The sequence below is a fragment of the Medicago sativa genome, chromosome 7, assembly GCF_051527215.1.
Source record: "Medicago sativa cultivar Bolivia chromosome 7, Bolivia_mono, whole genome shotgun sequence".
NCBI classification, from domain to species: domain Eukaryota; kingdom Viridiplantae; phylum Streptophyta; class Magnoliopsida; order Fabales; family Fabaceae; genus Medicago; species Medicago sativa.
Window position 1 is genome coordinate 16,056,510 of NC_140755.1, and position 68,421 is coordinate 16,124,930.

The following is a 68,421-nucleotide window of genomic DNA, read 5'->3' on the forward strand; positions in this document are numbered from 1 at the left end:
GGTAATTTGGATTTGATGAATTCTTCACATGCTTTTTTTTTGTTACAATTCTTCGCACGCTTTCATAATGAAGAGAGTGGATAGTCAAAATCAAATAGAAATAAACGAAAATTCTACAAAATATGAAGAGAGTGGGTAGTCAAAATGAAATTGATAAAGAAAAATCTTTAACATCAGATGGTTTCTTGATTTGTCTTACACTTAATAATAATTATGTTATGACATACACAAATGAAAGGCCCTTTTGATTACAAAGTAACAACCATAATCATATGGCACTTGGGTAAAAACATGAAATTACATTACTCATTTATTTCTCCAATTGGAAGAAGACTCTCTTTATAAGTTATAGTCTTACCTGAAAATTTACCTCTGACAAAATTGACCTCCTCAACAATCATCGTGCTTAAACTAAAAAATATTAGTTTTCCGTCTTCATTTGTAAAGAATATATTCCCTTTCCTTCCTACTCCAATAGGATACACAATGATAGATATTGGTTGAAAAATGAAGAGTTTAAACCACGATTCCTTCACACCAAATTCACCCAAAACATATATTTGAAAAGTACCCAAGTTTGTATAATTTGAAATCAAATCAATATACCCATTTAAAACCATCAAGTCACTCAAAACAGATTCAGAATCAAAACTAAAATCTTCTAAGGGTGTGATTGTTGTTATGAATTCCTCCGTGCTTAAGTCAAATGACAAAAGATATTCTTCATCATCTTCTTCATTACTATCGTCACTTTCATTCCACCAGTGAACCATTCCATCTAGGCACACTCCATTTTCTTTATGATAAATTGGGATATCATATTCAAGTTTTCTCCATGAGTTACTTTGCAGACTGTATATCTCCCAAAAAGTGTCGTCATCTATATCTTCTAAATACAACATATCAATGTCAATTTTATGATAGCACACCACCTGTCGAACTATCTTATAGTCATTTGTAACATAATCATACCCAAAACCATGTCGAATTATATCAACATCCATATGTGGGACAAATTCAAAAGGGCTGGTAGGAATAACCTTGAATTCTTGAGTAGTTGGGTTCCACAATACAACTCTTGCATTGGGTTGGGAGTAATTAATCAGACATAAAATACCATTAATACTACCAGATCCTGAAATAACAAAACTAGTTTTGTTCTCCTCAAATGGATTTGGCCAATCTAACTTGGTTCCATTCTCAAACCTCTCACCCGAAACAGAATATAACACAAGTTTATCATCAGGTACAATCTGATGTAGGAGGAGTGATGTATCCTCATAGTAAGCATGATTATTACATAAGAAGTTGTCGCGAAACAAGCTTATGAAATAAGGGATTTCAAACAAAGTAGACCATGATTTACATACACATCTAAAACGATTCAAAGATTTCAGAGATAAATTTGACAAAATTGGTCGGGCAAGATCATCAGGTATATACTTACTAACCTTTTTATTTCTTGCAATCACAGATTTCTCCATATTCACACCAGAAGTAAGAGGTGCCAGTCGAAAAAAAAGAAGAGGTTAAAGATGAGAAAATAAAGAGGCGGCTGATAGAACAAGAAGAAATGAAGTCAGAAGAAAATTTAGGGTTTCTTATAATGGGTTGGGCCATCTTTTTTTTTTTTTAATAAACGGTTGGGCCATCTCTATGTTTAAGTAAAAAAAAAAAAAACATGATAAACTATATTAGAAACTAAGGAATAAACTATAGTGGTAAAATAAAACAAACAAAACATATATAAAATGTAAAATTTTGATATAACTCGTTTACAAACAAATATATATATATATATATATATATATATATATATATATATATATATTGTATATATATATATAGTAGGAATAAATTATAACCATCAGATTAAAAAGGAAGGGCTGAGATTAAAAGATGTTTTAAGTGAGTTGCTGTATCCAATCTCCAACTCATCTTTTTCATTCACGCATTCTCTTCTTTTTCCTTCTATGTTTCCTATTCTCCCTCCCCCCTTCCAGTTTTACTCTTCTTCCTCTCACTTTCCACCACAAATTCCGACGATTCCAACCTTCCACCACCAAGGAGAGGACGCCGTCGCCGCCTTCTCCTCCCCCACCAGCTTGGCCGTTGTTTCTTTCCTCCGCCATGGTCGCACACTTTTTTTTTCTTTACAATTCGTCTTCTTCTCTCATCTGTGTCACTTATATCTATGTGTTGGCTTAAAATTGATTGAAATTGAAGCATAAATAACAGATTCAATACTATGATTGCAAGTGGTATGGCACAAGATGATCCTAAAATACAAAATTCAACAATAAATTTTCAGATTTATTAAATCAATTCTTTTCAACAAAAAAAAATTAATAATTGAGGAAACAAATTTGTGTTGTAATTTGAGTTCTGGGTTGTGTTGAATAGAGGAATGAATTGATTTGTGTTTGTAATTAGAGGAAGGAGATGAATGATTTTGGGTAATAATTTGAGGGGGAGATGAAGAACACGTGAATGAAAAAGATGAGTTGTTTATTGAATACAACAACTCACTTAACCCATCTTTTAATCTCAGCCCTTCCTTTTTAATCTGATGGTTATAATTTATTCCTACCATTCTCACATAAAAATGTCATTCTCACCTGATATGCCCCTATATATATATATGAGGAGGGATCCATTGACTCCAAGAGTAAGTGTAAAGAGTTACTCCAAATCATAACCATTCATTTTAATAGCAATTAATGGTTGTGATTAATTTAACTAGACTTTCTACCCGTGCTGACACACAAGTCATATACATTGTAAATGTAGTAGACAAAAAGAAAAGGGAAATGTTAACTTGTGCCCTCAAGGCACAAGTTAATGAGTCAAATGTAGAAACTTTTTATTGGAATTCGTGTATTGCATTTAATTTGTTGACTTTTAATTAGTTGAATGCACAAATATTAATGGAATATTTCTATTTTAGGATTGCTTAACATGTGCCCTTAGGGCACAAGTTAACATGACCCAAAAGCAAAATCTTAGTAGTACAATCGAACATATAATTTTAATGTCATAATTCGACTGCAAATTTAATACTCCCTCCGGTTCTATTTATAAAAACATTTGACTTTTTTAGTTCATTGTATAAATGATGTATTTGGTCTATTTTTTAGGCAAGATACATCAATTACTCAACGAATTTAAAAAATCAATTTTTTCTTATAAATAGGACCGGAAAGGGTAACAGTTTCTCATGTCTACAAATTTTGAAATACTTGTTTAGACACACATTTGAGGTACTATTGATGCAATCACCATCTTCAACTATTAGCAATATTTTCAAACCATTCCTTGAAGTACCAATAGTTTCCTTGATTGTGCGATGTACGTACATATATATCAGAGTTCTGCTCTTCTTTCTTTCTATCTGTTTTGGAGAACCAAAAGTTGCCTTGAGCTTTGTGTAATAATTAATGTATCCTAGGTAATACCAACAATAATCATGCCAAGTTCTTTAAAAAAAAAATAATAATCAAATTTTTTTTTGAGGAAAAAAATAAAAAAATAAAAAAGGGAAATGTTAACTTGTGCCCTTTGGGGCATAAGTTAAGGAACCAAAAGTAGAAATTTTTTCTTGGAAATTGTGCATTCAATGTATTGAAAGTTTCAAAAGTTATATTTTTCTTGGAAAAGTTATATATATATATATATATGAGGAGGGATCCATTGACTCCAAGAGTAAGTGTAAAGAGTTACTCCAAATCATAACCATTCATTTTAATAGCAATTAATGGTTGTGATTAATTTAACTAGACTTTCTACCCGTGCTGACACACAAGTCATATACATTGTAAATGTAGTAGACAAAAAGAAAAGGGAAATGTTAACTTGTGCCCTCAAGGCACAAGTTAATGAGTCAAATGTAGAAACTTTTTATTGGAATTCGTGTATTGCATTTAATTTGTTGACTTTTAATTAGTTGAATGCACAAATATTAATGGAATATTTCTATTTTAGGATTGCTTAACATGTGCCCTTAGGGCACAAGTTAACATGACACAAAAGCAAAATCTTAGTAGTACAATCGAACATATAATTTTAATGTCATAATTCGACTGCAAATTTAATACTCCCTCCGGTTCTATTTATAAAAACATTTGACTTTTTTAGTTCATTGTATAAATGATGTATTTGGTCTATTTTTTAGGCAAGATACATCAATTACTCAACGAATTTAAAAAATCAATTTTTTCTTATAAATAGGACCGGAAAGGGTAACAGTTTCTCATGTCTACAAATTTTGAAATACTTGTTTAGACACACATTTGAGGTACTATTGATGCAATCACCATCTTCAACTATTAGCAATATTTTCAAACCATTCCTTGAAGTACCAATAGTTTCCTTGATTGTGCGATGTACGTACATATATATCAGAGTTCTGCTCTTCTTTCTTTCTATCTGTTTTGGAGAACCAAAAGTTGCCTTGAGCTTTGTGTAATAATTAATGTATCCTAGGTAATACCAACAATAATCATGCCAAGTTCTTTAAAAAAAAAATAATAATCAAATTTTTTTTTGAGGAAAAAAATAAAAAAATAAAAAAGGGAAATGTTAACTTGTGCCCTTTGGGGCATAAGTTAAGGAACCAAAAGTAGAAATTTTTTCTTGGAAATTGTGCATTCAATGTATTGAAAGTTTCAAAAGTTATATTTTCAACATAAAATTTATTACTTAATTCTATTTTAAGTTCCTTTTCATATAACTTCTAAATTTATGTTAAGTATATGAATCAAGTTAACTTCTTAATTCATATAACTTCTTATTACTTAATTGGCTTAAATATGTTATTCGTCCCTGCAAATAGAGGTCGCTTAAAATTTCGTCCCTGCAATCGTTAATCTTTTTTTTTTGCCCCTGCAAAGTTTAATCAGTTAAAAATTCGTCCTTTGACCCAGTTAATCACTGCCACTTCAGCAATTTACCAAAAATGGCATGGGAATTGACGAAAATACCCCTGGTTTTTTTTTTCTTTAAAAAAAATTTTTTTCCAGATTTTTCCCGAATTTTTTTTTACAATTTTTTCTCCGAAAAATTTCAGTTTTTTCAGTTTTAATTTTAACATTTTTTTGTCCGAAATTTTTTATGATTTTTAATTATTTTTTCAGATTTTTTTTAATTTAAAAAAAATTCAAAATTTAAAATAAGCCAGGGGTATTTTCGTCAATTCCCATGCCATTTTTGGTAAATTGCTGACGTGGCAGTGATTATCTGGGTCAAAGGACGAATTTTTAACTGATTAAACTTTGCAGGGGCAAAAAAAAAGGATTAGCGATTGCAGGGACGAAATTTTAAGCGGCCCCTATTTGCAGGGACGAATCACATATTTAAGCCTACTTAATTTTATGTTGACAGATAACTTGGAACCAATCTTGATTGCAAACTATACTGCAAATTAGAAACTATATGTTGAAATTTCATCTAAGTTAAGACATGCACACCTACTTAATTCTATTTTCAACTATAAGTTTGCAGTATAGTTGATTAATGCTGTCTACAGATTACATCCTGATGATGTACATGTCTTAATTTCCTTTTCAGGAATCAATAATTCACCTCAAGTTACTGTAACAAAACTGCTAACCAATCTTGATCGTCCAAATGTGCGTGTGCAGCCTAAGCCATCCAATCTAAAGAATCTAAATGCTAAGAATCATACGGGAAAACATGTAAGTCACAGTAATTTCTTCCGACTGCCATTGGATTTCTTCTTAATTTTACCTCTATATCCTCTATTAATTGCTAAGACATGGTGGCGTCACTTCTGTCGTCATGTTTGTGCTGTTAGTTCAATCACAAAGATATTTTGTTTTGATTTTTTTTACTTGGCTGAAGAAATTCAACTGATTGAGATAAATTTGTGCAGAATGTGAACAGTGATCCGTCCACTTCATCGGCTTTGCCCAAATCAACTGCAGAAAATGTCTCTAAGCCTGAAAGGCCCACAGGAACTTCAAACCTAGGTCGTGTATTTGGGAATAACTCCCATATTTCAAGCAGCTGGATTCCTTCTTTACGGCGAATTTCTTCTACCAAATAGTAGGTAAGAAAATTGTTTATCCAGAGTGTGAAATTGGACTCTGTTATATTATTATCAGGCTTTTCCTGTCATTGTATTTTGACTGTCACAAATTCTATAAATTCTATACCATAGTTGTAAAATATTTGGCTGATCCACCGCCTCTGTTTGTTTCTCATATAGGTATTTTGGAGGAGTCTGTTGGAGCTTCTTTTTTATGTTCACTGTTGCAAATATCATGCCGCTCACTTCACCAGAGGAACTGTAGATTATAATGACAATCAAGATTCCTGACACGATTAACTTCCTTCAGATGACACCTTCCCATCAAATGTAATGGCTTGTCCCACATTTTTATGGAATTGAAAATGTATACCTCAGTGGAAGTTGATAACTTCTTCTCACGAATCTTGTCATATTTTTCCTCTTTGGTGACAGCTTTCAGACCCTGCCAAGGAAGGCTAAAATGCAAAAACCATATAGTCAAGCCCTAAATTTACCTAAAAAGAATGTGCAATTGATACTCATATGCACCATTTTTTAAAATTCAAAATGTAAACTTAGAAGTCACTTAGAAATTAGAAACTATACTGCAAACTTAGAAATTAGAAACTATACTGCAAACTTAGAAATTAGAAACTATACTGCAAACTTGGAACCAATCTTGATGACTTGAATTTTATCAACATATGTTGAAATTAGAAACTATACTGCAAACTTAGAAATTACGATCAAGATTGGTTCCAAGTTATCTGTCAAGTTAACTTGGAAGTCACTTGAAAATAACTTCTTATCATATGAATTATCATAGAATGGTGGAAATGAAACTTGCATTAAGATGGAAAAATGGGGTTAAAAGAGATGAGTCAACATATGGAGTTAACACCAACTTCCATTAAGGTAGAAAAATCATTAAATTTATCAAGTCAACAATCCACGATACATAAACCAAGTTCCAGGGTGCAATTACACAAATTCCCGCATTCGTCAACCATCCTCAGAACGGTTGTTCAGCTATCCAATGCAAGCTGAGAAAACCCAATGTAGGCAAAGACCTGTAATAAACAAAATTATATAAGTTTGATATAGAGTAGTCAAAGTAAATGAAATTATTGTGAAGTGTACTACATACCAAAAAGCCACAATCAATATCCTCTGCTATTGGCCTTTTCTCATATGTTAATTGAAAGTTCATCTCATCATGGAAATATAGTGCTGGAACCGCATCAAACAAATGATTAGGTACAATCTTCTCCAGCTTAGATACATGATTCGGATTCAAGGGCGCTGGCACAAAGACAAACATAAAAATGGATGTTAAACCATATTTTAGTCAGGTAAAAAGGATAGTTAACGCAAACATCAAATGGTAGGTAGTTGCTAACCGGTTTAACAATGGTAAGATAGCAGATTTTGGACTTGCGGTGAGATCTGTGGTAGAAAGAAAGAAACGCACTACTTCAGTATATATAGAGGCAGATATGACGTGCATTAATAGTAACTGCATGGGTAGTGGTTGAAGCATGGGAAATACACATCATTTATTATAGCTGGGAAATGAATTGGTGTAGGGTTTTGCACTTGGGGTATTGGAATAGCTTGAGAAGGAAAATTTGAATTTCAAATCGTGTAATTAATATGCTTAGCAAATTGTGTAACTCTCACAAATGACTTTTGATTAGTTGGAGCCAAAATGGATTAGGGTTAAGGATGGCAAATTAGGTATGCATTGTATGCTAGGATTAGATATATATAGATATAGATATAGATAGATATAGATATAGATATAGATATAGATACTAGAACTCCGACCCGTGCGATGCACGGGTCCTACCCAATAAAACATGCGCGAATAATTTATAACGTCATAAAATAAAAATAGTGAAATAAGTCATGATAAAAACGTATAAAAAAATATAATGAAATAAGTCATGATAAAAACGTTAAAAACATATTACATTAGTCATATTATCTTTTTTTTTTTTGAAGGATTTAGTCATATTATCTTGACATTAACAAAATTTGAAAACCGTACATTATACATCAAATATCATACATTATGAAATACTTCACACATTTGAAGTCACGTTAGTATTTTCACCATCTTCATCAACTATCAGTATCTTCAACTCATTTTTTTTTTGACGTATTCAACTCATCTCTTGAAGTAACTTTTTTTTTAGTCATTGTGAATAAAACAACTGATAAAAATTATGTCGTTTGAAACCCAATTCAAGCGCTATGTCAATTCCTTATCAATTGAGTCAACCTTAATCGACATGACTTAATTAATATAACCCGTTGAAATTTGCTGTTTTAAGTTACAAATTTTTTATTTATGACATCTATGTGTTGGATTCCAATAATTATTATTATTTAAAAAACAATTACATAGACACTCTAAATACAGGTGTAGGCTTGGAGACTTGATGCCTAGAATCCGTGTGGAAGAATACATGAGAGAATATGTCTGGAGAATGAGAGTTGATGATCAAAATCAAAGACCAACATTTTCACAAAGCCAACATGTATAATATAAAACATTTTCCTTGAATGATAGGCGCAAAGACATGTTGTTGAAACACTGATGGTTTCTCAAAGTCATATCAGCAAATTATACACATTCAATTGCCTTCACACCATCTGTCGACTTGAAGTCCATATTGTCATTGGCGATAATTGTTCCCCATCGAGTTGTATTCAGTTGATGAGAGGAATGAAAATGCTGACTTAAAAAGATCTTCCATTAATATTCTGTTAAAATATTGCAAGGAAAGATTTTTTTAAGTTAGATACAAAATAGCCAAGCAGACCGGATACAAAATATTCCAAAATTTCACTCTTCAAGAATCCACTTCAACCACAAAAAGGATACCAAATAAATTTTTGCTTTTGCTTTAGCCATTTTATATATATTTTTGAACGGCAAAAAATTCATTAATCTTCCAATTGTCCTATAATAATTATGAAACAAAAAAAAATACATTAGCATGTCAAATAAGTGCAAAATTGATTCAATTGATATTGTTATAACTGTCTTAAAGGTACAGTGCTTGAATGCAACAAAGGCTTATAATAGGGAAAATAAAACACAACATTCTCTTGAAGAATCTATATGCTTACAAAACATATAAATAATAAGCTTGTATAAACGCTTGAATTGCTTGAGATTTGAACTTGAGAAAATAAATCTTATTCAATAGTTGTTGTAAATTGTGAAATAAACAAAAATGAAATTGGAATTGTGAACAAAAACCACAAATCAAAAACCCCAAAATCTTATTGTAACTATACATACCTTGTTTAGTTTAAGAATCCCTATGTGACACCTCAACCACCACAAAAAGCCAAACTACAACTCCAGCAAAACTGCAATCCTTATGGTATAAACTATAAACGCCAGGACAAAAATAAAATCCACCAACAATTGAAACATTACATGAGTAGAGGATCTTAAATAGAAATTTATAGAATAGTTGACTGTGTTAAATAAAATCCCTATGTGACACCTGCCGCAATTAGAATTTTTTTCCTCAATCACAACGTGAACCTGAAGCAGCAACTCTCTTGTGAGTATGAAGTCAAAAATAAGGAATGAGATTCAAGCTATTAAGATAACATATATATATCCACATATAGACCATGTACAATGTAGTGCAAATATGAATATGGAAAATAATGTGGATATTAATTTGCATGGAGACATGAATAGTTATGTTGGGAACAGAGATTTGAGTGGGAAGCTAGAAAATGCCATATAAGGTTGTGCATGTATCGGCAGACTTTATGAGTCTTGAGAGAGAAATTTTGAATTTCAAATTGAATGGGATGATTAGGATAAGAAATTTTGAATTTCAAATTGAATTGAATGGATGTTTAGAAATTTTTTTAACATGCATTATTAGAAATTCAAAAAGGCTAATGTATCACGTTTTACCACACATCTTGGTTACTACAACTAAATTAATAACTTATGCTTCCAAACAAAAAAAATTCAAATTCAAATTTGCATGCATTTGGGAGGGAAATATATTAGGGTAAACCACTTAAGTATTTAATGCAGCACAATTAGAGGGAAATTTCTAGGTTTAATGGTTGCTTAACGTAATAAGCTTTAAGAATAAAGGATAGATATAGATAGATAATTGTTATGGTGAGGGTCTTGTACTCCTTCTTTCAAGTTCAACGCAATACACACATATATACCTCCTTCATTTTATCGTCGGCAATACACACAGATTTGTTTTTTTCTTTCTTTCTCTCATATAAGGTGTTGTCTCCCAACTCCCATTAACGATATTGCATTAATCAATCAATTGAAAATAAAGGTAAGATAACAAAATGAATATGGAAAAGAGAAATGAAAAAGGAGGAAACCCACATAATGTTTCCAATTACATGAAAGTAACAGTGGAGTTCTTGTGAATCGAGACTCAATCTTAAAAAAAAAAAAATTAAAGATTGAAATTGAAGAATGAAAGGTTGTTGAAGGTTGAGAGAGAGTACATAGACAATAGAAGAATCAAGAAACGCTGTGCATTGTCATTGGAATTGAAGGAAGTATGAAACCCCCACCATAACAATTATTATCAATTAATCACAACCTTTAATCATTATGAAAATGAATGGTCATGATTTGGAGTAACTCTTTGCACTTACTCTGAGAGTCAATGGATCCCTTCTCGTTTACAAACAAATATATATATATATATATATATATATATATATATATATATATATATAGGGGAGGGATATTTTGACTCCAAGAGTAACTCTTTTAACTTACTCCAAATCACATCCCTCCATCTTGTTTTAATCTAACGATGCTAATTAATTATTAAATCTTCTCACATGATCAAGCTCTATTAAATCATTTCCTCCATAAAAACGGTTTGGGTCTTCTTCCTCCCCACACCACACAGATCTTAAGAAACATAGATTTAACTCTAAGAGTAGATCGACGGATTGATTACTCTCATTCATAGTAATTCCAGTTTTTTATGAGGAAATTTTTTAGATATGTTTTTGTATGTTACCACATGACTCTCCTCAAATTATGATTTACAGTGTCCGCCATATCTATCCCCATCCACCTCATTTCACCTATTCAACGATAATTTTATACATGAAATAAAATCTTAAAATTTCCTGTTATTCAAAGAAAGGAGAATGAAATTATTGAAATCTAAAAGACATTGTGGAAAGTCAATCGAATCAGAATTCTATGTGGGTATTCAATAACATAAATCAAAGACCAATGGAAGGTGTTGTGCAATTTTATTCATGATTACTTTGTAATTGATAATTAAAGAGGATATTTTGAGAAAATGTTGGGAGGACCGAGTAATTAGAGGTAACAAAGCATTCGTTTTCTCAGCGAAGCTGCAACCAGGCAATGAGAGAGGAAAGTAGGATGGTGCTTGATCATGTGAGAAGATTTAATAACTAATTAGCATCGTTGGATTAAAACAAAATGGAGGGACGTGATTTGGAGTAACTTAAAAGAGTTACTCTTGGAGTCAAAATATCCCTCCCCATATATATATATATATATATATATATATATATATATATGGTCAATGAGATTCACATAAGAACGAATTGTTGGGGAGAACTTGCGTTTAAATTTGAAGTGGAACAATTTTTGTTTAGACTTTATTTACCTATCACCTGAATTCCTGATTATCTAGGACTCCTTAAGCTAAATACTGGAATGTTAACACACACAAAAATATTGAAGATCTAAACATGAAAAAATAAACAATTAAAACCAAAAATTAAAATAATTTAATAGTTTTATTGTGTGAATCGAGTATCTTGTACCCGCAGCTCCAAGAACTAATGTAATTTAACAATATATTTCGTCTCAAAATAAAATAAAAATTTAAGAAAGATAATCCGAAAAAGTTGTATATGGAATTATATATGAAGTTCGAAATAGAATGATATAAGTGGAAATAAACCATCTTACTGGTTCTCGTGAGCTAGCTCAGTTAGTAGGAACAGTGCATAATATATGCAAGGTCTGGGGTTCAAACCCCGACCACCCAAAAAAAAAATTACTAGACCAATGTATTTTTCTAATGAAAAAAAAAAATCATACTAGTCCAATGTATTTTTCTAATGAAGTAGAGGAAATTAATCCCCTAAAATGGATGTCAAACCTTTACCAACTGAAGACAAAAATTTAGTTAATTTATCGAACGTCATACATGTTTTCCAATAATTAAATTAAGAAAATACACTATAAATTACACTAAACAAGAAGAAGGCCATAAATTTCAAACAAAATAAAGAAAGAAAAACCATAAACAAAGATTTCTTTGAATAATAATAATAATAATAATCAGCTTAAATGATTTGCTTAAATCTATACTATATATAAAGAAAATAACCTCTTTCAACTCTTCACAGTAACAAATGATTTTCTTTCATTGCCATCTTTATCTGATTTACCAACAACGGTTGAAAATCCTAGCTTCCTTGCTTCCTCTCGAACTCACTCCAACAAATCATTTCGTGTGGCAAACCTTGGTTTGGTGGTAAAATGTTCTCAATGATCAATAAAAACAACAACATCTGGAGGTACAACATGAGGAATAGGAGGAGGAGCATCGTCTACTTTCGCATCGCCTAAAGAAATATCATCTTTCGGTGGTGGTAGGGGGGATCCTCGACTTTGGCATTTACGGAATCATCTACAACTTCAAGTGAAAGAGTCGGCAACACAGTAGAAGGTTCAATCTCAATTGGCAATTCATTGGAGGAATCAACTGAAACATCCATTATTGAATCAGTGCGAAAACATGGTCAGAAAATGAATAAAAATGAATGAAAAATTGAAAAAAGTTGGTTGAAATAGCTTCCTCCTTTCTCTACTTGGTTTATTTAACAAAACATACGTTTATGTCAAATTTTAATAGAAATAAGACTAACAAGAAACCCATCGATTAATTATTTCAGAAGGAGAAACCTAAAAAAAGTTGTATATGAAATTCTACAAGAAGTACAATATAGAATGATATAAGTGGAAATAAACAATCTTACTAGATTAATGTATTTTTCTAATGAAGTAGAGAAAAATTAGAATTAATTTAATAAAGTGCTTTAAGGATGTATTTGAAGACAAAAATTTAGATAATTTAGCGAATGTCATATAAGTTTGCCAATAATTAAATTACGAAAATACACCATAAATTACACTAAACAAGTAGAAGGCCCCCTCAAAAAGAAGGAAAAAGGCCATAAATATCAAAAAAAAAAAAAAAGATAAACCATAAACAAAGATTTCTTTGAATAATAATAATGATGATAATAATAATAATAATAATAATAATAATAATAATAATAATAATAATAATAATAATAATAATAATAATAATAATAATCCGCTTAAATGATTCGCTTAAATCTATACTATATATAAAGAAAATAACTTCTTCCAACTCTTTTGGGTTGGCTTTTTCTTATTTCAAAAATGTCCTCAATTTTCAATACAAATAACACATGTAACAAATAAATAAGAATAAATTTAATTATTAAAAAAATGTAACAAACATGATATGAATATATATATATATATATATATATATATATATGCCTAATTTTTTCCATTATCATTTAAAAAATGTAACAAACTAGATGAGTATATTTATATGTACTTTTTCACTATTCCAATTATACTCTTAAAAACTTTTACTATAATAAAAATTGTTGTTGGTATCATTAAAAAAAATTATATTATATATTTTTTTTTATAATGTTGGTGTCAATGAAATAGATAATTATGGTTAGTTTAGTTTGTTATAATTTTCAAGCATCAAACATTTATTTTCTTAGTTTTAATCAAAATCAAAATTATATATAAAAAAAACATCGTTCATAATTTTCAAGCGTTAGCGCAAAAAAAAGAGCGGAAAGACGGACACGTGAGTGCCCGTCTTTTCGCTTGTAGTAGTAGTAATAATAATAATAATAATAATAAAAATAATAATGACATGCATAAATGAATTTCCCCTTTGATTAAAAACTAACAACATAACAACCACAATCATATATTTTCTATTTTCTAGTCAAGTTTTCAATGAATAGCAACTGATAACTCTGCAGCGAATCCAATGATGAATCCACTATAACTGTTACCGCTGCTGGAGTCTAAGTTGGTTTTGGCCTTCTTCTTCATCAATTGACCTGCTCCTAGGGTTTGTGCCGCCGCTACCCTTGTGAGATTTTGCCGTCGTTCGCTGAGAATTTTTCTCCCCTGGACGTATTGATCTGCCTTGTGCTAGTTCCTACCATACTTTCCCATCATCCTTTGGTTGAAATTGAAGCTTTCATGGGTGAATCCAATAGCCGTTTTTGCAGCTGTGCTTGATCGTAAATTTCAAGGTGTCGTTCCTTTACTTGCAATTGTTATTACAATTGAGTTTTTCTCTTTGGGGTGCTCGCTGGTTTGTGATTGTTTGCATGGGCTATTTGGTTTCTTGCTTCTGCCATCTCCTTGCCGTGAGAGGTTGGTTTCTTTATTAATACTTGGCTATTCAATCAATTGTATTAGCAGTGAGGGTTGGTCTTAGAGACAAAGGTGCACGTGCTCATTATTCTTGTCTTCCTTGTTCCATTACTTTTATAGTGCATCACATATATTTTTGAAGGATTGATAGTGGATCTTATTACAATTAATATTGTTGCCTTGATGCCAGTGCAGCCTCTATGGTGATGGAGGTTATTAGAATTTGTGGGAATAATATAATATACGTGTTGTTGCTATTAGTGATATTTAGTTTGACAATGTGGATTTTGAAACAGACTCAAAGTCAACAGCTGATGCTTTCATTTCTAGTACGAACGACTTGTCCGAATTTGGTTGCATTATTTCCTCCTGTCGTTCGCTGTTCAGCAATTTCTTTTCTAACTCTAGGGTGGAGTTTGTTAGGCGACAAGCCAACGCGGTTGCTCATGCTCTTGCAAGAGAGGCCACGTCCTTAGCTAGTCCCGCAGTTTATTTTGATATACCCGATTGTATTGAAACTCTTATTATTAATGAAATGCTATAAGCATGTTTTCCCTCAAAAAAAAAAAAAACCACAATCATATGGTACCTAGGTGAAAACACGAAATTAATTTAGTCATTTATTTCTCTTATTGGAAGAAGACTCTCTTTATTAGGGCTGGACAAATAAATATTGTCCGACCGAAACTGGGCTACCCAGCCCAATGTAAACTGAAACGGGTGGTTTCAATCGGATGGGCGGGAGAAATGGGTTTACATGGACACACACGGATCGGTCCAAATATATTGAACCAATGGTACCTCAATGTAACCGATCCACACATATACATGTAGGTTTGACCCAAAGAATGCTAAGAGACAAAATAAAATTGGGCCCAAACCAATAAACAAAAGAAAATTAAACCCTCATTCTAGATCCTTCTTCCAATTCTCTTCTCAGTCTCACGATAATCTCTCTCTAGAAACACCTTTCAGCCGCCCCCTCTCATAAATAACCACCCAAATCACCATGTTCCTTCTCTCATCCCTCCTTCTCTCATCGTCAATCATGTTGCTCTCTTCTCTCATACATAATTCATCTTCATCTCTTCAACTTTTGAGCAGCAAATTGTTGTCTATGCTAGATCTAATAAAATCTAGATCTGTTCATCTCTATTTTTAATTTTTGATGGTTTCTTCTTAGGAGGTTGTTACTATGAAGATGGATGTAGCTTTTGGATCTCAAATCAAATACTAACATCCTGTACCCGCAGCTCCAAAGACTAATATAATTTAACAATTGTTATCATCAAAATTCTTTTTTTCTCTGGCAGATGGTCAGAACTTTGTCTTGATTCAAATCATACTAAGCCAATAGGTCCACTACAGATGCATATCAGAAATGATTTTTTATTTAAGTAAATATTAAATTACTCATTTAGAAATTATGGAAATCAAGGAATTAGTTAAGTAAATAAATTACGTAAATTGAAAATTATGGAAATCAAGAAATTAGTTAATAGACATTGTTCTAATTTTAAAACCCACTTTAGTTCGACAATAAATAGTTAATTGTATAATAGAAAAAGTAACATTAAAATTTATTGTAAAACAACGTATAGTTTTGGACAAATTTTTTTTTCCAAAATTATTTATAATTTGGCACATATAGTATGAGTGATTTTCAACTAGTGACTTCAAGAAAAACGGCACATAAGTATTAACAAAATGATAAACGATATTTGTACAACCATTTTTTGACAACTTTAGTGACAACTTTCTTTTTCATACTCACATTATGTTTTTACTTTCTCTCTCTATTGCTTTGATTTTTGTGTCAATACCTCATTTTCTTTGTAAATTCATGGTTGTCATAAAAGTTGTCATTAAAATAACTGTTCAAAATAACGCAACTCTAATAAAATTGAGAAATGATATTTGAACAACCAATTTTTGACAACTTTTGTGATAACTTTCTCTCTCAAACTCACATTCTCTTTTTACTTTCTCTCTCTATTGCTTTGATTTTCGTGCCACTACCTAATTTTCTTTGTAAATTTTAGTTGTCCAAGAAGTTGTTTTAAGAAAGAGTTGTTCAAATAACATTCCTCAATAAAATTAGAGGAGTGTTATTTGAACAACCATTTGGTTGACAACCAATGCGACAACCATAATTTACAAAGAAAAAGTAGGTATTTGCACGAAAACCAAAGCAATAGAGGGATAAAGTAAAAAATAATATGAGTATGAGAGAGAAAGTTGTCACAATAAAAATTGTGTTATTTGAACAACTATTTCAATAACAACTTATGAGACAACCATTAATTTGCAAAGAAAATAAGGTATTTTCACAAAAACTAAAACAATAAAAAAAAGTAAAAACTAGTATGAAAGAGAATGGTTTTACAAATACTCCTACCATTTCTCTTTTGTAAAACCCATCTAAATACACGTGCACTGAATCGTGTCATACTCCAACTAGCCGTAGTCAATTAGGCGAACCACAATCAATTAGATGGCATGCAAGCTACTGAAAAGGAAAATCTAGTCAGAGGACGCTCAATTTTTGGGGTGAGTGAGTCCCTTTCTTTCCTCCCTTCTTGCATGTTTGAAAAATCTTATTTTAGGGCATCAAAGGATTGAATTGAAAAGTTTTGGAAAAATCATAGTGTACTGATTTTGTTTTTTTTTTTTTTTGTTAATGTTTGTTATTTTCATTTTGCATTTATAAATTGATTGTTTGCCGATAGTGATGAGTGATGACTGATATATGTTAATGATTTAGGAATTGGTTCTGTCAATGTTAATGCTTTTGCATGTTGAGTAGTGTTGGGAAAACTCATTTTAACACTCTATTTCTTGTTGAGTGAAATCATGCAGGTCCCACCACTTTATTTGGGTTCCTCAACTTTAAATGTTACCCATTTTCAAATATGATGGGACCCACACGAAGTGTTCCTAGTACTCATCTTGATTTTGATTTTAAGTACCATGATCTTGTTTAAGTTTGGTATGATGTTAAATGTTTAAGTTTTGGGTTCAATTTATTGGTAACTTGGTATGATCGAGTTTCGAGCATAAGCAATGGTAGGCAGCAGCGTTTAATTGGAAATCTACTGCTACTGTTTCTATCATTATCGCCCAATTCCCCTCGCCATGAAATGGAGTCTAGGCCAGATGACCGGCAGCTTCTGTTTCCCATCGCTGGGGGAGCGAGCAATACCTCTAATACTTTTTATAGGTGTTGAATATGTGACTGCTTATCCTTACTATAAACAAGGATATCATAAAAAAAACGACAAACTGTCGAAGAAAGGAGCGCAGTAGATCAGTCATGGCTGCCATAAATGATGATGGTGCATTAGTTAAGCCGAACAGCATAACCAAAAACTCAAAATGGCCGTCGTAAGTGCGAAACGCTGTTTTGTGTTCATCCCCTGCTGCCACGCGAATTTGGTGATACCCGGATCGGAGATCAATCTTAGAGAAAATCGAAGCACCATGTAACTCGTCCAATAAACCATCAACCGTTGGAATTGGGAAACGATCTTTGACGGTTATGGCATTGAGGGCCCTTTAATCCACACAAAACCGCCAACTCCCATCTTTCTTCTTAATCAAAACCACCGGGGATGAGAACGGGCTCGTACTTGGGCGAATAATACCTTCAGCTAGCATGTCGGAAATAATGGTAGTCATGGTTGTTTTTTAACAATGCGGGTACCTATAAGGTTTGATGTTGATGGGTTTGCTATTGGGGAATAGGTGGATATGGTGATCATGTGGGCAGGTGGGGGGTAAACCATGGGGAACAGCAAAGACTCTGGAGAATTGGGTCAAGAGTTGATTAAGATGGGGATTGGTATGAGTGGGGATGTTCTTTGAGGGGGTAGTGGATGCGGGACAATCAACAGGTAAGGGTGTATATGCTTGAGCTACGCTTTGGGTTGTGATGGAGCGACATACTTGATGGTGAGACATAACAGGGGTGGGGGTGTTGCAGCTGCCTAACAGTTTGATAGAGGCTTGATTATGGCTAAACGATAATGATGGTACATCAAAATCTGCAATGACAGGGCCTAGAGTGTGTAACCACGCCATTTCTAACACCATATCTGGGCCCTATATTGGTAAGAGGTAACAAGGCACCTTAAAACGATGACTCTGCAACAGCAGCTGTCTGTCCTCACAGATTCCAAAACACGAGATATGCTCACCATTTCCCACCATCACCGAAAATTGTGAGATTGCAGCAACAGGTAACTGGAGAAAATTAGCAATTCGGGGTTGCAGAATGTTGTGGGTGCTTCCGGTATCCACCAACACCGAAACAGCAAATCCGCAAATGGTACCCATCATGCGTAGTGTTTGAGGCCCCAAATCACCATCACAAGCAGCATCTGAGAGATGGAAAAAAGTGTCAGTTGTACTGTACCTGAATTTGTATCCAAAGGTCCCCCACGAATTAAATTTGTAGGCAATGGTGGTAATGGGGGAGGCGCTTCTTCTGGAGGTGGAAGTGTCTCCGGTAACATTGCGGAAGGGTCATCACAAAGTAACAACAAAAATTGTTTAGGACCACATCGGTGGCCACGGTGAAATTTCTCATCACAATTGAAGCAAAGCCCTTTGGCACGACGAGCTTCCATCTCCGCCGGAGGTAATCTACGTATGGGTAAGGTGGGGGGGGGGGGGGGGGGGGGGGGGGGTTGGATTTTGATGGAGGATTTGGAGGTGGTGGAAATGGTTTCTTGCTGGGATTGTGTGAGGGTTTGGGTGTATCAGCATGCTTAGCTTCAATCAACTTAGCTAAGCCAATAGCTTGAGGAAGGGTGAAAATTTGATGAAGGGCTAATTCATGCTGAATTTGTCTTTGCGGAATCCAGAAATGAAGCAATTAAGTAGTGCATCAGGGGGCAAACCTAAAATACGGTTTGAAATTTTTTCAAATTCAGATTCAAATTTATCCACAGTACCTTCTTGTCGGAGTTTGAACAATGTGACCTGATGATTGACATAGGAAGAGGGGCCAAATCGTATCTCGATCACGCGAAGAAATGCGTCCCAAGTTGAGAGTTTGCTATGCATCCACTTGAACCAGCTCAAAGTGGCGTCGGTCATAAAGAACCCTACCATTTCCATTCGTTGCGATGGAGCAATCCGGTGAAAACAAAAGTATTGATCTGCCTGAAACAACCAATCCAGCACATTTGAACCATAGAAACAGGGTAAATTGATTTTCGGTGTTTTCAAGAAGGTGGATGAGGTTTGTGAGCTCAGGGAGGGAGAGGGTGTCCTTGAGGTTGCAGATTCGCAACTTTGTCAACTAAATCACTGATAATGGTGGTGAGTGAAGACTGGGTTTGGGTGGATTCATCCATGTGTTCAGAAAGTTTGGAAATCTGTTCTTGAAGTTGAGCTATGGTTTCCTCCATTTTCTGATTTGGTTTGGGAGGCATGAAGGAAAAAAATGAAAGCACCAATGTTAAGGTTACTAATGACTTTTGATGCCCAATTCGAGAAGGGATCAACTCTCCAAAACTATCTACTAAAGGATAAGAAAATAATCAGTAATTTTTCCTCCTTTCATTCATTGGGATCTGTTCCTTATAAAGAGGAAAATGGTTTGTTACATCAGATAAATGTGAATGGACTTCTATCTACAAAACTTGGAAAACTTGAATAGAAAGCAAAACAAAAAATAGTCTAGAAGCATCTAATCAAATGATCATGTGACTGCTTAATGCTTCGTCGTCCTTATATCTTAATAATTCAAACTAGTAATGAATCATTATAGTGGACTTCAAAACCCTTAAATACATGATGCGAACTAGAATTTGTTTAAATGACATAAAGACCTTAATTATGATAAACATATGCATTTGTGAGTATCATTAATATGGTTTCAGCTTGTACATGAATGAATTATACAAGAATCATATTTTTACTTACGGTGAGTTGCCTTAGAAAATGGGGAATTGTTCTTCAACAAAGGAGGATTTGGTTAGGGAAGAACAAGTAGGCCTCTTGCGATCACAACGTCTGACTTACCTTACTCATAGATTAGGATCTCTTGGGTTACTAATCTCTAAGGAACTTAATAAAAGATTCTTATGTCTTATTATTATTTCTACTTATTGCATTCGAGTTCTTGTAGATTATTATCATTTACATATTGCCCCTCGGGACTCACTAAGATTTAATTCTCGCTAAGGAGTAATAGCTGAAGTTTTATGTAGCTGTTGCTGTTTATGTTTAAGAACTGTATTTATAAGTTTGTTCTGTATTTTGCCCCTTTGAGAGTTGGTTCTTGTGATTAGTCGTGAGAACTAATTTGTACCACTATTGTTAAAGTGTGTAACAGTTAAACTATTTGTATTTATAAATGTTAATATTTTATTTTATATTATTTTCTAGACAAGTAACATATAGGTGTTCAAATTTTGGTATCAGAGCCTGGTTGAACCGATCGTACTATGTGTAGTTAATATAAGATTATAGGGTTATTTTTGTTGCTGTAAATCAACTTAATATTTGTGTACTATATGCAGAATTATGGCAGCAAATTCAGGACGCCGTGGTAGGCCTAGCAGCAATACTCAAGCAGCCCAGGAACCTAATGAAGACCGTTGGGAGCGGATGATGCAAGTTATCCAAGAACAAACAGCAGTTGCCACTAATTTGGTGAATAGCCTCGCTCAAATCAGTGGCCCAGTTCAGCCTCCTCCACCTCCATCTAAAGCCCCGAATCGATTAATATATGACTTTCTAAAACTCAAGCCTCAACCTTTCACCGGAGGGCATGATCCATTGGAAGCCCAATATTGGCTAGATGAATTGAATAAGATTTTTGAAATTTTGCAGTGCACGGATGAACAAAAGGTAACTTTTGCTGCATATATGCTTAAGGGAGAAGCGAATAATTGGTGGAACTTGGCAAGAGCCAGCGTGATGGCTAAGGGAAACCCAATGAACTGGGAATATTTCCAAGAAGTGTTCCTTGGTAGGTATTTTCCAGAGTGTATGCGGCAACAGAAGGAACGAGAATTTATTCAGCTTCAGCAAGGAGGTATGTCTGTGGCGGAATATTTGACCAAATTTGAAGAGTTAGCTAGGTTCTCATGTCATTATCGTTATGACCCGGAGGGTGAGAAGTGGAAAATTAATCGATTTATGCTGGGACTAAGGCCTGATATCCGAGTCAACTTAGTCCTACATGAGTTCACTAGCTATTCCACATTAGTGCACGGGAGTTACATTGCAGAAAAGGCCTGGAAGAAAATTCAAGAAGAACGCCAACTGAAACGCCAACGTGTTTCCTTAACCAACAGCCCTTATTAGTTGTGAGTTTTGACTCTAATGCATCTCATTCCTTTACTTCTGCTGAGGCCTGAGTGTGTTCTGTTGAGTGTGTACTCCTTCTTCGTCTTAATTTGTCAAAGCGATCTTTTTTCGTGTTGGTTTGATTTGTCTTCCTTTAAAAGGGATGGATGCCATATTAGGAATGGACCGACTCTGCCAATCACAATCTTAGATTGTCAAGTATGAGTTGTCTTTCTTTAAAAGGGATGTATGTCATATTAGGATAGAATTTAATTTACGTTTATATATGCCGAACCTGCATGTTTATATCTGGTATTGTCGTTCTAGTTTATACTCTAATGGAATGTTTCGTTTTCATGACTGAATCACTCTCAGGATGCGGTATCAATCACATTTGTTTTTAACATTGAGTGTTCTCATACATTCTTTTACATTTTATGTCAATCTTTTGAATGTTGCAGGACCAATAACTAATGTTCTTGTTCTTAGACAAGAAAATTACCCAAATACTCATTACAACCAGCCTTAGAAAAGAAGGGAGCTTATTTAACCCATTTGGAAAAATGTGCAAATTCAGTAGATGAATTGTTCGATTCTCGACAACAACTGAACTGAACCAGAAATATAGTTCAGGAAAACTGAACAGTTTAACTGCTTCAGTTCATGTAGTTCGGATTCAGTTTAAGTGCGGTTCAGTTAGTGAATTGTGTTTGAAACACCGGTTTAATTCGTGAACTGACAAAAACAATTTTGTTTTTCAAGAGTCGTATATGAGGCAGCACGAAGAGGGCGACTGCCCTATCTCCAAAAACTAAGTTTCAAATTGGGATAAAAAATATACAAATTTTTTTTTGACTCACTAGTCCTATTTTTCTTAAAGAAAACATTCTTGGTTCGGATTATATAATCCAAACGACTTTTAGTGATTTTCGGATTATAATATTCAAAATATGCAAACCCTAAAGCAGCAGTCAAAATCTCTCTCATTTCATCACTTTTGAGCTTTGCTTTTAAAAACAACAAAAAACAAAGTAAAAAAAATGATAAAACATGTCAAATAAAATATGATAATATAAAAATATCACAAAAAATACTAAAAATCAAATAAAGGTAATGCAAAAAAATTTCGGACTTTTATGAGAATATGAAAAACTAAAAAAAATCAAAAATCGATCAAAACGATAAAATTTTGGATTGAGGGGCGGAACCTCGGGATCATGATCCTTAATTTTTTCTTCTTCTGATTTTCTGAGCAAGTTTCTGAACAATCCAATCAAATAGGCTGAAAACCGAATTTTTGACTAGGTCTCAATGGGAACATATAACGATGACCTAAAACACAAGGAGGGTGGTTATGATGGTTAGTATAGTTCTTAAATTGACTATCTCTGTCTCAAGCAGACTCATTCTTTGTGCTGATCAATTCGAATTATATAATTCAAACCAATTTTCCTTGAATATTTGCCACAAGAGGGGTGTGTATGGAGTTTTCAAATTTTATAATCCGAAAAAAACAAAAAAAACACGTCCTGTTATAATGGGGTTTTCAAATTGTATAATTTGAATTGGTGAAACACTCATTTTCCACCCAGAAACATGGTGAAAACTCAGTTCAGATTCTATAATCCGAAAATCCCTATGAACACTTTTGTAAAAAAAAAAAACGCGTGAGAAGGTCATAGGTGAGAAAAGAATGAGTATTACTTTTCCTACCCTATGTCTTTCCTCGCGCCCCCTATTTTTTTCCAATTTTACTCCTGATCCGGATTACGTTTTCCGGATTGAATTGTTAGAATTTTGCAGATGTATCCGGATTTTAAAATCCAGAATAATGTTTTACCAGAACTTTTGCAATTTTAAGCTTTACAATTCGTAAAATAAAATGCAAATAAAATAAAAAACAGAAATAAAAAGACACAAACATAAAAACAACTCATTTTATTAATATATGAACAATACATTACAATAATTTTCAAGCTTTTTAAGCTTATTACATAAGATCCTAAATCTATTTCTAATCTCCTAAGAGCCTAATTCTAATCTCTTAAGAGCCTAACCACTGCTATGTGATAGGACATAGCAGTAGTGGACCTATTGGAGGAAAACCGGAGGAGGAGGGAAGAGGAGGGCGGGAAGAATAAAACAATGCCCCTGAGGGAGGTAGGGGGTTCTCAAACTTACGCCCAGACAGGCGAAGCTAAGAACCACACTGACCCACATGACCCACAGATGAACCGCACTTAGTTGCAGCGCGGTTCCATCTTCATTGACCGTTCATACAAACCCTGAAAGTTTTCAACGAGACCCCTATCTATGAAAGGCCAACGATGGAAAACCATGGTTGTAGAAGGAAGAAGAGGATGAGAGGGTGGGAGAGGATGGTGTGAGAAATGGTGGGGTTTGGAAGACTATTTATAGGGAGGGGTGGGTCAAAAACGGTTGGGAGGTCATAAATGCAGTCAAAAAACGTGGTAAAAGCGTTTTTTTTGACCTGACCACCGACAAAAACCTGCGGTGCAGACTATCGGCCATGACTGACGCATTCCGGAATATAAAATCCGGAATGCACGTCTATTTTCCGGAATATATTTTCCGAATTAATGCGATAATGGTGAACGAGGGAAAAGTTGGCACTTCTTGTAGGGCTAAGGGCATTCCGGAATGTAAAATTCGGAACGCTTTAGCATTGGATTCTTTTGAAAGAGAGCTTGGATTCTTTTCAAAGAGAGCCATTAATGTGGGTTTGGACGGTTACAACCACTAACACATTTTCATTGACTGTATTAATGACCTAGGACTTGTTTTAAGCTATAAATAGGCTTCCATCTTCAACAAATACATTCATTCTTCACTTCACCTCTTTTCTTCCATTTTCTTCAAATGTTTCTAGTTTTTTAGGGGTGTCGGTGGTGTCATGGTCATTGTTGACCGTTCATATGAACCCTGCAATTGCATTGCAGCTTGTGTGGGGTTCATATAACGGTCAACAAAGACCCTTGACATCAAAGAAAGACACAAAAAAGCAACAAACATCGGTTCCGGAATCCGTTTTCCGGATATCACTAACAATCTGGTCCGGATTATATAATCCGCACCAGGGGTATTTTGGAAATTTTGCAGGGCGCGTGAGAAGGCAGCAGGGTGGGAAAAGTAATACTCGAAAAGAATAGCCAAAAGAATTAGGGGTCCATTAAGCCCAATAAATAAAACAATACTTAAAGGCTTATTAGCTCTTTGTTAATCCGTTTAAAATTTATCACGTGGTATTACTAAAGTTCAAATATCTGATTTCCAACTACAAAGTTATAGCATCGTATAACAAAATAGAAAGGTGCATGAGTGAAAGACAAAGTTGCAACGTCAAGTTAAAGACAAAGGCTGTCAACTTCAGCAACGAACACAATTTAGTTCTATTATTATATTTATTTTGTTTCATTATTTGATCGTACAATGTTGCCGCGAAAACATGCATTTGGTGGCCGATAATCTTGAATTATCTAATAAAAATTTGAATGAAGACAACCCCGTCAATGACAATGATAATGTTCTTTGTATGTAAAATGTTGATGTAGGCACCATGACCACATCATCCCTCCTTTTGATATTTATGATCCTAAAAATTGTGGTATTCTTGATTCTAAAACTAGAGACTAATTGAAAAAGGTGTCATTGGGAGTTTAATCTCACATATTTCATGTAGAGAGACTTTCTAGACATTTTTCAAATTCTTATTTTTTTTTTCCTTCAGAAAGTTGAGTAATGAAGAGACTTTTGAAAGAAAGAAAATGGTTTGTTGACTCTAAACATATGGATAAAGTATATTGTTTTTGTTGTATATTGTTCACTTTTCAAAATAGCATCCACGTGAGTCTTTTAGCAAACAATGGAGTGAGAGATTAAAAGCATTTAAGTGATAAACTTAAAGAACATAAGAATAGCCTTGAACATATCACAAATATGACTAGTAATGAAACGAGAGTGAGAATAAGAAAGAACAAATGCGTTGATAAAGATTTGCAATTATAAATGCTCGTAGGAATTTTTTTGTTGGAGCATTTCAATATCAATATCAGATAAAAAATTTAATGTTTTTTGTTTGAAGTATGATGTTTTCATTAGATTATTTCTTAATGTAATAAAAAGTTCAAACAAATTATGTTCACACTTTGAGAGTTCAAATTCTTTATACTACCAATTAGTTAGGATCTATTGAGAACACATACATCCAGTTTTTGCGAACTAGAATTTCCTTCAATCCTTCCATTTGAAGAAAACACCCCCGTTTGGAATGCTGGGATTAATAGGAAGATTACAACTCCGAGACACCGAACAAATTCCCTAGGACTGCTATAACTGGCATGATATAGACCACGACTCACGTTGAGTTTATAATCCCGTACCAAACATTCTCGAAGGTTCTTAGGAAAACATTGACATTTCAAACACGCGATAACCTTTCCTTGCTTGCCCCTCTTCTTCAGAATGAACACATCAGTCACCTCACCTAAATCATAAAAAATCTTTCTCAACCCAACCTCTGTCATCTCACTTGAATAATTCGTAAAAAAAAAAAAAAAAAGTCACTTTCAGTTAGAACCTTCCCAATATACTTGACAGCCAACCGTTCTACAGTCGCATAATCTTTTTTTTGGTTAAGTAGTCTAGTGGCTAGAATTCACATTTTTCAAGGTAAATAAATGGGGTGTTTAGAGTTCGAACCCCGACTCCTGCATAAAACAATGCATGACCCTGTCAACTGAGCTATGTTCACGAGGACTACCGACGTATAATCTATGTTGCTTTTTCTGTGAACTTCTCCATTAAACCATAGGGAAGCAAAAAGTTATAAATTAGAGACAACGCTTGACACTTAATAAAGTTTAGCGACAAAAAAAAAAACAATTATGGATATTTTTTTTTAGAAAATTGTCTTGTATTTTGACTCAACTTTTATTTTTTCATAATTAAAAGTATATTTTTAATCAAAATTATTGTTCTCTCAAAAAAATCAAAGTTGTTGTTGTTGTTATACTATTAAGTGTTAAACCTTATAACCATTGCAAAATGAGCATTAATGCTCCTTTAATTAATAAAAGTTTTTCATCTCTATTTTATTTTATTTTTACAATTATTCTATACTTTTTTCGAAATAACTATTTCTATAATTATTATTCTTTATAAAAAAAAAAGATGTTTATACTTTCTTAATAAAAAGATATGATTCTTTTAATTATACGAGAAATGATAGTTTCGGTATCTATTCTATATATAAAAGTTGTCCCAAGCCAATTTTGAAGCCCTAATTTTTCCTAAACCCTAATGACTAAAATTCCTGTTTTAACCCTAACCTAAATCTTAATTACTAAACCTAATTTAAACCTAAACCTAACAATTTTTCCTCTCTTTCTCTATTCTATATATAAAAGTTGTCCCAAGCCAATTTTGAAGCCCTAATTTTTCCTAAACCCTAATGACTAAAATTCCTGTTTTAACCCTAACCTAAATCTTAATTACTAAACCTAATTTAAACCTAAACCTAACAATTTTTCCTCTCTTTCTCTCACGCGTTTCTTCTTCTTCCTCTTATCATCGTCACCACCGCCAACCCTCTCCCCCATTCCTTATGCAATCACGTATTACCGCACGGTCAGTTCTCTCCCTCTCTCCTTCTCTCTGCGACACTGCTGCTGTGACCATGGCCTTTTCGATTTCTTTTTCTTTCTGCTTCAATCATTTAAGCGAGTTACTCGCTTGCACACATCAATTTGTTGAACGCACAAATTGATGGATCCAAGACGGCGACCGAAGGGTGATTGTTTACGTTATGAATTTGTTCTGTTGAAGTTCGATTTGATTCTGATGATTTTTGTTTTGTGATTTTTAGGTCTGAATTCAGAGAGAGGTTTACGATAGAGAATCCAAGCAACAGATCCGTTGTTGTGGTGAGTTTTGTGAAGCGATATAGTTTTACCGTGAATTTGAATTAGGTTGGGAAAGTTGATGGAAAGAAATGGAATGGATATAAAGGTTGAATTAGGTTAGGATGTTGTGATAATTTCACCTCTGTTCCACTGAAGAAAGTTAATATAAATCTTAATCCGTGTTTTGATTTTAAATCATTTTTGTGATTTATGTGTATTTTAAGATCCGGGTCATTTTGAAGATGTGATGCAACATGTATTTGTTTATGGTATATTAAGAGGATGTAGTTGGTTCTGGAATACAAAAAGGTGGTAACAAAATCCTAAATTTTGTTGCACTTTTTCCATTCAAATTTGTATGTCTATTGTTTTGATTTAATTGTTGTGTCGTTCATGTTGTCTATTCATTCCATTGTCTACTGGTTTCAATTTTACTATTTCCTTCTCACACAATTTATGCTAGCATATTTTTTTTCTTCTGTTTCTTTAGGAGCTGTAACTTCTCTTATAGTTAGTGTGACTAGGTTTGAGTTCATATGTTGAAGATGATGATAGAGAGTGAGGCTTTGATGAGAAGGTGATGCTTTTACAGGTTTCTTTCCCCTTCAGGTTTTTCACTTATAGTTCTTTCCTTTTTGTGTCCTGCTTTTTGAAACATTGTATTTGCATCAGGCTTGCCTTGATTTAAAGCTATATATGTTTTGTTGTTCTCCACTTCTTTGTGTGTGTCGCTGATATTTGTTGTAGTATCTTGCTTGACAATATGTAATTACCTCTTAATTATTTAACATATGATTTTGGTTTTTGAAAGGAACATATGAATCTGCTATTATTTTTCATTCTGTGTTGCTAATCATTTGGCAAGAACATATGAAGTGTGTTACATATTTTTGCAAGTGGGCATACTTATGGAATCACATTGTAGCTTACTTTATATCAAGGTACTTTGCTATGTTCTTCTCTATTGAGTTCAACCAAGGCACGAGTATTTTCTCATTTCTCTATAGTTTTTTTTTTTTTGAGGAATCATTTCTATAAAGGTGTTTGCTCATTATCTGTATCATTTTATGAAGGTAGAGTGACGTATGAGAACGATCAGAATCTTAAGGCGACTAAGCTTGGTTTGTGGCTTCTAGGGACAAAGGAAAATGAGGAAGAAACAACATTATCTATTAGAGTCTGCTCTACATGTGTAATGTCTTCCTTTTTCATATTATTTCAAGTTGCAAGTAATTTAAATTGAGTTTTAAGGTAGTTTTCTTTGACTGCTATAAGGAGCTTATTTCATAAGGTTATACTTAGATGTGTATATTTTTTATCCAAGCTTATTTTGGGTTTCTGTGGTGACTTTATCAAAATCACGGTGCGCCACCGTGATTTAGAAAAAATTATAGGGTGCAGCTTTTACAATAACCATTATTCTATCCTTTGTGTGCATTTAAAAAATTAACTAATGATTTGCCTAAAGTTTCTAATTTGTTTTACTGGTCTGATTACAGTCCCTCTCTCTGATCATTTTCTACAACTATCGAAGATTTGGTTGAATCAGCTGAGGTTAATTATTTTGTTCATGATTTTCGCAAGATTACTCTTCATTCTACTGTTTTATGCCAAAATTAATTTATTTTGTGTGTGTAACAATGTTGCTTCATAGATGCTTCAGTTCAGTGTTGGCAAGAACCTGTGAGTTTAAGACTGGTATAGGATGGTCTATCAGGCATACAGTAAATGTGCATCGAGAGTTATTACTATTATTGTGAAGATTTTATGTGAAAAATGACAAGGTCTGCAATTCTGAGGCAAGTTAAATAATCTCTAATTTTAACTTAAAAGTGTATTGTCGATAAGTTTATACTTTTTTTTTCTACAATCAATGATTTAGGATACTGCTGAAGGATGTTTTCTTTTTAAGCTTGAATCTCATGGATTTGATATTCGCTCTAGAGTAAACCATGTGAATCTGTGGATGCCTATTTTATCTTTCGATGAACAGCAGCGACATCCAATTTGAGTTTTCTATATCAACTCATATTTTGTATGTTTAAAAAAGATAGATATTCACCCAAATAAATAATGAAAATCCATTTCATCTTAATTTTATATATGATAGTAATTGCTATCATGATTCTCAATCTTTTTGTATGATGGACAACCAATTAAGTTAACAATCCTTAATCAACACATGGTTGACATTTACTTGCCGTGCATCGAAAAAAATTATGGTAAGCTAGAAGTTTGATCATGTCAATGTATATGGTTGTTGAATATATGGTATGGTAGACTATTATCCATTTTTACCCTCAGTTGCAGGGGTAATAGTTGCTGAATAAATTATGGTTGTTGAACTTTGGTCTGTTAGTAAAATGAGTATGTGGTTAAATAGCTATCAATGAATGTGGTCAGAGATTACGCGCTTTCTGAATGGTAGTTTATCAGAGTTTAAAAAATATACATGAAAAGGACATTGAAAAAAGTTTAGTTTCATTAGTTTATACCAGATGTTATGAACAAAAACTCTTCAAAACAAATTCATGGAAACCCTTCAATCACATTAAGTCCTTATCTGTTGTATCATTAAATTTAATGATTGGATGAGTGAGGGTCATTCATGTTCTGATGTGAATGATGCAGAAATGGATACATGAGGATGCGCAAATCATGTATATTGTAGGTGCCATAGTGTCATGGTTAAACCAGATGTCCATAAAAATGGCTGATATACCTGAGCCTTTTTTTTTGTCACATTTTTTTTGGAAATTAGGTTAAGGTTTTACCATCTACAAGCAAGCTCTTATATAGCAAGGTTATCAATCTGAGTGTGTTTATAAGGATGCCTGTCAATTAAATCCATTCATTATGATTTCAATTGGATGTGAGCTATAGGCTATCAGAAGGATATTTGCACAATTTGTTAAAATGACACAATGGACTTGCTTGCACGTTTTACCACATATTATGTAATTAGTGCACTCTATTCTATGTTGTCATAGTTTTTTATTTATTTAAGCAATCACGATTTCTCTTGCACAGGTTTATGTTATCAATGAGATAAGTACTCATCATTTCTCTAAATACATGTGAAGGTGTTGGCATGGTTTGATTTCCCTTGAAGGGCGGCTGCATTCCCCCATACATAAGCCACTACCATTTTGGATAATCATGATTATCACTTCCTGTGATTGTTTTGTAAAACTTCAGGTAAAGTTCCTAAATCTTTAGTCTTAAAACTTTTATGTCAACTATAGTGTTTTTATATAAAATTCATCATATATTGATTTCAACCTCTGAAGTATCATGAACTCAATTCGAGATGTGACTATTTTTAGTAGTGAAATTGAGTAGTTGTGATGTGATGAAGTGTAGTATTGATCAAGTGATGTTGATGGAGTTTTGTGCAGAAATGAAGAAATTAATAGGGAATACTTCTATGATATGGCTGAGTTCAAGCAAAAGGGTCGACTTCATCTGAAATTATTGTTATTTTTATGAAATTGCATTGCAGGTTTGTGAAGATGAACCTTTATCAATTATATTAAAGGTGCAAGCACAAATGAAGATAGTTTTTTTGGTGCCTGTGTTGAAGCTAGGCTCCCATAAAGGATAAGTATACAAGACTCTCAAAGTGGGTTGGAAAAGTGGGCAAATGTTTAAGTCTTCCATATAATTAGTGTACATAATGAAATTTTCTGTTATGTTGCTTTGATAGTGGATTGTACTAAAAATGAGGGGTGAACATCATGATGTGCTCTTACTTATTGCATGTAGGTGGGCAGTGGCTCTGTTGCTGTCATGACAGTGCAGCACCTGTTTCACCTGTTTTTTTTTCTGGTTCGGCACCTGTTTCTGCTGCTGTTTTTTGACTGATCTCTCCGCTTCAGGTGCTTGGGGAGTTCCGGTTTTTAGTGTTACGATTTCCGCAGGTTGTGGCATAGTTATGGGTCTGAATTCCGGTGGTTATTATTGGATTTCAGTGTCATATCTTACACTATTTCGCTTCGTTTCGTTAGTGGGGCTGTTATGAATTTGTGTGGGATTATAGTTTTGGTTGTTTGGGTGGATGTTACGCATATATGCGGCCTCTTTGTTTTTATTTTCCACCGTCTCTTAGCGTCTTGCGAGTGTTTTTGTTATCCATAATATTTTGCTGATTCAAAAAAAACTTATTGCCACTTAAGATCCTTTTCACATTGATATTTTTTTGGCTATACTTAGTGTTTGATTATATTAGTGCACATTTGAAGCTTCAATTTTTTTTAGTTTTTTTTTATACTTAGTAATATCTTTTGTAATTTTTTTGTTGATCCTTATTCCCTTAAAGTAAAGCATTTTTTCACCGATGTTAACAGTATGAATGCATGATTCAATGATATTGAAATCACTATAAAAAAATATGATATTGAAACCATTGTCCATTTGAAAAAGCTATTGAATGAATGATTATTTATTATTTTTTGCTAATATGAATGAATGATTAAATGACATAGCAAATCATTTATGTGATTGCTACTATTTTTAAGCGTCTTTCTAACAATTGCTTCAATGATCCATAAAATGAAAAATTGGGTTAAAAATAATTGTGTATTTTGTCAAGTAATAATTATACCATCTTTTCTTCCAAAAAATTACACCACTTTTCTTTCTATTTATTTTTGTAACAAAAAAAAATTAGAAGCAACTATACATTTTACACATGTTTTACAAACATTTCATGTGTGCATCACAAAGACCTGTGCATCAATCGTGATCTTTCAAGTTTCAAAGACGACAGTTTCTTTTAGTTGTCTCATTTTTCGTGACAATTAACGAGAGCCAAGGGCAATTACTGTGACATGTTGGATTATATTTCTCAACGCCAGTATTTTCACATTGACAATTATATGTTGTTGTCTCGAGAGTTACATCCAGAGGAGGGCGATGACCAATGAAGATGGTGAAGATATTGATGTGACGTCTAATGTTGTGTACGAAAAAGTATTTCGAAATGTGTAATATTCCATAATATATGCTATGTTGTCATTAAAAACCGTTTATTTCTTTGGTGTAACATGTTTGGTTGGCAATACAATATTTATCGATATTGTAGCTTTTGTTTGGCGATAAATTTCATTTATGTAGTTTAATTATTTAAATTTCATTCCACTATATCTCGGTCTATTATATATCAAATTATTCTAACTCATAAGACCCGTGCGGCGCACGGGTCTGCGTTCTAGTTAAAATAAATTTTAAATATCTTTTAGGTCTAACGAGATAATTTTGCGGTATAACAAACAAAAATGAAAGATATTAGAAATAGAAAACTAGCATTTTGTGTTCCTTTTGCACAAAGACAAGAACAAATCTTCTTCCTCCTTAGGGTCCGTTTGGTTTGAGAATTAGGAGGGGAGGGGAGGAGTTTTAACGGAGGGGAGGAGAGGGGAGATATTTTAATCAAAAGTGTGTTTGGTTCGCAAGGGGAGGGGAGGGATTTTAAAATTATGTTATTGTTTTACCCTTAAACTTAATTAAATAAGGATAACAAAGTAACGAGGAAAAATTGTTAATAATATGGAAGAAAAGTTGTTACAAGAAAAAATTGTTAATGATATGGAATAAAAGTTGTTACAAGATAGTATAACAACCAATAACCTAATAATAATAAGAGTTGTTTCAAGGATAATATAGCCTAATAATAATAAATTTTGTTACAAGGATAATATTGAGATTTTAAATTAATACAATGATAATTTTGGCAGTGCAATAAAATTTGCTCCCCTCCCCTCCCCTTCTAAAAATTGAACCAAACCCTTCAAATTAAAAATCTTCCCTCCCCTCCAAAACTCTCGATCCAAACGGACCCTTAAGCAAACTTTCAAGACTAATACCGTAATAAACCTCTCTCCATGTGTCTCCAAACCTTCTTCAACACTATACAAAATTACCATAAAACCCCTTCTCTTTTCCTTAATGCCACATTCACAATAACCACACTGATATCACTCTCGATTCTCCGTTTTGCATCGTTATGGCGGAAAAAATATATTTAAATGATGTCTAGGTTATTCCTTTTTTTATTTGTTCGTTGAAATTTTCTGTCATTTTCTGTTTGATTGATGATTAATCATTAGATCCGTTAGAAAATCATTGCCAAAGTTTTAAATAGTGGGCGTGGCCGTATCTTGAAAGTCTAGGTCAAATGAGCTTCAGTTGCGGTACTAAACTTTAAACACATTAGCGTCTCAACCGACATTTCTCTAACTTTTTTTATTTTTAAATCATGCTTTTTTATTGATGATTAATCATTCGGCCTGTTAAGGAAATCATTGTCATATTTTTTTTCTTCCTTTGTCGCACTCTCCTTCTCATTTTCGAATTCGAACCATTTTCTTAATTTTTCTCTTTTGCATTCAATTGTTTTTTCCAATTTTTTTTGTTAGATCTTTTTCCCCGATATCATTAGGTTTAATTTTTCTAAGTTTAAGATAATTAAAAAGGATGAATCCAATTCATGTATGTTGCAATTCAATTAGAGCGACATCTACTCGACCTATTTTTTTTCTTCATTTATAAGATTTAATTTCAGTTTCGGTGGTTCCCTTCAGCCAAATCACAAGAGAAAACAACAGTGACACATATGTATTTCAATTCAATTTTCAATGTACGTGAATTAAAAAATGTTCTTTTCTTGAAATTGTAATTCAATCGCAGATTACGTATCTGGAACAAATTTCACTTACGTTGATTGAATGTATAAATCCATCTACACGAGTTTAATTCACGCACATTTTTTTAAAACAAAATATGTGAACTTAATTAACGTGCAATTCATATACCCATGAAGGATAAAAGCGAAAACACATGATATAATTCAAAAGTTCAATTACTCAGTGTGTGCCTGCTTTAGCTTTTGGGGTAATTTTTATAAATTGCAGCGAATTTATATACCCAGAAAAGAAAAAAAAAACAGCGCGAAACCGCGTTGCCGCCAAAACTTAGAATAGTAACTTTCATAAATTGGAGCGAATTTCACAGTAGACGCGCGTTTCTCATTTCCACCGCACAACCAAACCTGCAATTATACAATGAAATGTTAAGCGACGACTTTCCACTTCAATCTTAAACCTTTCATCAAACTTCATCACCTTCAATCAATATTTGCGAGAGAGAAATAAACCGTTAGATCGAAAAATAGAAAGCGGTTGGAAATTTATTCGATATTATGATAAATTTTAAATATCATTTAGGTGCAACGAGATAATTTAGAGGTGTAAGAAACAAAATTGAAAGATATTGGTTGTAGTAAACTAGCATTTTGTTTTTCTTTCCTTCAAAAAAAAAAAAAAAAGCATTTTGCTTTTCTTTTGGACAATGACAAGCACAAATCTCCTTCGTTCTTAAGCAAACACTTCAACACTAATACTCGTAATAAACCCCTCTCTCTCTCTCTCTCTCTCATTTCTAAACACTTCTTTCGATTTCTTTCAATCACCGTCTTCCACCATAACCGTTTTCAACACTCTACAAAATTACCATAAACGCCTCTTTCTTCTCCTTAATGCATCACTCACAGTGATAACACACTCAATTCTCCGATTTGCATCGCCATGGCGGAAACCAACCTCATCGCCGTTGCCGACGCAATTTCCAATCCCTCCGGCGAGTTTCTTCACAAACTCCGTTCCGATGACGCTGTTAGGTCAGGTCTCGACGCTTTCTACTGTCTTCTCCGCCGCGGACTCGAATCTTCCGATGATGATGATGCTACTTTGCGTCTTCAGTCATGGACTGATTCTCAGATTCACGCGATTTCTTCTCTCGCGTTAGCTATTGCTTCTTCTTCGAGATCTTTATCAGGTACTTGTTTTCGTTTCATCGAACTTGTTGATTTTGTTTTTGTTGCATGATTTAGCTTAGCTTGTTCGCGTGATCGTTGTTGTTGAAATGAAGCTGTAATTTGTTCATCGATGAGTAAATTTTTTTGTTAATTTCATCATCGAACTTGTTAATTTCATTTTTGTTGCGTTTTGCTGCTATTGCACGATTTAGCTTGTTCATTTGATCCTTGCATGTTGTTGATTGATGATGAACATTATTTTGTTGCTTGTTTTTTGAAGTGTTTGGAAATGAATTTATGTGTGTAGTGTTATTTTTCTAACTTAATTTTGTTGTTGCGTTTTTCTGCTTTTGTGTGATTTAACTTGTTTGTGTATGATCATTGTTGTTGAAGTTGCAAATTGTTGATCGATGAGTATAATTTTTTTTGTTTTTTTTTTCTTTCCGAAGTGTGTGGAAACTCTCTAGCACCGAAACTTCTGATGGAAGGCGTGTCTGGTGTTCTGACACCGACACACGTGATTACTTAAATGAATTCATTTTTTCAAATTTTTGCCTGTGTCGAGGTGTCCGGTGTCTTTGTGCATGCTTCATAGTTTGGAATTGATTTTATATTTGTAATAACTTCTTTTGGTGTTTGTTTTGGTTGTTTTTTGAACAGTGGAGCAAGCAGAAGGAGTACTTGTTGCGATTGTGCAGCGGTCTATAGAATTTGCTTTGTGTTATTTGGAGAAATCTGGATTTGATAATGATGATCTAGGAATTCAGGTATGCTTGCGATAGTTTTGAAGTTCTGTAATTTGAAAATTTGATGGAGAGTAGTTTGCATGGTTTTATTGAATTTAAGTATGATTAAATGATGTCTAGTTTATTCTTTTTTCTTTATTATTCGCTGGAATTTTCTGTCGTTTTCTGTTTGGTTGATGATTAATCATTAGGTGCGTTAGGAACTCATTGCCGAGGTTTTAAATTGTGGCCGTGGCTGCATCTTGAATATTTAGGTCAAATGGGCTTCAATTGCGGCACTAGATTTCAAACACATCGGTGTCCCCGCCAACATTTCACAAACATTCTTGTTTTATTTTTTCTTTTCAATTTTTTTTTTTTAAATCCTGCTCTTTTTTTGATTGATGGTCAATCATTAGGAACTGATTGCCAAGGTTTTAAATTGTAGCCGTTGCCGCATCTTGATAATCTAGGTCAAATGTGCTTCAATTGCGGTAGTAGACTTCAAACACCTTGTTGTCGCAGTTGACATTTTACTAACTTGTTTTTTGATAATCCTGCTCGTTGTATGGGTATCGTAGCTTATTTGCATAATCATAATTGGGAGAGGGGGATCAATATGATACCCAATACTGTTATTAAAAATCGTAGGGATTGCTTCTCCACAAGGGTGCATTGGAGAGTAGTGTGCCCGGTTTATTGAATTTTGAGCATTTATTTTTTTTGAAATAAAAAAATGAAATGCTAAATAATATTTTAATTAATCAATAATTTTATTTCTATATAATTATACCTAAAAAGAATAGTTTTCCTTTTTCTTTATTTTCTTTATTTGTTCGCTGGAATTTTCTGTTGTATTCTGTTTGATTGATGATCAATCATTAGGTTCGTTAGGAACTCATTGCCAAGGTTTTAAATTGTAGCCGCGGCCGCATCTTGACAATCTAGGTCAAATGAGCTTCAATTGTGGTAGTAGACTTCAAACACCTTGTGGTTGCAGTCGACATTTCACTAACTTGTTTTTTTTAAATCCTGATCATCGTACGAGTATCGTAGCTTATTTGTATAGTCATAATTGGGAGGTGGTAATCAATATGATACCGAATAGTTATTAAGTTAAAAATCGTAGGGACTGCTTCTCCACAAGGGCGCGTGGAGAGTAGTGTGCCTGGTCTATTGAAATTTGAGCATTTATTTTGTTGAAATGAAGAAGGAAATCCTAAATAATTTTCAAGTTAATAAATAATTTTATTTCTTTACACGTATGCCGAAAAAGACTGCTATTCCTTTTCCTTTATTTGTTCGCTGGAATTTTCTGTCGTTTTCTGTTTGATTGATCATCAATCATTAGGTCCGTTAGGAACTCATTGCCACGGTTTTAAACTGTAGCCGTGGCTGCATCTAGATAATCTAGGTCAAATGACCTTCAATTGCGGTAGTAGACTTCAGTTGACATTTCACTAACTTGGTTTTTTAAATTCCTGCTTGTTGTATGAGTATCGTAGCTTATTTGCATAATCATAATTGGGAGGTGGGAATCAACACGATGCCCAATACAGTTATTAACTTAAAAATCGTAGGGACTGCTTCTCCACAAGGGTGCGTTGGAGAGTAGTGTGCCCGGTTTATTGAATTTTGAGCATTTATTTTGTTGAAATAAAGAAGGAAATGCTAAATAATATCCAAGTTAATAGATAATTTATTTATTTCTTTATATGTATGCCGAAAAAGACCACTAATAAAATGGTAAGGGGTTCTAAAGAAAGTTTAATTCAGTCCTTTTTCATTAACCTTTCTCTGGAGTTGTTTGTTTTCTGTTTGATCGATAATCATTCATTACACCCACTAGGGTTTCATGATCAATGTTTTAATTATGTTTGCGGCAGCGCTTGCATCATGATTGTTGATATTTCTGAGAATCATGGTCAAATATAGCCTTGATTGCGGCCCTGAAGACTTCAAATACCTTGGTGTTGCTGCCAAAATTTTCAAATTGCAACCAAGGCTACATTTGACCATGATTCTCAGAAATATCAAATTGATTTTTGGGTCTGATTTTATTTATCTTGCTTTATGCGTAGTTGATGTATGGTACTTTGTGCGGTAATAGGTTTTTTCTGATTTCTATACCTGAGTAAGGATGGAGAATCCATTTATAGAACAAATAAAAAGTCTGGTATAGCTTAAATTTATATTATTCTGTGTTAGAACTTAGTGTCTTGGTTTGTGTACTTTTCTGGTTTGTGTACTTTTCTGGTAGGGTGGTTATGTTTGTGTTTTTTCTTTTTTTGTGATACTAATTCTTCTTGAACCTTTCAGACCAATATGATACATCTTTTAGAGATAGCTTTGGTTGATGGAGTAAATATGGTAGTGGACATACTACAACCTACAACTACAAGTGCCTTAGTAGATTTGCTGCCAATGGTCGATGATTGTTGTGGTGATTATGTGGATGACTACAAAAAATGCCGTTTAGAAGGTATAATATTAATACCCGATAATCACCCCATCATTGCCTTGTCATAGTTTTCCTGCCAACATAACCATGTGCTGATTTTCTTTTCATTTTTTTTGCTGATTCATAAAAGGCTTCCCGTGCTCAATGGAAGAAAAATCAATGGATTGGCTTCTGAAGACATTAGCTTCTAAACACATGCCACATGACAGGCAAGAATCTGGATTCAGCGAGCAGACCTATTTTCAATATCTCAACACTTTTGTCTTTCTATCCCAGCACTGGGCAGTTGTCCATGGGAAATGCACTCCTCGCCTGATCTTGCTTTGCACTAAACTAGCTAAAGTACAAGATGTATTTGATGAGCGGGAACTGGGCCAAAATTTTCGAAGGAGGCTATCATTCATTTTGAGAATGTTGAAGATACTTGGAAGTCTCGCGACAGATGTTCCGTATGTTGAATATGACGCCTCATTGATGAGGGCAGTTGCCTCATTTACTGATACTTTGTCTAATTTGTTTAGAGTGAAGCTCGAATTTGTGAGTACCTGTGCTACTATCGAGGGAAGTTTGGAGAGCGTTGTTTTAATGGTCACCGAAGAATTTCTTCATGATGTTCAGGTCATTTTTGGTAATAGCAATGTAGTTCAGAATATCCAAGCATGTGTTGTAGCATCTATACTAGAGAGTTTGGATCCTTCTGTTTGGATATATGACAAAAATGATCCAAATTCAAAGCCCCCTTTGTCTTTCTTCCCCCGATTTGTTGTTTATACTCTGAAACTCATTAATGATCTGAAAAAGCAAAGGCACCAGATTCCTTTTGAGCGGAAAGACTTCGATGCAGAGCTTGTTGGCAGTTCTACTGACTCAGAAAACAATTCTCTTTCATACGTTATTCATCATGGATCTGTTCCTTTGCTAAAGGGATACACTTTTGAAGAGCTTACAAAACTGATATTTCCTGCATCAAGCCAATGGGTTGAAAATTTGATGCAACTTGCTTTCTTCCTTCATTCTGAAGGATTGAAATTAAGGCAAAAAATGGAAAGGTCCCATTCTAGTTTGGCAAAAGTTGCTGGACCATCCGAAATTGAAAATGCCACTTGCCATGAGGATGAGGCTCTTTTTGGAGATCTTTTTTCCGAGACAGCGCGTTCTGTTGGATCTATAGATGGATGCGAACAACCACCTGCTGCTGCTTTAGTTTCAAACTCCAGCAATCAGAATATGCCAATTCAGTCTGCCATAGAACTTCTGAACTTTCTTAAAACATGCATCTTCTCTACTGAATGGCATCCTTCTCTTTTTGTTGATGCTTGCAGCAAACTCAGTAATTCAGACATTGATATTTTGCTTTCCCTACTCGATTCTCATGGCTGTTGGTCTGAAGATAATATGTCTGATGCTTGTATCCCTTCACATGAAGATGGGAAGGTTGGGATCATCCATGAACTATCCTTTGATCTTCTGCACAACCTTCTCACAAACCATGCTTTGAGTGATTCACTTGAAGACTACCTTGTGGAAAAGATCCTTATTGTTGAAAATGGTGCTTTTAGTTACAATGATAGGACCCTCACTCTGCTTGCTCACGCGTTATTCAGTAGGGTTGGTTCTGTTGGCAGTCAGTTGAGAACCAAGATTTTTAGAGGCTATGTTGCTTTTGTTGTTGAGAAGGCGAAATCTGTTTGTGTAAACTGCCCAAGTATCAATGAACTCGTTGGTACTCTTCCTTCATTGTTTCACATTGAGGTGGTTCTTATGGCCTTCCATTTGTCCTGTGCAGAAGAAAAGGGAGTGATGGCAAACTTAATCTTTTCAACCCTCAAAGAAGTTGCTAACCCGGTCTTGGATTTGAACAGCTCACTGTTAACATGTTGGGCTTTGGTGGTTTCAAGGTTGATCTTAGTTCTTCGCCATATGATATTTCACCAACAGACTTGTCCTACATCATTGCTTGTAGATGTGCGGTCTAAGTTGAGGGAAGCACCATTGTCTAGCTCATCATTGCTAAATAAAGTTAATGATAGCATGTCATCTTGGTCATCAACTGCATTAAAAAGCATTGCTGGTGGATTGGCGGGAGATGAGGTTTTTCTTGGTAGCTTGATTGGACAACTAATTGATGTTTCTGAGTCTTCTGCTTCACTCAGTGTGGATAATTTGATGATTGAGAAATTAACTTTGAATTGGAAGGACATATACTGTACTTTCTCAATGATTCTTGGATTTTGGAGAGGCAAAAAAGCCAATGCAGTGGAGGATCAAATTGTTGAAAGATATGTTTTCAACCTTTGTTGGGATATTCCTTATATAGGCTCTGAAGCTGACCATCAAGTTTTATCGTGGAATCAAGGGCACTCCGTGGATCTATCTAATATGTTGCATTTTTTCCACTTCAGCCATTTACTCCTAGGCCATCCAGAGGTCTTCGGAAACTTCACTAATATTCCAGATGTTGTACTGAGCTTGCTTCAGAATTTAGATGCTTTGCCCATACCAGAAGGCATTGAGGAATTAGGTTGGGATTTCCTCAGAAGTGAAATGTGGCTGTCTCTAGTGCTTTCCTTCACTAATGTTGGCATATGGAGATATTGTATAGACACTGCAATTTCTGGGCACGGTTTAACCTGGACTGAGAGTGCTTTTGGGGATGAGAAATATGTTAAACTTGCTGGAAGTGCGATTTCCTCCATGATTGACTCTGGTCAATTTGTATTGCTAGTAAGGCTGTTCTCATCCTTACTAAGCAAACACATGCAAATTTATCAGAGAGCTTTCCTTGATGTCCTAAGTTACAAACAGAAGGTGGCTCCTGGGTTTTTACCACTCTTACTGCTGAAATATACTGGAATTGACAAAAGCCTGCAGGATGAGCTACTGGAGAGGAGTGGCTCCAATGCAGATGAGCTGCAGTCTGTTTTGAGCCTCATATCCAAGTTGGATGCTGCTGTTGATAAAAAATCTTCAAAAACTCTTCCCAAAGCTTATTGGGAGTGCATTTTGCATGGTTTTCCTTTAAACCATTCTACTTCTAGTGCAACTCTGCTCTCTTGTGTTCTTAGCGTAAGAGGAATCATCTTTGTTCTCGACGGGTTACATATAATAAAAGAATCAGGAAGAAATATTGACTCTGAGACTGAAGTCTTCTTACAAATAGTTGATACAATAATGATTATCAAGTGCGATAGAGTCTTTGAAAGTGTTCATCAGAAATGTGACACTATCTATCACAGCTCAAGTGCAGAACTGGAATTGTCAAATTTTACAAACTTAATTCTAATGAAGCAAATGGAAGGGTTTTTGAAGGATATGAATGCTAGAGGAGCAAGTGATTGCTTTGTCCATGAATGGATAATCTGCAAAATTGTTGAGATATTAAGCAGTCTTAGAAAAGATCCTTCAAAGTCTGTTATATTTCACTTTTGTCTTGGTATTGAAAATGTGCCAGGGCAGACGAGTAAGCTTTTGCAGTTGCATCTTGGTGACTGTTTGGTTCTAATTGATTCCTTAGATACATGTTTCTCTGAATCAGTGAACGTGAAAGTTCTTGGGTTCTTTGTAGACCTTCTATCTGGAGAACAATTTCCTCATCTCAGAACGAGGATACAAAGGAAATTCCTTGACAGAGATATACAGAGCGTATCTAAATGGTTGGAGAAAAGGCTTTTAGGAAGCATAATGAAATCAGATAGTGGGGTGAACTGTGCAAAAGGGAGCTCCATTTCTCTTCGGGATTCAACTATGAATTTTATTCTGTCCCTTGTATCACCGCCATCTGAGAAACAGTCAAAAGAGTTGCAACATCATATTTTCAATTCTGCACTTCTATTACTTGATAATGCTTTTTTGCTATTTGATATTCATGTGGCAAAGTCCTATTTCAATTTCATTGTTCAAATTTCAAGAGGAGAGCTTTTGATGAAACAGCTTTTGACGAGGACTGTCATGATGATGGGGAAACTGGCAGGCAATGAAAATCTGCTTCCGGGGCTTAAGTTTCTATTTGGCTTTATTGCAACTGTCTTGGGAGAATGTGGATCTGGTAAAACTTCCTTGCAGAGGATAACTAAGAATTGCTCTTCTGGTAATACTGCTGGGGTGGGACATGCATCTGCTCGACTGGTTGGGTCCAGGAAAACTTCTGAGGCATTCATTGTTTCTTCCAATCAAGAAGGAGGATCAACCTCTCTAGAATGCGATGCTACTTCGGTAGACGAGGATGAGGATGATGCAACCTCTGATGGGGAGGTTCTTAGCATAGATAAGGATGATGACGAGGATGCCAACAGTGAAAGGGCCCTTGCCTCTAAAGTTTGCACATTTACTTCCAGTGGAAGCAATTTCATGGAGCAGCATTGGTACTTCTGCTATACATGTGACCTGACTGTATCAAAAGGTTGCTGCTCAGTATGTGCTAAGGTTTGTCATCGGGGTCACCGTGTAGTCTACTCACGCTCAAGCCGCTTCTTTTGTGACTGTGGAGCTGGAGGTGTTAGGGGTAGTAACTGTCAATGTTTGAAACCACGGAAATTTACTGCAGATAACAGTGCACCTGTTCGTGGTTCTAACACATTTCAGTCATTTTTACCCTTTCCTGAAGATGGAGATCAGCTACCAGATAGTGATTCAGATTTTGATGAGGACATAAATTCAGATGTAGATAACTCACTCAGATTATCTATTACAAAAGAGCTTCAAGAAATGATTCCATTGTTACTGGAAGAACTTGATGTTGAGAGTCAGGTGCTCAATCTTTGCTCCTCCTTGATGCCTTCAGTAATTAATAGACGAGACTCCCACCATTCTAAGGATAAGAATATCAGTTTGGGAGAAGACAAGGTGATTTCTCATGGCATTGATCTCTTGCAGTTGAAGAAAGCTTATAAAAGTGGATCATTTGATCTCAAGATAAAGGTTGACTATTCTAATGCCAAGGATCTCAAATCTCACTTAGCAAATGGCTCTCTTGTGAAGTCCTTGCTCAGTGTTAGTGTACGAGGTCGGCTTGCTGTTGGTGAAGGTGATAAAGTTGCTATATATGATGTTGGACAGTTAATTGGTCAGGCCACCATTTCTCCTGTGACAGCTGACAAGACCAATGTAAAACATCTGTCTAAAAATGTTGTCCGCTTTGAAATTATACAACTCGCATTCAATCCTGTTGTTGAGAACTATCTTGTTGTAGCCGGTTATGAGGATTGTCAGGTCCTGACATTGAATCCTCGTGGTGAAGTGATTGATCGCCTTGCCATTGAACTTGCTTTGCAAGGTGCATACATTAGACGGGTGGAATGGGTTCCAGGTTCACAGGTTCAATTAATGGTTGTGACTAACAGATTTGTCAAGATATATGACCTGTCCCTGGACAACATCAGTCCAGTACACTACTTCACTTTGTCAGATGACATGATTGTGGATGCCATTCTCTATACAGCTTCCCGGGGCAAAATGTTTCTTGTTGTTCTGTCAGAAAATGGAAACATTTTCAGGTTCGAGTTGTCAGTCAAAGGGAATGTTGGGGCTGTGCCATTAAAAGAACATGTACAACTCAAGGGAAGAGAAATTCATGCAAAGGGATCATCGTTGTACTTCTCTTCAACTTGCAAGCTACTCTTCATATCTTTTCAAGATGGTACCACACTATTAGGTCGACCAAGCTCTGATGCAGCTTCTTTAATAGAGATGTCTTCTGTATTTGAGGAGCAAGAAAGTAAGATGCGACCTGCTGGAGTACATCATTGGAAAGAATTGTTGGCTGGCAGTGGCTTATTTGTTTGTTTATCAACTGTGAAATCAAATTCTGCACTTGCAGTATCCATGGAGGAACATGAGATACTTGCTCAGAGTATGAGGCATTCAGTGGGTTCAGCCTCCCCTATAGTCGGTATGACTGCATACAAACCACTGTCTAAGGAAAAAATCCACTGTCTTGTCTTACATGATGATGGTAGCCTTCAAATATATTCGCATGCTCCTGTGGGTGTGGATGCTGGTGTCATTGCAGCATCTGAGAAAGTTAAGAAATTGGGTTCTGGCATCCTCACTAAAGCTTATGCTGGAACAAATCCTGAATTTCCTCTTGACTTTTTTGAGAGGACTGTATGCATCACACCAGATGTGAAACTGGGTGGTGACGCCATCAGAAATGGAGATTCTGAAGGAGCTAAACAGAGTTTGGTGAATGAGGATGGCTTTCTAGAAAGTCCAAGTCCTACAGGTTTTAAGGTATCCTCTATCACCTTGCAGTTCAAAGCGAATATATTACTGTATTTTGTGGTATACTCTTTTTTAGTCTTTTAGATTAGAAATAACACTGTAGAACATCATAGCCTAAGTGCGTCTTTGGCAACTTTTAAATGCTAGATATTTGGGCGCGCTCTTGCTATTTTTAGACATAGGTTGTAGTTTTATTACATGAATTTTATAACAGTGAACTAAGTTTAAGATCAAGCTAGCTCGTAAAAAGTGCTACTCAAGTTATTTTTTTCTTTTTCTCTTGTCCAACATTATCCAGAATCATTCTCTTGTCCAAGATTATCCAGACTCACTATCTTGTCCAACAATATTAGAGAGTTGGGGTAGCACCTCTTGTAGAAAATATGGTGGAAAATAGGCTTTAGATTGTTTGTGCATGTAGACAGAAGACCTGTTGATTCTGTAGTAAGTAGAGTAGATCAGATGGAGGATAGTCAGATCACTAGAGGCAAAGGAAGACCTACAAAACTATAAAGAAAGATTAGGAGTTAATGAGTTGGACCGAAATATGGTTTATGATAGAACATTTAGTGGGATAAGGCTTGGTTGTTGTTGTTGTTGTTGTCTCTCTTTCATTCTCTTCCTCTTCAGTGTTCACATTCTCCTCTCTTTACTTTCAAGTTTCAACTAGATCTAAGTGTGGTTATTAGATGAAATCTAGTTGTGGAGACCACTCATTCCACTGCTGGTCAATAATAAGCATGCCAAGTTTTTTGAATTTTGACATCGACAATCTTCCACATGCTCAATACTAGAGTTAGTTTTGAATCCCACCTATTGGGAAGAGGCTTTGGTTGCACTGGAATTATTTTTAAGCACTTTTTAACCTAACTTAAACCCTAATAATGTTGATCTGCTTTGATTGGCTTTTTGCATAGATTTGTGCAACTAGTTCCAACACCACCATTTTAAATTAGTTTAGAAATTGCCAAACACTCCCTATATGATATCAATAATGACACTTGGTATTCTTCTGAAAGAGGAAACAAATTGAACTTTTTATAATAATGAAGTGCTGATCTTTGTAATTGATACTCCATGAAACCTACTAAGTATAGGGGGGAAGCGTGTGTATGCTTACTAGTGGAATAAAGAGTGTGTTTGGATAACAATTTGGAAACGTTGTTTTGATCCCCTGAGAACAACTTTGTTTTGCTTTTACATAAGCAATGATGTTAAACTCAAAATCCTCTAAAAAAATATGAGCTAACATGATTTTGACAAACATGTTTGTTGATGAAACCCAATTTACACACCCCACACTGGGGTTTGAGAGTCACAAAGACATGCGCTTGATTGTGTTTGATTCATCATGATCTGGAAAGTTCAACATCGCAATTGTCTTTTTATTCTTATTTAGCGATAGTTAAGTAAATACTTAATAGTTTTCTAGGTATGTAGTTTAATGCTATTAATGAGTCAAAATTTATCTTTTATAATTGCATGTTTTATTTCCAGAATACTAAAATATATCCATTCTAAAATGGTTACATGAGAGGTGAATTCTGTTTCACATGTCATATCATATGACGCTGTTCCGAACAATTTCATTTTGTTACGATATCATCACTGCAATAATGTTAGCTGCGTTTGATGATGTTTGCCTGTCTTTCAAGTGATTTGATGAAGCATTTTTGTTTCCCTAATTTCTTAATGCATTTCAACAGATATCCGTCTTCAACTCAAACCCTGATATTGTGATGGTTGGTTTTCGAGTTCATGTGGGTAATACATCAGCAAGCCACATACCTTCTAGTATTTCTATTTTCCAGAGGGTTATTAAATTAGACGAAGGAATGAGGTCGTGGTATGATATTCCATTTACTGTTGCGGAGTCTCTTCTTGCAGATGAAGAATTTACAGTGTTAGTTGGGCCAACCTTTAATGGATTAACACTTCCCAGAATAGACTCACTGGAAGTTTATGGCCGAGCTAAAGATGAGTTTGGTTGGAAAGAGAAAATGGATGCAATTTTAGATATGGAAGCAAGAGTACTTAGTTCAAATGTATCACTCGGTGGATCTGGAAAGAAGCGCCGATCAATGCAATCTGCTCCTATCCAAGAGCAAGTAATAGCAGATGGGCTTAAGCTTATTACCAAGTTTTATTCATCATGTAGGCAACAAGATTGCACAAGGCTTGAAGAAGCAAGAACAGAGCTGGGAAAACTCAAGTGCAAGCAATTACTAGAAACAATATTTGAGAGTGATAGGGAACCTATCCTACAGGCTTCTGCTAGTTGTGTTTTACAAGCAGTTTTTCCCAAGAAAGAGATATACCATCAGGTAATCTATATATAGTATCACTTGGATTTCTACTTCGTTATTTCTACTTTATGTCAATGTTATGCTAATTATTTCATCTGGACTCTTCTTACATTAGATTAAGGATACCATGCGGCTCCTTGGAGTGGTCAAATCATCTTCACTACTGTTGTCAAGGCTTGGGATAGGTGGTACTGCAGGAAGTTGGATCATTGAAGAGTTCACTGCTCAGATGCGTGCCGTTTGTAGGATAGCATTGCAACGCCGTTCAAATTTAGCAACATTTCTGGAGACAAATGGTATTGATTTGTTCTCGCTGATTTAAACAATCCTTTGCATGCAATTATTTATTGAGATGCTTTTCTATTTCTTTATGTAGTAATTTTGTGAAATTTAGTATTCTCCTCTACTGAAATTTAGTATAAGGGTCTAAACTAAACTTCAACAGTGATTCTTGAAATTTGAGTTGATATCTGCACCGTTTATATCTGCTGTAAGAATGGGTTTCTAAGGTTTATATTTTATTCATGGCTGGTTTTTACTACATTCTTTTTGTATACTGCTTATTGGATTATTGTAATTTTAAGTGACTGAGGTACTGTTATTATGAATCAAGAATAGAATGAATAAATATTGAAGTCATCTGTCCAATGTGGTTATACTTGCAACACATTTTACATGATTTAAACTACCTTTGCTGGTGTAGGCTCAGAAGTGGTGGATGCACTGATGCAAGTTTTATGGGGAATTTTGGACTTTGAGCAGCCCGACACGCAAACCATGAACAACATTGTTATGTCTGCAGTTGAACTTATTTATTGTTATGCTGAATGCTTGGCCCTCCATGTAAAAGAGTCAGGAGTGCACTGTGTAGCACCTGCTGTTGTATTACTGAAGAAACTTCTTTTTTCGTCTGATGAAGCTGTTCAGACTGCTAGCAGGTGTGTTTTCTCACTGTTATTTATTTTATTCTAACTTTGATAATCAGATTTTTACACATTTTTTTTCTTTCTTTCTTTTCAGTTTGGCCATATCTTCGAGATTGCTTCAGGTCCCTTTCCCAAAGCAGACATTGTTAGCTCCAGATGATGCTGTTGAGAGTGCAGTGCCAGTTCCTGGCTCAGCAGACACAAGTGCTAGAAATAACCAAGTCATGATCGAAGATGACACCATCACTTCATCTGTTCAATATTGTTGTGATGGTTGTTCTACTGTACCTATACTCAGGCGAAGGTGGCATTGCACTGTTTGTCCTGATTTTGATTTGTGTGAGGCTTGCTTTGAAGTACTAGATGCAGACCGACTTCCTCCACCACACTCTAGAGATCATCCTATGACAGCAATTCCAATTGAAGTGGACTCTGTGGGAGATGGCAATGAATTTCACTTCACACCTGATGACGTTAGTGACTCGCTGCCTTTACCGGCTGATAGCAACATGCAGAATTCTTCTCCATCAATTCACATTTTGGAGCCCAATGATTCTGAAGAGTTTGCTTCTGCATTGACTGATCCTGTTTCAATCTCTGCTTCAAAACGGGAAATAAATTCCTTACTACTTTCTGAGCTTCTTGAACAATTGAAAGGATGGATGGATACAACTTCTGGAGTCCGAGCAATCCCTGTTATGCAGCTTTTCTACAGGCTGTCATCTGCCGTGGGGGGGCCTTTCATAGACAGCTCAAAGCCTGACAGTTTAGATTTAGAGAAACTAATCAAATGGTTTTTGGATGAGATTAATCTCAACAGACCATTTGTAGCCAGAGCCCGGTCATCATTTGGGGAAGTTGCAATTCTGGTCTTCATGTTTTTCACATTGATGCTTAGAAATTGGCATCAGCCTGGTAGTGATGGTTCCATGCCAAGACACAGCGGAACTGCCGATGTCCATGATAAAAATGTAATCCAACTTTCTTCTTCCACTTCGAAGACATCAGTTGATGATCAAGAGAAGAATGACTTTGCATCACAGCTGCTTCAAGCTTGTGATTCTCTCAGGCAGCAATCTTTTGTTAATTATTTGATGGATATACTGCAGCAGCTAGTTCATGTTTTCAAATCTCCAATTAACAGTGAAGGTGGGCATAGTAATGCTGGACCTGGATGTGGGGCTTTGCTTACAGTACGTAGAGATTTGCCAGCTGGTAATTTTTCACCTTTCTTTTCTGATTCGTATGTGAAAGTGCATCGAACAGACATCTTTATGGACTACCCCAGGCTTCTACTAGAGAATGCTTTTCGACTGGTGTACACACTTGTTCGGCCAGAAAAACATGACAAGACCGGAGAAAAGGAAAAGGTCTACAAGTTGTCTTATGGTAAGGATTTGAAATTAGATGGATATCAAGATGTTCTCTGCAGTTACATCAACAATCCTCATACCAACTTTGTAAGAAGATATGCCAGGAGACTTTTTCTGCATCTCTGTGGGAGCAAGTCTCACTATTACAGTGTACGAGACTCTTGGCAGTATGCTAGTGAAGTCAAGAGACTTTATAAACACATAACTAAGTCTGGTGGTTTTCAAAATAATCCCATTCCATATGAAAGAAGTGTGAAGATTGTGAAGTGCCTTTCCACTATGGCAGAAGTAGCAGCTGCACGTCCTCGGAACTGGCAGAAATACTGTTTAAGGCATGGGGATATTTTGTCGTTCCTGATGAATGGAATATTTTATTTCGGTGAAGAGTCTGTTATTCAGACTCTTAAACTTCTCAATTTTGCCTTCTATACAGGAAAAGATGTTGGTCAGACTTCACAAAAAACAGAGTCAGGAGACTCAAGTTCAACCAAGTCAAGTATTGCATCTCAAGATTCAAAGAAGAAAAAGAAAGGTGAAGATGGAGCTGATTCTGGTTTGGAGAAGTCCTATTTGGATATGGAGGCAGCAGTAGATGTCTTCACTGACAAGAGTGGCAATACCTTAAAGCAGTTCATAGATAGTTTCCTTCTAGAGTGGAGTTCAGTTACTGTGCGTGCAGAGGCTAAATTAGTTTTATATGGTGTCTGGCATCATGCCAAACCAATGTTTAAGGAAACTATGCTAATGGCTCTCTTGCAGAAAGTCAAGTGCCTCCCTATGTTTGGCCAGAATATTGTGGAGTATACGGAACTTCTTACTTGCTTGCTTGGAAGATCCCCTGATACTAGTTCAAAACACAAGATTTCTGATCTTGTAGACCGATGCTTGACTCCTGATGTAATTAGGTGCATCTTTGAGACACTTCATTCACAGAATGAGCTGTTAGCTAACCATCCAAATTCTCGCATATATAATACTTTGAGTGGCTTAGTGGAATTTGATGGATACTATCTTGAAAGTGAACCCTGCGTTGCCTGCAGCTCTCCAGAAGTACCATACAGCAGGATGAAGCTAGAATCCCTGAAATCCGAAACAAAATTCACTGACAATCGCATCATAGTGAAGTGCACCGGAAGTTACACAATCCAGACTGTGACCATGAATGTTCATGATACCAGGAAGTCAAAATCAGTGAAGGTTTTAAACCTATACTATAACAACAGACCAGTTACTGACTTATCAGAGTTGAAAAACAACTGGTCTTTATGGAAGCGTGCAAAAAGTTGTCATCTTGCATTTGATCAGACAGAGCTTAAAGTTGAATTTCCTATTCCAATTACAGCTTGTAACTTCATGATTGAACTGGATTCGTTCTATGAAAATCTTCAGGCATTGTCTCTCGAACCATTGCAATGCCCACGCTGTAGTCGTCCAGTCACAGATAAGCATGGTATATGTAGCAATTGTCATGAAAATGCATATCAATGCAGGCAATGTCGCAACATCAATTACGAGAATTTGGACTCTTTTCTGTGTAATGAGTGCGGGTACAGCAAATATGGGCGGTTTGAGTTTAATTTCATGGCGAAGCCTAGTTTTACATTCGATAATATGGAGAATGATGAAGACATGAAGAAGGGATTAGCAGCGATAGAGTCTGAGTCCGAGAATGCTCATCGGCGATATCAGCAACTTTTGGGCTTCAAAAAGCCCTTGCTTAAAATTGTGTCAAGCATTGGTGACAGTGAAATAGACTCACAGCAGAAGGATTCCGTGCAGCAAATGATGGTTTCGTTACCTGGCCCCTCATGTAAAATTAACCGGAAAATTGCTCTTCTTGGAGTTCTCTACGGTGAGAAGTGCAAAGCAGCTTTTGATTCTGTCACCAAAAGTGTCCAGACACTGCAAGGGCTACGCAAGGTGCTGATGAATTATCTGCACCAGAAGAACGCTGATAATAGTGTGGCTTCAAGATTTGTGGTGTCCAGATCTCCAAATAACTGTTATGGCTGTGCAACTACATTTGCAACCCAGTGTCTAGAACTTTTACAGGTGCTTGCAAAGCATCCGAATTCTAAGAAACAACTTGTTTCAGCTGGCATTTTGTCTGAGCTATTTGAGAATAACATTCATCAAGGTCCTAAAGCTGCCTGGGTTCAAGCAAGAATAGTACTTTGTTCTTTATCTGAAGGTGATGTAAATGCAGTTACTGAGCTGAACAATTTGATACAAAAGAAAGTTTTGTACTGCCTTGAGCATCATCGCTCCATGGACATTGCAGTTACTACACGCGAGGAGTTGCTATTACTTTCTGAGGTGTGTTCTTTGGCTGATGAATACTGGGAATCAAGATTACGTCTTGTATTTCAGTTATTGTTTTCTTCCATTAAGTTGGGTGCCAAACATCCTGCCATATCTGAGCATGTCATTCTTCCTTGTCTGAGAATTATTTCTCAGGCATGCACACCTCCAAAACCTGAGACGCCAGACAAAGAGCAAGGCCTTGGAAAGTCTTCTGCAAAGGCAAAGGATGAGAAATCTCAAACTGTACCCGGGTCCTTGGCAGGTGCTGTCAGTGTCGGTGGAACAAAGACATTTCCAGACTCTTCAGAAAGAAATTGGGATGCCACACCTAAGACTCAAGATATTCAGTTATTGAGCTATTCAGAATGGGAGAGTGGAGCTACTTATCTTGATTTTGTTAGAAGGCAATACAAAGTGTCTCAGGTGGTCAAAGCTACAGGCCAGAGGTCAAGACCCCAACGCCATGATTACCTTGCACTTAAATATGCTCTAAGATGGAAGCGTCGTGTTGGTAAAGCAGCTAAAAGTGAGTTATCAGTTTTTGAGTTGGGTTCATGGGTTAAAGAACTTGTTCTGAGTGCATGTTCGCAATCTATCAGATCAGAGATGTGCTCACTCATAAGCTTGCTTTGTGGTCAAAGTTCGTCCAAACGATTTCGGCTGCTGAATCTAGTGGTTTCTTTGTTGCCTGCAACACTTTCTTCTGGTGAAAGTGCTGCGGAATATTTTGAATTGTTATTCAAGATGGTAGATTCGGAGGATGCTCTTTTATTTTTGACTGTTCGGGGGTGTCTACGGACAATTTGTACTTTAATTACCCAAGAAGTAAATAATGTTGAGTCTTTGGAAAGGAGTCTACACATTGATATAACTCAGGGATTTATCCTTCACAAAATGATAGAGCTTCTTGGTAAATTTCTTGAGGTTCCAAATGTAAGATCCAGGTATGATTGTTGCTTGAATAGTTTTAGTTTTGAGGTTAGTTTTTTGATTTACATCATCTCATTGAAGTAAATTTTTAATTCCAGATTCATGCGAGAGGACTTGCTTTCTGAAATTCTTGAAGCCCTTATTGTAATTCGTGGCTTGATTGTTCAAAAGACTAAGTTGATAAGTGACTGCAATCGTCTCCTTAAAGATCTTTTGGATAGTCTACTACTAGAAAGCACTGATAATAAGCGACAATTCATTAGGGCCTGTATCAATGGTTTGCAAATACATGCAAAGGAGAAGAAAGGGCGTGCTTGTTTGGTATGTATTAATTTTTTCATTTTTCGTTTATAACTTGTTCTTTTCACTAAAACTAGTTGTGGCAATTTTCTATTGAACAGAGTGTCAGTTGGGTTATATAGGATTGGAACTAACAGAGATATTAGATATTGAATTTATAGTAACCCTGTTTTTTGATTTCAAATTTATAGTAACCTTTTAACTAGGGTCATTTTAAACTCTGATGCGATCTGTACCTGCATTTGCAGTTTATCTTAGAGCAACTCTGTAATCTTGTATGCCCCTCAAAACCCGAGCCTGTATATTTGTTGGTCCTAAACAAGGCACATACTCAGGAAGAGTTCATCAGGGGATCAATGACCAAGAATCCATATTCAAGTACTGAGATTGGCCCATTGATGCGTGATGTGAAGAATAAGATCTGTCATCAGTTGGATTTGTTAGGTCTTCTTGAGGATGACTATGGAATGGAATTGTTGGTTGCCGGTAATATCATTTCTCTTGATTTGAGCATTGCCCACGTTTATGAGCTTGTGTGGAAGAAATCAAATCAATCTTCCAACGTGACTAATTCCAACTTGGTATCCTCAAATGCTGTCACCTCATCTAGATATTGTCCACCTATGACAGTGACTTATCGACTCCAGGTGTGTTTCTCTATCAGTGACCATGTGAGCCAGCTCATTTGTTTAAACACACTGTTTTGAATTTATCTGTTATGTGTATACAATTTCCAGGGATTGGACGGTGAGGCAACTGAGCCTATGATTAAAGAATTGGAGGAAGATAGAGAGGAGTCTCAGGATCCAGAGGTTGAGTTTGCCATAGCAGGTGCTGTTCGTGATTGTGGTGGACTGGAGATACTGTTGGGCATGATTCAGGTACACAGGAATATCTTTTATATCCGTGAGCTTGGTTTGGCGCACAAACACACACACACACACACACACACAAAGGTGCTGTTCCACATTGGTAGTAATATGATTTTTGTAGTTGTTACAAGTTTGTTAATACATTACAAAGTCAAACAAATTTGTATCTAGCATTCTTCTTTTGTGATTGCCTTGATTATGTCTTTGACCTCTATTTTGTTTAAGGTATCTACTTCAAAAAAAATTGTGGAAAGCTTAATATATATTTTTCTACAGACATTCTCATGCATAACTACTCTGTATCTTACGATTTTTATTAAATATCATTATTCTGCTGGTTGCAAATTGAAAGTGCTAATATAGTTCTCACTTTTCTCGATTTAATTTACAGCGTCTGAGAGATGATTTCAAGTCCAATCAGGAGCAATTGGTTGCAGTTCTTAGTCTTCTTATGTATTGTTGCAAAATTAGAGAAAATAGACGAGCGTTGTTGAAGCTAGGAGCTTTAGGTTTGCTTCTTGAAACTGCAAGGCGGGCTTTCTCAGTTGATGCCATGGAGCCAGCGGAAGGCATACTTTTGATTGTTGAAAGTTTGACTTTAGAAGCAAATGAAAGTGACAGTATAAGCATCACACAAGGTGCCTTTACTGTCACTAGTGAAGAAGCTGGGACAGGTGAACAAGCCAAAAAGATAGTTCTTATGTTTTTGGACAGATTATCTCATCCATTGGGACTTAAGAAATCAAACAAACAGCAGAGGAACACAGAGATGGTTGCTCGAATACTACCTTATTTGACATATGGTGAACCTGCTGCAATGGATGCTCTAATCCAGCATTTTAGCCCGTACCTGCAAGATTGGGATGCATTTGACAGTTTGCAGAAAAAACATGTGGACAATCCAAAGGATGATAATGTTGCTCAGCTAGCTGCGAAGCAGAGGTTCACTCTGGAAAACTTTGTTAGAGTTTCAGAGTCCCTTAAGACAAGTTCCTGTGGTGAGAGATTAAAGGACATTATCCTAGAAAAGGGTATAACTAAATTTGCAATGAAACATTTGAAGGATAGTTTTGCCAATGCTGGGCAGACAGGCTACAAGACCAGTGCTGAATGGGCACAGGGTTTAACACTGCCTTCCGTCCCTCTTATATTGTCGATGCTGAGAGGTTTGTCAATGGGACATCTCCTCACTCAGAAGTGTATCGAAGAGGAAGGTATCTTACCCTTGTTGCATGCCTTGGAAGGAGTTTCAGGAGAAAATGAAATTGGGGCAAGGGCTGAAAATTTGTTGGACACACTGTCTAACAAGGAAGGAAAAGGAGATGGATTCCTGGTGGAGGAGGTGAGTAAGTTGCGGCATGCAACTAGAAATGAAATGAGGCGCCGGGCTTTGCGTAAAAGAGAGGAGCTGCTTCAGGTATGTTATATAAGAGACCTTAATACATTGTTTTTATTTAGGTTTACATAAATCGGCATTTTCCTTGACAAATAAATAAATTAGGGACTAGAGGCCTATTTTGTTTCAACTCGTAATATAATGTTTGATGTTATGTTGGAGATTGTGCTCAAAATATTTTCATTTGGCTTGGACAATATATACAGCACTGTATTACTTGTTTTACTTGAAATGTATTAGAAACTGATTTCTTGTTATATTTTGCCTTGCCTGTGTATGATGCAGGGGCTAGGAATGCGACAAGAACTGTCTTCAGATGGAGGTGAACGCATTGTTGTTTCCCGGCCTGTCCTTGAAGGTTTAGAAGATGTGCAGGAGGAGGAGGATGGGTTGGCATGCATGGTGTGCCGAGAAGGATACAGTTTAAGACCTTCTGATTTACTGGGTGCTTACTCTTATAGTAAGCGTGTGAATCTAGGCGTAGGCACTTCAGGAAGTGGTCGTGGAGAGTGTGTTTACACTACCGTAAGCTACTTTAACATTATTCATTTCCAGTGCCATCAAGAGGCCAAAAGAGCTGATGCTGCCTTGAAGAATCCCAAGAAAGAGTGGGATGGAGCAACACTTAGAAACAATGAATCTCTCTGTAATTCTTTATTCCCTGTCAGAGGTCCATCTGTTCCTCTGGCACAGTATATCCGCTTTGTTGACCAACACTGGGACAACCTTAATGGTCTTGGACGAGCTGATGGAAGCAGGCTCCGCCTTCTGACTTATGACATTGTTTTGGTATGTTATTCAACCTCAACATGTTATATTTTTATGCTTTTTTAATGGTGAATTGGACTGATAAGACAAGATAATTAAAGGAGAAACTGAAGGAATCTTGTTTATGACAACATATATAAATGATTAGATCTTCGAGATAACTCACTTCACTGGGTTTGAATATTATCTATAAAAGGATGTCCCTACAATTATTTATACACTGCTTGAATTAAGTGAATTTGCCTCACCCCGGTGCTTAAGCATTATTTACTTGTTTGTAGATGTTGGCTCGCTTTGCAACAGGAGCATCGTTCAGTGCAGATTGCCGAGGTGGGGGACGGGACAGTAATTCTCGGTTCCTCCCATTTATGTTCCAAATGGCACGTCATCTCCTTGATCTAGGAAGCCCCTTGCAGCGTCGAACCATGGCCAGGGCTGTATCAGCATATATATCCTCTTCTACATCAGATGTCAGACCCTCTTCTCCGTCCGGCACCCAACTTACATTGGGAACAGAAGAAACCGTCCAATTTATGATGGTGAACTCACTTCTCTCAGAGTCTTATGAGTCCTGGCTGCAGCACCGCCGTGCTTTTCTGCAGCGTGGAATTTACCATGCATACATGCAGCACACACATGGTCGTACTACTGCTCGCTCATCATCCGTTTCAGCTTCTGTACAAGGTGTGGAATCTGGAAGTACAGGCCAAAGTGCTACAACAGAAGCAGAGCAGAATGATGAGCTTTTGTCTATCATTCGTCCGATGCTTGTCTACACAGGTTTGATTGAGCAGTTACAGCATTTCTTCAAGGTCAAGAAATTGACTAGTGCAACACCAGCAAGTATTGATGGGGCTTCGTCTGGAGCAGAAGGGGAAGACGAAAGTGGGAACCTGGAAGGATGGGAGTTGGTAATGAAAGAGCGACTCTTGAATGTAAAAGAGCTTCTCGGATTCCCAAAAGAGATGATTTCCTGGCTTGATGAGATTAATTCTGCTAGTGATTTACAGGAGGCCTTTGATATTGTTGGGGTACTGCCGGAGGTTTTGTCCGGTGGGATCACCCGGTGTGAAGACTTTGTGCAAGCTGCAATCAGTGCAGGGAAAAGCTGAAACAATACAGCTTTCTCTTTTCATTATACAAATATTAACAGCATATTATATTCTGAGAATGTAGAAAGCCATGTACTATGTTCTTTTCAAAGCATAAAGATGATATAAAATGAAAAGGGGTTATTGTGATGAATATGAAAACAAACATGTTTGAATCAAAGCTATAATAACTACTACCTCCGTCCCTATTTATAGGGCCCTTTTGGAAAAATAACGGGAATTAAGAAAATTAAAAGTGGTAATAAATTTGTTTGTAATTACTATTGTTTTTACAAATTTGTCCTTTAAGAAAGAGGGTTAGTGTATGTTTTCAATGTAGTATTTAATGTTGATTGAAGAAAAAGATATAAAATAAATAGGGGTATGTTGGTAAAAAATTAATTAATGCACTTGGAAATAGCAAAAGGGTCTTATAAAAAGAGACAAAAATTTCTCAAAAGGGTCCTATAATTAGGGACGGAGGTAGTACTACCATTCTGAATAAACGACCATGATCGTCTGGTAGTTAGTTTCCCACTTTTAGAATGAATTTTAAGAGAATGAAACAACGTTATATGATTTAAAAATTATACATAGGGTTCTGTGAAAATGACTCAACATAGTGTTCAAACCATAAATAGTTTTCTATTCTATTTAGACATGGCAACAAAGCTCATACCCACGGGTACCCGTCCGAACCAAACTCAAATTGACGGATTTTTTTTCCTTCCACTTTGACTGGGTTTGGGTATTCCTTGATTTCAAAACACGGGTACGAGACAGACGTAGAATTTAAGTTTCTTATATTAAAGGGAATGCAAAAACTTAAATTCTCCGCCTCACTTCTCTAAGTTTTCTCTCTTCTTCTTCCACACTGCACACCCTTGGTCTCTCTTCTCCATCACCATAGACATCGATCGCATTCATCTCTTGGCAGGATAATGCATTACAACATTGAGTCCGGAGCTGAAAAATACTTTTTTTTCTTAAAAAAAATTACTGTGGGGTTGGGTATGAGACGGGGATACCCGAACCCGTTGGGGATGGGGATGAGATTCGATTTCTCATCCCCGTTGATTTTTTTTTTTGACAAAAATAAATGATATTCATTCATTCAAATTGATAGAGTACATCGATACAATGTAAATTCGCTAAAAACAAAAAGGATGAATCTGTGAACAAACTCACAACATCCATGTTAATAGCATAAAACGACAAAGTACTAAAGCCTACACATGACTATATTTAAGTCTTTGGAATACTCATGTCTCCGGGTCTGCAACGTTGAGGACTCCAAAGTCATTGATTTGATCTGCACTGGATCGAAGTTGATCTGGCAATCTGATTTGAACAAATACCTGAATGAAACAAGAAAGACAAACAAGGTCGCACAAAGACGACAAACAAAGCAACGTCGCACTAAGACGACAAAATCACGAAAGAAAAAAATGTAGATGTGAAAATCACTTATTTCAATAAAAGGGAAATATAAAACGAGTTAAAGGGGTGATTTTGGGTTAAATTGACCCTAAATCACCCCTCTTTGGTGGATGAAGGAGAAGAAAACTAGGGTTTTTGTGACGGGGAAGGTAAATCCCATCCACACCCTGCCCCATTGCCATGCCTAATTGGTATGACACTGTTTAAGGTTTTGTATGGAAGGAGGTGTAGAACGTCGTTGTGTTGGTATGAGTCAGGAGAAAGTGCTTTGTTAAGACCAGAAGTTGTGCAAGAGACTACATAGAAGGTGAAGATGATTCAGGAGAAGATGAGAGCGTCTCAAAGTAGGCAGAAGAGTTATCATGATAAGAGGAGGAAGGATATTGAGTTTCAAGTTGGAGATCATGTGTTTTTGAGAGTGAATCCTGTAATCGGTGTCGGACGTGATTTGAAGTGTCGAAAGTTGACATCGCATTTTGTTGGACCGTTTGAAGTTATAGAGAAGGTTGGAGTTATAGCGTATCAGATTGCGTTACCGCCGTCATTGTCGAATCTTTATGATGTGCTTCATGTATCTCAGTTGAGGAAGTATGTGTACGATCCGTCTCACATGATTCAAGTGGATGATTTGAAAGTAAGGGATAATTTGACTGTTGAAACTTGGCCAGTGAGGATTGAAGATTGGGAGGTGAAGCGCTTAAGAGAAAAAGATATCGTTTTGGTGAAAGTGATTTGAGTTGGACCAACCGGTGAGAGTGCTACCTGGAAGTCGGAGAGTCGTATGAGAGTTTCGTATCCGGAGTTGTTTTCTTCAGGTAATTTTCAAGGGCGAAAATTCTTAAGTGGGGGAGAGTTGTAACATCCCGCTTTTAACTAGAATTATTTTATTTATTATTTATATGTGTTTATATGTGCTTAATTGTCTTTGTGTGTATTTAATTTGAGATTAATGGATTTTTGGCCTAGAAGGGTATTTTAGTCATTTTGAAGGCTAAGAGTAATTTGGTCATTAGGCGAGTAAGGGTAAATTAATATTTTATTTGAGAAGGTTATTTTTGGTGTTTTAGTGAGAATAATCATTTTTACTAAGTTACTAGTGAGTTGAAGTAATTATTTAGAGATGATAATTATTCGATGTTTTAGCGGATTAATGAGTAGTAACTTTTTAGAATTTGTTAGTTAGTAAGAGTTTTAGGCCCATTGTGAATATTAGAAACCTAGCCCATTGGAGAGTAGTATATATACTTAACTCATGAAGGAAAATTAGGGTTAGAACATTTCATCTCATAACAAAGGGAGGCTAGTGAGAGAAAGTGGGAAGAATAGAGAGAAGAGTAGAAGTGAAGAACTTGAAGAAGAGGAAAGCTAGAGATTGCAAGCTAGATGGGAGAGTGAAGCCATAGCTAGTGATTGTGAAGCTTTGAGGTGAGGGGGATAGAACTTTTTCATCTAGTAAGCTATAATTTCATCTTTTTGCTTATGGGTCATAAATGCTTTTGTGTGAATTATGACTTTTGTGATTTTTGATGTTGAATTTCGTGCTCCTAATTTATGTGTAGTTATGGGTATGTTAAATTTCATGGAATTGATGTGTTTATGAGTTCTAGTTCATTGTTGATGTTTGAAATAAGTTGTTTTGGTGATTTTTGCTCAATTAAGTGTAAACCAAGAATTTGTGAATGAATATTGTTCAAAACAATTTCTAATCACTTAATAAATGATTATATATGTTTGTGGTCTTGCTAATTGCAATAATTATCTTCATGGAAGATTGGTGTTGTCTCGTGGTGATAAACCCTTATCGTCTAAAGATTTGCACGAGAAACTCTTGCGTTTATGGAATCCCATCGATTAGTGGAAGATGATTCTTCTGGGTCGGGGCTTTTATGAATTTTGTTTCTCTTGTGCGGATGATTTGAGAAGTGTTTGGTCAAATGGTGCCTGGAATTTGAAACCGCGATTGTTACGTCTTTCTCGTTGGTCTTCATATTTTAACCCTTCTAGTCAAAAACAAACTCAAAGTTAGGTATGAGTGCGTTTTCATTATCTACCTCTAGAGTATTGGACACCTATTACTTTATTTGAGAGGCTATTGGTACGCCTATAACGTTTGATGAGAACACTAGAAACCTTCCATTTGATCATTATGCGCATGTGCTAGTTGATGTCAATATGGCTGGCTTTCTTCTCGACACTTTAAGGGTTGAAAGAGAAAAGTTTTCTTTTGACATTGAGATTGTGTATGAACAACCGCCCTACTTTTGTTTCACTTGCAATTCCGTTGCCCATTCTTCTGATCATTGTAAAAAGGGAAATGCTAACAAATGTCCTTACGGCACTTGTTAATAAGTTTAAAATGGAAACTTTACCTTAAAAATTGTGTATTCAACACATTTAAACAACAAAAAGTAACTTTTTCCATATAAATTTCATCAATCATTTATAATTTTGAATCTTTATCAAGTGCCCTAAGGGTATTTGTTAGCATCACCCTTGTAAAATAGATATTGTCAATAAAGTTGTTGGTGAAAAGATTACCACCAAAATTGACCATGCGAAAAAGTTCTATTGACCATTTAGTAAAGTAACTTGATTTAATTGCCAAAATGGTAAGATTTGACCCTCGCATTTCTAGATGTAATTTTTTTCTTCCTTTTTTTTTAGGGGGCGTTTGTTTCGTGGTTACCAAAATTATTCCCAGGATTAACCTTTTCCCAGGAATAAAAGGTATAGAAGCGTCTGAGATGTAATAAAAAAAAAGTTTACGGAGCTCAGTGCATATTACTTCAACATATAATAGAACTTACTTATTTTATGCTATGGTTACCCACATCGATATTCTATATTAGCAAGATATTCTATATATGGCAACTTATGCAGAAACATAATTTTTATAAATTGTGCTATAAAAAAAATTATATAGGGCATCTCATTTAAAAATTACATCAAGGATCTAAAAAAAGTAAACATTACGACGTTTATGCTCCTGATGCATTTTTTTTCAAATTTTTATACAATCATACAATCCGTACTATATATATAAAAAATAATATCTAAATAAAATCAACTATATGATTCCATCAATAATACTCCAAATTTCATTTTAAAATTTTTATACAATCATACAATCCCTACTATATATGATACTCCAAATTTCTTTATGCAAATGGAGATATCGAGAACAAACAAACCACAACCAGATGACTCGAAACCTGATATTCCAATTTCTTTCGAAGAGATATATCAAAAACGAAAATGATTTTCGATGTCATTTGGATTGTAAAGAGAGAAGAAGAAAATTAAAACAATAGAAAAGAAAAAAAAACAATAGAAAAAACTAAACAACATAAAGAGGTGAGATTGTGATGTGAAAAAATTGTTAAACCACGAGTCTAATTTATAGTATTTTTCATAGGATAATTTGGTAAAATAACAAAAAAAAAAAAACTAATTTGGCAGGAGAAGTAATTACAATAATTGCCAATTTGCAGTTTTTTTTATTCGCCTTTTCCTCGATTTTTTTTGGTTGCCTTACATAAGCTGATAATCCACAGTTGACCAACACCATGATTTATGTACCTTTTTTCCTTAATAAACGTGGTTTATGTACTGCTTTTTTCCTTAATAAACGTTTGGCTAATTTTTTTTTTCTATATTATAAAGGAAATTATAACATATTGTGTTTAATTGTTTTAATGCCACTTTGAAGAATATATTTGACATGATTTTAACCAAATAATTTGTCTCACATCACTCTTTCAAAAATAAAATTTGTCGCACATCATTATTAATATATTATTATTATGAAAATAAAAATAGAAAATTAAAAATGTCTATTAAATAAAATATGTGATATTAAAACTATCTCACAATATTATTACTGTATTATGATTATGAGAATAAAACCCAAAATTAGTTTATTTTATTAATTCATTAATTTCATAAATTCATTAGTCCATATATACATATGAATAAAATGTTTTTGACATGGTCATAACCAAATAAATTGTCTCTGTAACACCCATACTAGACGTATCTAGAAAGTCTAGCACGTGCGTTAGCTTTAGTACTGGATACATTAAAATTTACAACAATAAAACTTCGAATGAATGTTTATACAACAACATGCGTTCGTACAAGAGATTACATCTTAACTTTCCTAATACATAATGTATACATCCTTGAAGATCCACATCATCCGACATCGGGTACGAACCAACACTTGTCGCAGCATCCATTCGGCTACTAGCTTGCAAACCATCCTGATATCTGAAACAAATAAGGATTGGGATGAGACATAATGTCTCAGTGAGTTCCACCTAACCCTAGGCTATAGGCAACCTCGGGGGAAAACCTATAGTCGCCACGTGTCTACAATACAACCTGGCGGTTGATTATACGTGTGTGGAGTCTTGCTTTCCTAGATGGTAGTGCATGCTAAACCCGTCATAGGCTTATCTTACTTGTTATAGGCTTCTCATCTTACACGTGTCATGGCGGTTAAGGGGAAAACTAAAACCGCAATGCCAAGATACGATCTACGCATCAAGGCCTTCACTTGCTAAAGTCATGACACAACTCTAAACCGGACGATTAGGGAAACCTATGATCGTCGTCGGTATAACTCTCTTAACTTGCTTACTTGAATATGTTGCATCTAACAACATATCATCTCTTGCCACAAAAGTGACTCTTCCTAGCTTGCTAGTTCTTGACTACTTACTTCTATATTCTTTCTAGTTCTTGACAGTCTATGCCAAGGCTCTATGACATAACACATAAATGTATGATGAATATGCATAGTCAGCTTCATTGATTATGTTAGCGTGTAACAAACAATTATCTCGGTTCATTTTATGGATTAGTCCCGAGTGGAGTAACCCCGGAAGATAATCCCTTACTACCGGTGAAATGCTTAGCAAGAGCGCACCGGACTCCCTTAGTGAACGTGCGGGTCCCTTACGGCTTACCCCGTTCCCCTTGGAGAACCTTTTGTACCCAACCTTGGATGGAATACAAAAGACACGGCACCTTAGCTTAGTGAAATGAAACTCCCTTGCGGCTTAACCATTCCCCTTAGGGAACCCCTTGAATCCAATTTGGATAACAAGAGACATGACACTCTTTCTTATAAGTCTTAGTCTTATGCATGAAAAATAAACTTAAACATGCCTTCTCTTTTACCTCGGACCCTTAAACGATCCCACTAGAGGTAAGCTTAATGCTTGCTTAACTTACTTCGTGAATGGATATGGAATCGATTCATGTCTTGCCATACTCGTATGGCACTTAACTCTTATGCGAAGAGATTACACTTCGCGTCTTAACATTCTAGAGATTCTTGTTTAACTTGCTAGTTCTCAACAACTACGTCGAGGCTCTAGGTTTCCCTTACTTAAAGTATAACTTGCTACCCGAACATGACTTGATATATCTCTCACATATCATTTATCATCAAACATTGTTAGTGTTTTGCCATGCCTTACTCTTGTTCAAACCTTGTTTGGAATTGTACTTTAGACACTTGGAATTGAGGGGTTTCATAGTTTAAAAAGATACTGCAAGATCGAGCCTCGGATAGCCCATGCTGGCCACAAAACGAATTGACAACACATGCTGTGCAGTCAATTTCGCCAGGCCAAATTCTCTCCGCCATGGCGAAAAATTTCGCCATGGCTAGCTAAATGGCGAGCTACTCCAGAGAGCCCTGATCCCCAGCTCGCCATGGCGAGCTAAATTCCGCATGGCGAACTGTAGCAGTCCAGAATTTTGCAGAAAATGTGATTTTGCATAAAAACCTCAATTCAAGTGTTCTAATTCATTCTAATCATCCAAAACATCATAAAAACAGCTTATAACTTGTGCATGGCATCAATTAACAATATTTGATCATAAATGGTACAAAAGGGGTACTAAACATAATATTTGGAACCTGAAATTTTCATGTTAATCTTACATGACATAAACATAATCCCAAGGGTAGGATATCTATCTATGGAACTCACCTAGAAATTTTCTTGCAACATCTTCAAGCCTCAAGCTCAAGCAAAGCCAAAACTCTAGCTTTTGTCCCACTTGCAATCCTTGATCAAAACATAACATCTTGTTATCCTTTCTTGCAAACTAGGATACCTTGTTCCATATCCATGAAGAAATCATCACTTGAACCATCTTTAAGCTTACCAAACACAAACCCTAACTCTTGTCTCCATGATGAACTCTACCTCAAGGTTGTATCTTGCTAAACTCTCTAATTCCATGAAATATAACCAACTTAAGTTCCAAACCAACTATCCAAAAGCCTTAGTTTCTTGCCAACATCCAAACCCTAGATTTTGAATGACTTGAAAAGAGGAGAAGAGTTGGAATCAAGCATCAATCTTATTTACCAATCTCATGAAGGGTGATGGAGGAACCAATTCTTGATCTTGAATCTTAAAGGAAGAGGATTTGATGAGATGATGAGATGGGAAGAGAAGGAGGGAACCGATGGAAAGGAGAGAAGGAAGAGAAAAATGTGTTCTCCAACCTAGAGAGAGAAAGAAGATAAGAAATGGGATATTTTTGGTGCCTTTGCCAAATAAATATCTTTTCCCATGCAATTACCTTTTTGCCCCTGCCTCAAGCATTTTAAAAGCAACTCTGATACTTTTCTCGTAAAAAGCTGACATCTCGTAAAATATTTTCCATTAACTTACTTTTCCATGAATTTAGTTCCTCTGGCACAATCACGGGTAATATACCGATACTGACAGGCGGGATATTACATTCTACCCCCCTTAAAAAAATTTCGTCCTCGAAATTTAGAGATCGTCTAACATTCATCATGACAAAATTTTAGCATCTTTGGTCTAGGCCATACATATTCGAAACACAAATTCTTGAGAAGTTCATCATTGCTTGTGCTTCATCTTGTTTCTTGATCCACGTATATAAACATATAGCTTTCTTGATCTTAATATCATTTAAACTTAGAGTTATCTTAGTACATCATGATTTGGAACATTCCTTGCTATACATAGACTCATTGTTTCGGATTCGTACCTTACCCACTTAACATAAACCGTTCATAGAGGTATCTTATCATTAACATGTACACTCAGGATTTGCCTTTTAACTGGAATCCTACCGGATACCAGGTTTGCCCTGCAGTGCTTACTTGCAACTTTAAAACATCTTTTCATGCATACATAATCTTATTTGGTAAACATATAATTCATACATCGGTTTACTCACTATACCTTGAGACACATGTCTCTTTCTTGCATTACTCATATAAACGATTCTACGAATCTCTTTCCGAGTCTTAAGAAATCTTCTGATTTCATTGAGAACTTATTGCATCTTATCGCACCCAAACTAATGGGTAACTCATATAACTTGACATGAAGATGTAGAATCAACAATACCGTTCATCTGACCATTAATCACCAACGTCGTGGTCCATATGCTCTTGAAACTTTCTAGCAAAACCACTTGCACATATATCAAACATTCTTAACACATTACTCTGTATCCTGTATGATATTGATTTCATATAAACGTTGTTGTTTCCATAACGTGTGCATACTTTGAATTGCCACTACTTGTTAAATGATAACGATACGTGTTCTAGCATCTTGCTTAAAGAAATCTTCTTAAACTTTGGTATTCGGGTTCTTGGAACGTACAAATACATAACTAAAAAGATTTTCTCATTTCTAAAACTGATTGTGTAACGATCCCACAGAACCACCGGACGAGTTTCTATATTTTGAAAAAGATTTAACAACTCGCCCCAAACTTGTCCATGACAAGTTGGTCCTGAAGTTTGTACGTCTTAAGTGAGTTTACTTACGACGTATCTTATCAGTTTCAAAAATGTATAATTCTATCAGTTTAAATAAAAACATCGTTCCTAAGTTCCTTGATACCAATCTTAACTTTAAAAGCTATAAATCATGCTTTAACATATCTTAAAAAGTATCATTTTCACTCAACAAGTATTGTGTACGAAAGTATGATTCTCATTACCTAAAGCTCAAGAGTTGCATCTCCTTTCTTGATAACATGCTTAACTTCGAAGATAAATTCTTCCCATGTTTAACCGATATACATACTCGCAATTCCGCTTACATATCCATAGGAAAATCCTTGGACCTCTTGACATTAACTTGTTCCTCTCCTTCAGAACACCATACTTGATTCTCTACATCATCTCGTTCGGTTATCGCTTGAGCGTCAATAACTTTTTCGGAAACCGTTCATCATTCTTGATGCTTGGATTCTTTACTTGAGTCACGGAAGGTAACCTTCTGAACCTTACATGTTTTCCATTATCATCATTCATACATCTTGGCCAATTAATATATGGCAACTCTTGTCTTTCTCATCTTACTTACGTAAAGGCACATACTTAAAACTTTTACCTTAGCCAGCACCGACTATATAAACATCCATACTTACTTATCACATCGAGAACTCCTCGCTTGTCTTAGGATGCATTCTTGTTACACTTGTGTTACCAACCAAATATTCTTCTCAAAGATTCTTTCATACTAAAATCCCATGTTTCGTGTTTAACGATTAGCTTCCATGGCGCTACTCTGATTCCCACCGGTTGGCTTAAACCACTACTCTAATCCGATAGAGCAATTGAGACTTCATATTCCTACTTACCACTTGAATACTAACTTCTTGTAATGTTTTCAAAATCTTCCATGTTGCAACCAATGTCATAACCTTACACTTATCTTGTAATTTCAAAACTCGTGATAACTTATCTTATACTCATAATACTTGACTTGGGGGTAAACCTTACATTCTTGCTGGTTGCATTCACCTGCTGAGGTATACATATCATACTTGAACTTATTTCCGAATAAACTCAAATTCCTTTGACAACTCGTCTTGTACTTGAACAAATCTGTCTTAAACATTTAACCTTTGCATTCTCGCATACTATATTTTGCTTAATCATATCAATGCTTGCTCGTTAATTTTTCCTTTAAAGAAAAACTTCGTAAACTAACGCATGGGTCATTGACGTTGAAAATTTTCTACTATATAAATTGAGTTTAGGCACCGGCCGTTGCTCTAAAATCATAGAACGAGTTGATAACACATACGTGCCATCAAACTTAGACTCTTATAAGTCTAGCCCGCTCTACGAGTGTCGAAGCAAACCGGTTCCTAGAAAATCTCGTAAATTTTCAAAATGTCAACTTCAATCACCCATACGCGTAAATCCTTCTAAATTTATTTAAACTTTATGTTTCAACATCATATCGAACCTTAGCAAGTCTATTAAGCAAAACATAGGTTAGAGAGATACGTCATTATTCCACAAGATCCGTAAACCTTGTGATTTCCCATAACTTTACACCGCTTTAACTTCTCTTCATACCTCATGCATAAACATCTGTGACTTTCTTTCTAGATGCCGGAACTTCTATACTCTTGATTTTGGCTCATTCTTGACTCTTGACACATTAACTTTCCAAACTACCTTGAACCGTATCGGTTTCGTTGATGGTTGCCCATGTCTTTTTCCTTGAAAATCTTAGGATATGATATGCATTCGTTACTTGATGTCATAAAAGATTTTCGTCACATAAAATATTATTGTGAAGACACCTCCCCAATAGTCATTGCAAACCATAGAAACAAACTAGTAGATTTCACAAAATGGGAAGTTTCGTCCCAGGCTTGCTATTGGTGAGCTTCTCCAACTCTATTTT

The 68,421-nt window shown here is 35.4% G+C and overlaps 3 protein-coding genes and 4 long non-coding RNA genes across 12 annotated transcripts; 5 read left to right on the forward strand and 2 right to left on the reverse strand.

Moving 5' to 3' along the window:
* Positions 1-302: 302 nt before the first annotated feature.
* Positions 303-1,484, reverse strand: LOC146904599 (putative F-box protein At3g16210). Its single transcript, XM_085729933.1, has one exon. The coding sequence runs from the start codon at positions 1,482-1,484 to the stop codon at positions 303-305; it is 1,182 nt and encodes a 393-aa protein (XP_085586059.1).
* Positions 1,485-5,533: 4,049 nt separating this feature from the next.
* LOC146904600 (uncharacterized) lies at positions 5,534-6,390 on the forward strand. The gene is made up of 3 exons (XR_015018256.1): positions 5,534-5,693; positions 5,891-6,067; positions 6,227-6,390. It is a non-coding gene; the product is annotated as an uncharacterized LOC146904600 (long non-coding RNA).
* Positions 6,391-16,873: 10,483 nt separating this feature from the next.
* On the forward strand, positions 16,874-22,510 carry LOC146904601 (uncharacterized). 3 transcript variants are annotated; one of them, XM_085726941.1, is made up of 3 exons: positions 16,941-17,105; positions 21,086-21,877; positions 22,319-22,510. In XM_085726941.1, the coding sequence occupies exon 2, from the start codon at positions 21,090-21,092 to the stop codon at positions 21,873-21,875; it is 786 nt and encodes a 261-aa protein (XP_085583067.1). In that variant the 5' UTR covers positions 16,941-17,105; positions 21,086-21,089; the 3' UTR covers positions 21,876-21,877; positions 22,319-22,510. The 3 variants fall into 3 exon arrangements, with proteins under 3 accessions (XP_085583066.1, XP_085583067.1, XP_085583068.1); XM_085726940.1 differs by lacking the exon at positions 22,319-22,510 and having other exon boundaries at positions 16,874-17,105; positions 21,086-22,222; XM_085726942.1 differs by lacking the exons at positions 16,941-17,105; positions 22,319-22,510 and adding an exon at positions 19,252-20,104 and having other exon boundaries at positions 21,086-22,222.
* A 4,948-nt stretch (positions 22,511-27,458) lies between these two features.
* On the forward strand, positions 27,459-28,116 carry LOC146904602 (uncharacterized). Of its 2 annotated transcripts, none has more exons than XR_015019369.1 (2): positions 27,459-27,503; positions 27,742-28,116. It is a non-coding gene; the product is annotated as an uncharacterized LOC146904602 (long non-coding RNA). The 2 variants fall into 2 exon arrangements; XR_015019367.1 differs by having other exon boundaries at positions 27,461-27,666.
* A 220-nt stretch (positions 28,117-28,336) lies between these two features.
* LOC146904603 (uncharacterized) lies at positions 28,337-32,025 on the forward strand. Of its 3 annotated transcripts, none has more exons than XR_015019673.1 (6): positions 28,337-28,719; positions 28,856-28,970; positions 29,278-29,332; positions 29,433-29,577; positions 30,809-30,976; positions 31,281-32,025. It is a non-coding gene; the product is annotated as an uncharacterized LOC146904603 (long non-coding RNA). The 3 variants fall into 3 exon arrangements; XR_015019671.1 differs by having other exon boundaries at positions 30,862-30,976; positions 31,281-31,868; XR_015019672.1 differs by lacking the exon at positions 31,281-32,025 and adding an exon at positions 31,177-31,244 and having other exon boundaries at positions 30,862-30,976.
* Positions 32,026-35,137: 3,112 nt separating this feature from the next.
* On the forward strand, positions 35,138-57,443 carry BIG (auxin transport protein (BIG)). Its single transcript, XM_085726375.1, has 14 exons — positions 35,138-35,611; positions 36,252-36,358; positions 38,636-38,798; positions 38,908-45,005; positions 46,703-47,320; positions 47,418-47,598; positions 48,006-48,240; positions 48,323-52,849; positions 52,934-53,156; positions 53,384-53,782; positions 53,873-54,016; positions 54,399-55,424; positions 55,689-56,192; positions 56,453-57,443. Exons 1-14 carry the CDS (start codon positions 35,362-35,364, stop codon positions 57,281-57,283), a joined length of 15,306 nt encoding a protein of 5,101 aa, XP_085582501.1. The 5' UTR covers positions 35,138-35,361; the 3' UTR covers positions 57,284-57,443.
* Positions 56,452-59,187, reverse strand: LOC146904605 (uncharacterized). The gene is made up of 2 exons (XR_015018961.1): positions 57,756-59,187; positions 56,452-57,460 (listed from the first exon to the last, which is right to left on the reverse strand). It is a non-coding gene; the product is annotated as an uncharacterized LOC146904605 (long non-coding RNA).
* Between the last annotated feature and the right edge of the window lie 9,234 nt (positions 59,188-68,421).

Excerpts from the sequence above, each read along its gene's own strand:
- LOC146904599 (XM_085729933.1), bottom strand. The coding sequence starts at position 1,484 with ATGGAGAAATCTGTGATTGCAAGAAATAAAAAGGTTAGTAAGTATATA.
- LOC146904601 (XM_085726940.1), top strand. The coding sequence starts at position 21,090 with ATGGCAGCAAATTCAGGACGCCGTGGTAGGCCTAGCAGCAATACTCAA.
- BIG (XM_085726375.1), top strand. The coding sequence starts at position 35,362 with ATGGCGGAAACCAACCTCATCGCCGTTGCCGACGCAATTTCCAATCCC. Across the intron at positions 36,359-38,635 it reads ATGATGATCTAGGAATTCAG|ACCAATATGATACATCTTTT; the intron begins GTATGCTTGCGA and ends TGAACCTTTCAG. Across the intron at positions 38,799-38,907 it reads CAAAAAATGCCGTTTAGAAG|GCTTCCCGTGCTCAATGGAA; the intron begins GTATAATATTAA and ends GATTCATAAAAG.